The sequence below is a fragment of the Myotis myotis genome, unplaced genomic scaffold (assembly GCF_014108235.1).
Source record: "Myotis myotis isolate mMyoMyo1 unplaced genomic scaffold, mMyoMyo1.p scaffold_m19_p_12, whole genome shotgun sequence".
NCBI classification, from domain to species: Eukaryota; Metazoa; Chordata; class Mammalia; order Chiroptera; family Vespertilionidae; genus Myotis; species Myotis myotis.
In genome coordinates this window covers 64,747,306-64,819,394 of record NW_023416316.1, presented here as the reverse complement: position 1 = coordinate 64,819,394, position 72,089 = coordinate 64,747,306, and the positions used below count along the sequence as shown (strand labels likewise).

General features: G+C 45.1%; 1 pseudogene; it reads right to left on the bottom strand.

Annotated features, from left to right (window-relative positions):
- Positions 1-52,805: 52,805 nt before the first annotated feature.
- Positions 52,806-56,738, bottom strand: LOC118666849 (annotated as a pseudogene).
- Positions 56,739-72,089: the final 15,351 nt, after the last annotated feature.

The window sequence follows — 72,089 nt, the reverse complement described above, 5'->3', positions numbered from 1 at the left end:
CTCACACAGAACAGAACACACGAAGACACAGACACCTACCGCGGTCAGTCAGACTCTTCGGATTGGGGGTCCCTCGATGGTCTTGGGAATCCCAGACGAGCCCCCAAATGTTACGCCCAGATTTCAAGGTTCCCAAGAGCCCACCAGGGAGCCAGCCAGTCCGATGCAAAAGCAGAGAGTCTTTTATTTCAAGCTAGCTCGAGCTCCCCATCCACCACACTCACCGACACAAAGGCAAGCCAAGTGGCCGAGAGAGCGAAGCCTGATGGGACGAGGGGATTTATAGGGGGGTGGAGTAAGGGCAGGAGAGGGGACTGTGGGCCCTGCCGATTGGCCAGGCGCAAGTCGGTGTCTCATTACACAGGATGTAGTCAAATTGATGGCGTGCACTTCCCTTGATTATCATTGGTTAGTCCAGAGAAATCCTGGGCGTGGCCAGCAAAGGCCTGGGCCTCCAGGAAGAAGCCCCACTGAGCACATGGCTCCGCCCAAAAATGGAGGACCCAGGGCAAGATGGAGGGCACAGTCCTCGCCCCTCCATTGAGAATGCGGGGAAGGGCGGCGTCTGCGCGTCCGCAGGTCTCTGCTCGCATGGGAAAGGAGGCTGTCCCGGGATGGGCCGGCGGCCCTGGGCGGCTGCAGCCCGGGCGGTCCCCACCTTCCCCCCGTCCGCAGGGCCGTGTGGGGCCTCCCAGCCTAAGCGCGGGTGGGAGCTGAGTGCACTGGCCCTCCGGTGTACTGTCCTGTTCCCTCCCTCCTGAGCTCCCTGGCCCTGCACCGCAACCCCGGCTTCAACAGCTCGCCTCCTCGCCCCTCGATAGGCGTCCCTCCCTGAAGGCCGCAGGCCTCCCCCCAGCACCCAGGAGCCCGGGGCCGCCGTTCCCCTGCTGGAGGGGGCTCGGGCCGCCCCTGCTCCCCCAGAGCCCTGGGCCTTCCCCCTCTCCGTGGTCCTCGGCCCTCCCGGGCAGGAAACCAGACCGGGGGCGGCCAACCCAGCACCAGTGCCGGGAGACGGGCGGGGACGGGCTGGCGGGAGCCCGCCGTGGGGAACACGGGGACCGACCGCAGGGAGCGCTGGGCATCAGGGCCTCCTGGCCGAGATCTCGCCCCTTAATAGTATATTTTGGTATCAGGTAGTGTGATACCTCCAACGTTGTACTTGCTCAAGATTGCTGATGCCATTTGGGGTCTTTTGTAATTTTATGTTATTTTTTCTAATTCTGTGAAATATCCTGTTGGTATTCTGATAGGAATTGTGTTGAAAATATAGATTGCTTTGAGTAGTATTGACATTGTTTTAGAACTTGTGTTTATTAACTGGCAGTGACTGATGCAGGGTAAATGAATAATGGGGATTTGCAACTCAGAGCAACTGCTGAACAGGAAACAGAATAAAAGGAACTTGCCCAGGACACTGTTAGTGGAGCAGGTAGGAGATGCTCATAGCCACACCCCTAGTGTGTGTGTTTGCATGTGTGGGCACACGCACAAATGCAGAGGAACCAAAATCCTAGAATGCCTTTATGGACACACCTGGGGAGGGAGAAGGTATGCTCTTCTGTGCAGAGATACCTGACAGTGCTTATTTCCTGAGGTAAGTGTATGAATACACAGACAGAAACATGCGGTTGGTACCGGTGTTGCTCACCAGTGAAACTCTAACGTTAATTGAACAGAACATGTGGCACATATTAACAAACATAATGCTGAACTTATCACTGCTGTGAGCTCTTTCTTTTAGTTGCTGTACTCCTGATGGCCAGCAGTTCAAAGCCTTGCTCATGTTCATGAAGGGCCACCAGGTTCTGCTTCTTTTCATGGGCACTTGTGTCATCCATAGTTAGCTATCTACCTTGGGGTCACTGATTTCTTCATACACCACAAGGTTCTTTCTTTGTCCCAGCTTGGGGACCCAGACATTAGTCTTGCCTTTCCTGGGCCATGGCGTGTTCTTCCTTGGCTGACGTGAGGCGTTTGCTTTTCTTGCGTGTTGGGGGGGCAGAGTTGTTTCTGAGGTGCCTCTGAGTCTGGGGTTACTTTTAGTGACATCAATTCATTTTCTCCTCTTGCGTCTTTAACGGACACCATCATATTCACATCTGTGCATGGGGAAAGGCTCTGTGGTCCCTCAGGTTTGGGAGATGACTTTAGGCCTTTTCTCGGTTGGACATCAGAAGCTTCCTAAGGACGTTCTTCATAAAGTAGGTGACCAAGCAGAGTTGTTCTTTGTTGGTAAATGTTCCAAAGTACAGGGACACTTCTGAAGTATCAGAGAAATCCTGATTTCTGGGTTTCCAGGATTCATCAAAATCATGCTCAGGAGATTTTGTGGTCAGGTTCTTAGGATGCATGCAAACTGGGAGGCTGGCCGTGAGATCTACATCAGTCGTGATGTTGTAGCTTCTCTTCTTACACAGATAGGTTAATTCCCAACTGTCCCCCCTCACTGGCCTGATTTTTCCCCCTACTGCCTCCTCCCACCTCCTTGATCCCCCACAACTGCTGTCCCTTTCTGGTCTTCTCTCCCACAACTGCCCTCCCCTCTTTTTCTTTAACCACCTCTACCTCGGCCCCTCCACCGTGGCTTTTTCCAGAAGAACGTTCAGAAGATATCCTGGAATGTTTCCCAGAGTAATTTGCATATTACGTTTTAATTAGTATAGATAGAGGTATGGTACTCAGGTGGGGGCTGGCTGGTTTGCCCTGAAGGGTGTCTCATCAGGGTGATTGTTTCCTTAGGGGTCACGGCAGTCTGGGCGAGGGGCCTGTGGTGGTTTCCAGGCCAGCCCCGCCCCCACTGGTTTCGCGGTCCCCACTGTGGACGGTGCCAACTTGGGTGAGGGGCTGGGGCAGTTTGCAGGCCAGCTATGTCCCCATGTGGTGAGGGTTTCCGCTGGGGTCCTGTCCATACTGGGTGAGGGTTTGAGGGTCATTTCAGGCTGACCACACCCCCTTCAGGGATGGGATACCCGCTGGGGTTGCTGGGCAGCCTGGGTGAGGGGCTGATGGCTGTTTGCTGGCTGGCCATGTTTCCCAGCGGGGTCCCTCACTCCCTGGGGGCGTGGCCAGCCTCTGTAAGGCACTGAGTGCTGTTTTCATGCTCGCCCCGCCCCCCAGTCGGGACCCTCACCCCGATGGTGGAATGGCCAGTCTGGGTGAGGGAGTGACGACCGTTTTCAGGCCTCCCTCAGTGGCCGGCCCCGGCAACCCAAGCCTTCTGACCATTAGGCCAGCTCTTTGGCCGCCACTCACAGGCCCCTTTCTCAGTGGCTGGCCAGGGTTTGCAAGAAGCTTGGCTTCCTCCTTTGCCGGGGATGACCTAAGCCAGTAGCCTGCTCCAGCATGCTCCGTGGCCACCGCCATCTCTCTCCTGCTAATTTACATACCCCCTTCTGATTGGATGTTGAGCATTGCGGGGAGTTGTGGGCAATTTACATATTTATCTATTATTAGTGTAGACTTGAAGGCCCGTGCACAAAAATGTGTGCACTGGCAGGGAAGGGGGGACCCTCAGCCCAACCTGTGCCCTCTCATGGATCACGCCCTTATAGCCCTGCCCGCTCAGCCCGCCCACTCCGCCCAGGACACCGCAGGCCTGGATCCTGCGCTGGGGTGAGCAGCCGTTCAGATCTACTGCCACTGGCCCCGCCTAAGACATGGCAGGCCCAGATCCCGTGCTGGGGCAGACAGCAGCTCTGATCATGCTGCTGCTCGCCCTGCCCCACCCACTCCGCCCAATACACAGCAGGCCGGGATCCTGCGCTGGGGTGAGCAGCTGCTCAGATCCTGCTGCCTCTCGCCCCGCCCACCCCTACCTTCAGTCTAAGACGTGGCAGGCCTGGATTCCACGCTGGGGCGGACAGTGGCTCGGATCACGCTGCCGCCCGCCCCACCCACCCCGCCCACCCCTCCCAAGACACCAATACACGGCAGGCCCGGATCCAGTGCCAGATCTCCCGCAGGAGAGCCGTTTGGGGGCGTGACTGCTGGCGGACGACTGTGGTTGCCCCACCAGCCCCGATCTCCCGGCGGGAGAACAGTTGGGAGCGTGACTGCTGGTGGACCGCTACGGTCGCCCCACCAGCCCCAATCTCCCGGCAGGAGAGCCGGTTGGGAGTTTGACTGCTGGCGGACCACTACGGTCACCCCACCAGCCCCGATCTCCTGCGGGAGGGCCAGTTGGGGGCTTGGCCGGTGGCGGATTGCTGCGGTCGCCCCACCAGCCCCGATCTCCTGCGGGAGGGCCGGTTGGGGGCGTGAGTGCTGGCATGAAGCAGGAGGTCCCACGGGGGTGAGGCCGATGGAGCCCCAACACGCTAGGGCATCTGCATGCACAACTCTGGAGACCAGGTTCAGTAATGCAGATCCATTTTATTGTGGAACTACAGGGGTACATATAGCATGAGGGGACCAATCAGAGGGAGACACGTTGCTACAGTGGACCAATGGCCGAAAGGCTGGGGTACTGTGCACGTGGCTCTAGGAGTTCGTTCAGGCGGGCGTTGCTACTTCCTGGTGTGCTGAGGAAGAAGCATGTCATGGTAGAGTGTGCTCACACCATTGCATCAGCCGCAGCTCTGAGACATGCTTCCCGAGCTCTACGTACACTGCCGGACCACTGCAGTCACCCCACCAGCCCCGATCTCCAAGCAGGAGAGCCGGTTGGGGGCATGACTGCTGGCGGATTGCTGCAGTTGCCCCACCAGCCCCGATCTCCTGCCGGAGGGCTGGTTGGGGGCTTGGCCGGTGGCAGATCGCTGCAGTCACACCCGCCAGCCCTGGGTCAGGTCGCACACCGGTCGCCCGCCACCCAGGTCACAGATAGCAGGCCTGGATGGTGGCGGGGCAGGCAGGATGATGCTGTCCCATCCTGCCTGTAGTATGCAAAATTAGCCGCCATCTTTGTTGGCAGTTAATTTGCATATCACCCTGATTAGCCAATGGGAAGGGTAGCGAAGTTACGGCTAATTACCATGTTTGTCTATTATTAGATAGGATTGTTAGTATCTTACTGTGCCACATTTATAAATTGAACTTTATCATATACTAGAGGCCTGGTGCACAAAATTAGTGCACAAGGGGAGGGGGATTCCTTCAGCCCAGCCTGCATCCTCTAGCAATCCGGGACCCCTCGGATGTCAGGCCTAAACAGGCTCTCGGACATCCCTCTCACAATCCGGGACACTTGCTATTAAAACAATGCCAATGCAGAAAACCAAACTACGGACATGTTAACATTTTAAAACTTGAACATCAAAAACAAAACTCTGGCTATTAAAATAATAACAAAACAATGCCAGTGCAACACAGCAATAAGAGAGAAATCAAACTATGGACATTTTTAGTTACAAAATGAAAGTTTCTTTTGCTGTTGGTATATATTTACTCAGAGTTCTTGGACTTGGCTGTGCAAGATCTTACAGAAGACTGGAAGCTAACTAATGCTAGCATAGCCAGGAACATGGTTGTGGGAGTAGCTTCCACTTCTTGTTTTTTTACCATCTGCTGGTTTCAGTTTTTAACTTATTCAACTGACCCCATGTTGGGACTTCAGCCCCTTGCGTAGTCTTCATTTGCTGCTTCTGCATTGCTGTCATCGGGGCAACTCTTAGTCTTTTGAGTGAAGGGGCAAGGAGCTTCTCTAGACCCATCGTTGTGATGCAGGTAACACTCTGACCCCCAGATTGTCTGCGCTGCTCCTTCTGGAAAGATACAAAACTCAACCTCTTCTCCACATCATTACTGGATCTGGTAAAACTCTGGTCTGGTGTGTGCATTCTTCCACTGGGCTAACTCAGTGGAGGCTATTGCACTGGAGGTCCGATGCCTTTCGGCCTCTCTACAACTCTCTGCATCGTAATTCAAAAAATTTAACACATAACATCTTCTCCCCCTCTTTGTTTTTGTAATAGCTTTTTAAGAGTAAAATTGGCTCTTTCCACTATTTGCTGATGTTGAATTTGTGCTTTTTTTGTTTCTGGTAAGACCTGATTTATGGTATTAATTGTTTGTGCCATTACTTTTATTTCTCCAGTATAGTCCTGATCCTATCACCCCAGGGAGAACTTGAAACCTTTCAATGTTAAACTGCTCCTTCCTAAAATTAGTCCCATCATGCCCATGGGAAGAGGACGATACACTCCCATGGCACATATCGGGAGATGGGACAGAGGTCCAATCCTGCTCTTCCCAAGGTGGCACAGTAAAGGTTTTGAACAGTTGGCTTTGGGACTGAGCCGGCTGGAAAGGCTGCAGTGAGGTCAAGGATAAGGCCCCTACTGTTTGGTGGGGCCAGGGCTGGCTCCGCTTGAAGTTTCCCTGCATAGGGGGCATTGGATTATCATCAATATCAATGTTGGAGTGGCATTCATTTACCCAATGCTTTCCTCTCCTGCATCTTGGACATGGTCCAGGCTGCTTGTTTCCACTCCCTGTAGCCTTTTGACTTCCATTTCTAGCATTACAATCTTTAGCAAAATGTTCTGGTTTACCACAGTTAAAACATCCCCCTTTCTTTTTCTCGCTGACCAGTGAGTAACATCTCCTTTAATGCAGCAGCTAATACCACTCCTTGAACATAGGCTGGTCCAATGTCAGCACAAACACAGATAAAGTCTATATTATAAAAGGCTAGTGGCCGGAACACTGGAACGACCAAACGACAGGTCACCAGGAGGTGCATGGGGCACCTCTCAGTCCCTCCCCCCAGAACGCGAGCAGCGGCTCTCACGTAGGGCGGGGTGGGGCATGAGCTACTAGTGGTGGAGAGCTATGAGCAGCAGAGGGTGGGGCAGTGAGCTATGAATGGTGGAGAGCTACGAGCCGGAGAGAACTATGAGCAGTGGAGAGCTATGAGCAGTGGAGGGTGGGGCACAAGATACAAGTGGCGATGGGCGGGGCAGCCAGCTGAGGCAAGTAGAGGCAAGCGGAAGCAAGCTACTCGCGCATGATTTTGTGTACACTGGGCCTCTAGTACTTCCATAATAAGTAGTCTCCAGGTGAGAGACAAGCCTTTGCGACAATATTAAGCCTCTGGTAACCTATCACTATCTGTCTTAGTTCCCCTGCCACATTCATCCATTCCTTTTTGGGGTGGGCTCTAGGCAGTCCCAAATTTGGGACCACAGGCTGAAAGTAGGGATAGGAATTTTCTCTGGACATTCAACTATATAACAATCTCTAAGTTGCTTTCCTACCTTCTCCAATGTCTCTACATTTACCTTTCCTTCTTCGGGAAACCATGGGCGAGTTTTATTTACAAAATCCAACAAATTGAGAAGCTGTCGATGTCTCACAGAACAGCCCCGTGCTTGGAGCATAGCCTTAAACATAGATACATATAAGTTCCTTTCCTGCAATCCTGAATTTCCCATGTTTTACACCTAGCTATTACTAAACTTCGCTCCTTACCTTACTTTTTGCTTCCTGCATATGCTTCACTGGAGCATCCTTTCACTTTGCTATTGTAGTTCCCCCCTACTCAGGCCCCACGTTGGGCGCAACATGTGCTGTGTTCAGAGTGGGCAGGTTCCGTGAGCCTGAGGAGGAGTGGTGAAGGATTAAAGAAGACAGACAAGAGAATACAGCTGGGGCTAGGTGGGACACTGCTTCTCTGATAGAGAGACAGTGCCACTGCCTGCAAGCCAAATCTTTATTTTATAGTCAGAGCACACAAAGCAAAACAAGGTTAGGGGTCAACATCTTTACAATGTTCTTGTAAGTTTCACCTTGTTTTGGCACCACTTGCTGCACCTCCTACAGCCCATTAGCTACCTAGGAAGGAACTAGGGAGGGCTATAAAGTCAAGCTTAATTATGCTAGGAGGGCTCTGCCCTCCAAGCTGGGACTTGTTTGTGGCCCTGCCACAGGTCAGTCCAAGGCTTGACCCTAGAGCCGCTCCCTACAGAGTAGCCTTGCCAGGTTTTAATTTTTAAATCTAAGAGACTGTTCCCAATATATAGGGTAGGGTCCCTAGGCTTGACCGGCCATCAGGGCCATCTGCAGGGTGACTGGTGGGTGGGGTGATTGGGGGGCTCCCCATAGCACCCACCTTGGCTGGCGGCCTGGTGCCACCCACTGGCTGGCCCCATCCCCTGATTGCTGCTGCTGGTTGCCTCCCTCTCGGGGCAGTTGAGCATCTGCCCCATGGTGGTCAGTGCACATCATAGCAACTGGTTGTTCCACCTTTTGGTGGATTTGCCTATTAGGATTTTATTATATAGGATATGTAGGTATAGGAAAGCACATAATATGTGTAGGGTTCAGTGCTATCCCTAGTTTCAAGCATCCACTGGGTGTCTTGGAACATATTCCCTGTGGATAAGGTTGTACTATTATATGAATGCATGTATCAATATATGTATATATGTATGTATATATCTGTCTATAGACCTCTAATTTCTATTCACACATGCAAATTTTCAGTGGCTGCAAGATATACATCAAATTTTAAGAAAGTATTTAATTATTGGGGTGGTTGGAGTCTATATTCACATAAGCCAATAATCATAGATCAGCCTGCTATGTATACTTTAGGAATAGGTATGTTTTTTTTCCTAGGGTTTACATATTTTCCTAATTAGGTCACAAACAGAAGAGTACTGGACTGGGAATCAGAAGATTTGTAGCAATGTTATTAACAAGTGGTATAATCCAGATATATTCGGTCTACCACCTTTCCTCCGTTTTCTCAGCCACCAAGTGAGGCCTGCAATATATTCATCTTTTTTCTTTACAAAATTTGGGTCCTTATAATAATAGAAAGAAAATATTTTGAGAAACTGAAAGAAGAAATAACTCAAGATACAGCTTAAAATATTACACAAGCACTGGGAATCATAGAGGAAAACAATTCTGTTTCTCATAGGTTAGCACCACAACCTGATGCCCAAGTAAGCGAACTTGTACAATATCTATTTAAACGGCCACACAAAAGCCAGAGTAAAATGCAATCCCACACAGTGAATGAGACAGAATTATTTGAAGATTATTAATATCAGAGATGTAATTTTGTCATTTTACAGAGTTGAGTTATTGGATTAAATTTGTGGCGGTTTTATGTAGTTTTGGCAGAAAGTGATGTGTCAGAATTTTTACATCTGAGATACTTTCTCTTTTAAGCTGACTGGAATCATCAATCATAGGTAAAATTTTCCTGCCAATAGTTCTTTTTTCTCTCGTTATCAAAAAAGAACTTATATGTGATTTCTCAACAGAAAAAGGTGTAGAAGAAAGGCAGTTTATTTCAAAGACACTTTAAAGCTGCCTGAATTTCTATTTAACTTTGAAAACAAACTTAACTGATATCCTGAATTCTGTTAGCGATCACAATGGCAAAAATCTCCATTATCATTCCTTACACCTTGGTTAGGCATTTCAACATGACTCCTTCTAAAGTATGCTGCCACTTATTTTAAGGTTCAGTTTTGAAGACTTTGGCAGAAAAGAAGTTAACTTTTTATGGGCTTACCAGGTTTTCAGCACTATTCTACTTTGGCTCTTTGTATTCAGAATTTATCTCATATATAATCATCATGGTAATTATTTGCAATAGGTGTTATTTTTCCCATTTAACAAATGAGGTTATGAAGATTCAGATAAATTGAATGGCTTGACCAAGGGTTATTCAGCTAACAAATAGATTTAGGAATCAAGCTTAAATCTTTTTCTTTCAAAGTTAGAACTCTTTGGCATAATCTATTTGTATTTAGGATTCCTTTCTGAAAATTATGAAATGAATGTAGCCTAAATTTAGATATACAATTATGGTCATTACTTTTAAATTGAAATATGAAAAAGGGGGTGGGGGAGAGAGAAAAAAATAAATCTACCCAAATCAGTGTGATAAAATACAAAGGGCTTCAAGAGAGACTCAGAGGATATTCTTTTTGGTCTCAGCTGTCTCACTAAGTAGCTCTGTGACCTGGGCACCACATGGGACTTTAGATTTTTCATCTGTAATATGAGGATGTTGAACTTGATGATTTTTTCATCCATTCCAGCATAAATATATTCGGTATTTTTGAGTGGGAACTAGTTGAAGTGCATTTTCCTATTTTCAAAGTCACATTAGTAAAGCAACAAAAGGGGGGAAAATGCCACACTTGTATGTACGTGATCTCATTAAATTCGTACAACCACCTGTGTGTCAGATGTTTTTAACCCCATTTTACTAAAGGGAAAAGACTCAGAGAAATGAAGAAGCAGCTCACCCAAATTCACTCCAAGGTACAATATCTTAGCAGTGTTTGAAAAGATTAGCTGAAGAAAGCACTTTTATCATTCTGTAAAATAAATTAGGCACTTTGAAAGCCTCTGTTTACTTGAATTTGATTAATCTGATCACAACAAGTTGGTCTAGCATGTTTCTAATGTTTATAAATGCTCAAACCTTAGTTTTCAAGCTGGTGAGCCAAATATATTATGTTGAATATTTGTTCAAAATGTGTACCTTAGCTCATTTCCAGGTAGTATGGAGGAGAGGAACTATTGTTCTTTACAATTTAAGCATAAATTCTTGTTGAAAGTAGTACAGAATTCTAGGAGGAGAAAAAAGCCAGATGGAGTTTAGAGAGAGGTAGGCAGGGGAAGATCTTACAGGGCCTCTTGTGGAAGTTGAGGATTTTAATCTTTTTCTTAAGCATAATAGGGCATGCTTAAAGGTCACATGATCCAGGGTGCAATCCAAAACAGTAATTTAAACTGCAGTAGGAGAATGGATTGTTGCAGAGCCAGAGAGAGGCAGATGAACTAATTATGATAGTATTGCAGTAGACTAGGTAAGAGAGAAAGTGATTTGCACCCTGGCTGGTGTGACTCAGTGGTTGAGCGTCCAGGTATGAACTAGGAGGTCATAGTTCGATTCCTTGTCAGTGCACATGCCAGGGTTGTAGGCTTGATCCCCGTTAGAGGGCATGCAGGAAGCAGCCGACCAGTGATTCTCTCTCACCCTCTCCCTTCCTCTATGAAATCAATAAAATATATCTTTTTAAAAAGTGACTTGCATTAGGGTGGTAGATGTGGAAATGGAGTGAGATGGATTGATTTAACAAATGTATAAGAGGTGAAACTGACAGAACTTGGATATAGATCATGAGGCAAGAAAGATATGAAGAATAACTCCTAGGTTTTTCTTAGATACAACTGGATGGGACATCTTGAAATGAACCAGGTTGAGAGATTGATTGCATTGGAAATAGATGTACTGCAGAGTGTGGTACTTTGCAGCTGAAATTTCTTCTGAAGAATGCTTTCTGATATATTCTCTTGTTAATGCTGCTATCCTCCTTAGAACCCAAAATTTTCCAAAAGAGAATGAGTATAATACACTTAATGAGGTATATTTTAGAGAAAAAGTATTTTGATAACTTACTATTAATCTCTATTTCAAACTAGCATTTGTAATTTTCCTTAATAGGCTTGTCACAAATGTGATATCCCATTTTTTGAGGATAGCTAACAGCTGGTGTTTCTGAGGAATGAGAGCAACACAGGTGCCTTTGACTTAATTAGAAACATTAAACATACGTGATTATCACCTAGGGTTTTCGATCAGAGTAGTTACTCAAAAGGAGAAAGTTAGGTACTTGGGGGTTACATATGTATTTTAAGTTTAGTGTTATTTACCATTTAGCTTCCAAATGGCCAAGCAGATGTGTCCTCTTCAGTATGTCTGTCTTGCTTAACCAATGCTTTCTTTTTGGATGGAATACTCATCAAACATTTATTTTTTGCAGTTGGCCTTAGATGGCACGAGCACTTTAATTATATCCTAAATGAAAAAAAATCTGGTACATATAAAACTGTTTATATGAAATTACTGACTAGAGGATATTCATTATTTTTGGCATGGTCCTGTATTATCTCTCAGCGATTTCCATTTGAAATTGGGACTCAAAGGGATTGACCTCAACTTCTTATTGGAAACTCTAATTGGAAACACACACAAACTCATTTTACATGCTGTAAGTATGTCATTAGGACAGTGAATATATGCTACGCACCTTTCAAGTATTATCCCATTTGCTTCCCACAAGAATCATATGAGGCAGGTGATCTTTTTCTAGCCATTTCACACAAGAGGCAAAGCACCATTGATTATGGATAAGGGTGAGTCATTACATTGTACTTCACTATAGCCAAAATAACTATGTGAGATAGAGAGGCTGGGGGGGGCGGGGGTGGGAGATGGAGGAAGTGGAGAAAATGGAAAAGAAGGAAAGAAATTTTCTCAATTATTTTCAGAATCTGAAAATATTTTCTATGATAGATAAACACCTACCAAGATCATAGCTCTTGATATATTGGGGTTGTTGTTATTCTCTTCATAGAAACTTAGTTGAGAGGTCTCTTCTGTAGATATCGAAAGAGCATACTCCATAAATGACCAGAAAAAAGGCAAAGAATGGAGAACCCAGCCCAGCCTGCCCCCTCTCACATACTGGGAGCCCTCAGGGGATGTCCTAGTGATGGCTTAGGCCTGCTCCCTGCTTCCCCTTGGGGAGCGGGCCTAAGCCGTAGTCTGGCCTCCCTTTGTGGGAGGTGACTGGGCTGATCAGGGGAAGGCACCAGCCCCATCACCCCGCTGCTGCAGCCACTCCCAGTCACCGCAGCCACCAAGGTTTTTTCATCAACATGGATTCCAGTCCCTTCACCATGAAAAAATGACAACTTTCTTTAGGCATTTTCAAGATGTGTCTTTCATAAGATATAACATTTGTTTTTTATTTTTATTTTTACCCTCACCTGAGGATATGTTTCCATTGATTTTTAGAGAATGTGGAAGAGAAAGGGAAAGACAGAGAGAAACATCAATGTGAGAGGGACACTTTGATTGGTTGCCTCCTGCATGAGCCCTGACCTGGGCCCCAGCCAGGGAGGAGCCTGTAACCTAGGTACATGCCCTTGGTTAGAATTGAACCCAGACCCAGCAGTGGGCAGGCCGAGGCATTATCCACTGAGCCAAACCAGCTAGGGGAGGATATGACATTTCTTAGCCTCTCCAGCAGCAGACCTTCGTTTGTTCCTCCAGGAGTGTGGTGGAAAAACCCTAGATCACCTTCTTGGATTCTTAAAACCCAAGTTACCAAGAGCACTGCAAGTGGCGGCGTACAGTGTGCGGTCAGAAAAGGTGTTTATGCTCGAACTGGTTTGGCTCAGTGGATAGAGCGTCAGCCTACAGACTGAAGGGTCCCAGGTTTGATTCCTGTTAAGGGCATGTGCCTTGGTTGGGGACACATCCCCAGTGGGGAGTGTGCAGGAGGCAGCTGATCAATGTTTCTCTCTCATCAATGTTTCTGACAGTCTATCCCTCCCACCTCTTCTCTAAAAATATCAATAAAATATATTTTTTAAAATAGAAGAAAAGGTGTTTCCTCTGCAGCCTATGTGCAGAGGATCCCCTGGGCTAGGGGCATGTCCCCGGCTGCCAGGGGAACACCCCCAAGCTCGGTGGCCCCACGTTCGCTGTGTCCACCGGGCTGGGGGATGTGGACCTGGGCCACTTGGCGTGGCCATTTGCGCTTGGTGCCCCAGCTGCTTCTCTTGGGACCCAGCCTGCTTGGCGCCCCCGGATGCTTGTCCTAGGACCCAGCCCGCTTGGTGTCCCAGGACCTGGGCTGCTTGGTGCAGGCACATGCTCAAGTTCCTGCCCCGCCCCACCCTATGGCCACTTGTGCTTGGCTCCCCACAGCCACTTAGGCTTGGCGCCCCACGGCCACATGTGCTTGGTGCCCCTGGACACTTGTCCTGGGACCCAGGCTGCTTGGCGCCAGTACCTGTAGGCCACTCCTGGCCAGGGTGTTCTGGGACCCCAGCCACTCAGGGCCTATGCAGGGGCCTACAGGCTCGGAGCAGCTTGGGTCCCAAGGATGTTCCCAGGACCCAGGCCACTTAGCACCCACATATGCAAATTAACCCACCATCTTTGTTGGGTTAATTTGCATACTCCTGATCAGCTGATGGGCATCATGGGGGGATGGTCAATTTGCATCTTTCTTTTTTATTATATAGGATTTTCTTGTTAATCCTCACCTGAGGATATTTTTTTATGGATTATTTTAAGAGAGGATGGATGGGAGGGAGACAGAGACAGAGAGAAATATTGATAGAAGAAGGACACACCCATTGCTTGCCTCCCACATGCTCACATTATCCCAACTGGGGCTTGGGATCAAACCTGCAACCCAGGTACATTCCCTTGACAGAAATCGAACCCACAACTCTTCAATGCTTAGTTCAACATTCTAACCACTGAGAACACCAGCCAGGGCCATATGTAGTGTTTCAAGTCACCAAACTAAAATACTTTTATATTTCTTGTTCACCCCTTGTTGCATTTGGGGAATTAGATTTCATGCATTTCTCAAAACATCACAGACATTCTGATTTGGCAGATGTGGGACAGGGCCTGCAGATCTTCATTTTAAATAGAATCTCGCAAGTGATTCAGCTATGCACCAAAGTTTGAGACCAGTTGTCTAAAGAAATCCTGTATGTCTGCTGATTATCTTCTTTAAGGAACAATAGTCTGTTATGCCTCAAATAGAAGGGGTTTATGTAGAAGAAAATATGCTTGTCTAGATGAATAGTCACAGGGGTGTAAATTTCCAGTAAGTTGTACTTGGAGCTGACCTGCTTCTCTTGCACATTTTTGTTAGGATAAAACTTTGTGCAAAAAAATAAAATAAAAGGCCCAGTCTTTTTGCTGTCCAAGCTGTTAACAATCTGAAGCAGAGTATGCCTCCTGGAAGTTAAAATTTACAAGATCATTAGAATATTGGGTGGGGAGGAAGGTGGGAAATGAAAATGTGTTCATAAAGCAGTTCAAGATTTTAAGTGTTATAAGGCCACTCACTCAGGTACAATGTTTTATTTTTATCTTCCCCATGGAATATTTGGATCTGACTGGTGTGCATGATGGCTTCTCTCCCTCTCTCCCCGAGCTGCTGTGGGCTGCCATTAAAGAAAAATGCTTGTGTAAAGAAGACAAGTGTGGGAAGGCAGGCATCAGTTTAGCAGACCAAAGAGCTCGGCAATTCCACATATTGCTTTTTTCCTGGAGGAAGCTTCCAAGAGATGCTCTGCTAGGGAGGTGCCTGGTGCTTTCAGTGCTTCCCAGCCCTTTCTGATGTGATGATTTTCTCCTGATAGCTTAATTTTATGGGATCATAGGAGCACAGCCTGAGAATGTGAAAACGGTTCAAGGGAAAGAGGAACTTTAAAAGTTGCTATTTAATGTAGGGTTTAAAAAACAAAAAAACCTAGGCGGGGGGAAGAAAAACCTAAATCGAAAGCCTTACCGAGTAAAATATTATTTCTACAGGTTAGCTTTCCCTTTCTCTCTATAAGTAAAATATTCATGAATTCTCCCACTATAGTATTGTATGTTAGATGCAATCAAAAACTCTGATGTAGAGCAGAAATCTTTGAAAAGTGCACTGTTACCTTACAATGCTTCACAGAAAATCCATGAAATCTGCATTGCAAGGCACTGTCTCTTACTGTAACAACAATGCTTCACAAATTTTCAGGAGAAGGAGCAATGATATTCACTTTCTCTAATGTTATTCATAACCAGGTTCCAGGGGGAAGTGGCTGGCTGCTGCCATAAGAGCTAAGGATTCTGTGTAGCCCTGATGGGAGGGGAAAGCATTGAAAGGGGCAAATAATCACTCAGGGTCTAGTCCAGGGGTGGGCAAACTTTTTGACTCGAGGGCCACAATGGGTTCTTAAACTGGACCGGAGGGCCGGAACAAAAGCATGGATGGAGTGTTTGTGTGAACTAATATAAATTCAAAGTAAACATCATTACATAAAAGGGTACGGTTTTTTTTTTTTTTTAGTTTCGTTCATTTCAAACGGGCCGTAGTTTGCCCACGGCTGATCTAGTCAGTGTCAGTGTCAGTGCCCTGTAATTCAAACCAGGAAACATTCGGCGGACTGGAGAGCAGAAAGACAACTCCAAAGACATGCTACTTCAAAAGACAGCTCACCCTCCATAGTCAATGGCCCACACGATCTCTTTGAAAAACCATGAAGGTGATTTCTTTCATGTGTCCATCCACCTATCCGTGCTTTTATTGATCTCTGCCTTCATGGATGTATCTATTCATTAGAGTACTTTAGAATGCCCACCACGTTCTGTGCACCATGTACCAGAAACACAGGGTGCATGAGATCCCCCCACCCCTCAGAACATCCTCAGATACTAGTATAAACAAAACAGATTGAGATATTTATGTTTAAAAAATGAACACGTTTATCTCAGGTTGACCTCATAAAAAGTCGAAGGAGAGATGAGTAGTAACTAATTTAGAAATATCTTGAAAGTAGACTCATGAGAAGGGGTTTCTGAGAAACCACCCATTTTAGGTGAAGGGACCCTCGATAAGCTCGCACAAGGGTTAAATTGTAAGGAATGCTTGACTGTCAGCTTAAGACGCAGGTATAACATCAGACCTCCTTCACATCCCACAGCCAGAGGATTACCTTTCTTCCTCCACATAGAACAAACAGGAGGTCTATTCTCTGGTGGGGGATAGATACTAAAGGATCTCTGTAGTGTAAAACATGAGGAACAGTGAAGAGCAGAGTTCCCTACTGAAAACACTGGGCATTAGCACTAAATTATATTGTTGAGGCCTCCCCCCGGCCCCTTGCTATTCTCCTCTGTAAGCTCTCTGGACAGCAATAGCTAGGTGTATACATTCCAGCGAGATCTTGGAAACATGTTTTCTACTGCATCAACCAACCTGAATGAACTCACATGGGGATTCTGTAATTTTAAAAAGTGAACAAACAGCCCTAACTGGTTTGGCTCAGTGGATAGAGTGTCGGCCTGCGGACTGAAGGGTCCCAGGTTCGATTCTGGTCAAGGGCATGTACCTGGGTTGCGGGCACATCCCCAGGAGGGGTTGTGCAGGAGGCAGCTGATCGATGTTTCTCTCTCAGCGATGTTTCCAACTCTCTATCCCTCTCCCTTCCTCTCTGTAAAAAACGCAATAAAATATATATTTTTTAAAAAAGTGAACAAGCAAACATGATTTCAGCCACTTCAACATGCAATAAAGATCATCATCTACAAGCGTATCCACAGCCCTGATTTCCATTTAGTTATTAACTTCCACACTCTTTTATATGAAGAAAAAGCCAAGTATCAGATTAGAAGAAAGTCTCTAATAGGAAAAGGCCAAAACAAAAAACCATGTGGAGAAAACAGTCTGTGTGGGATAAAAAGAGTTCTAAAACAAAAGCATTCCTTAACAAACTGAGACATAAGAGGAGATATTGCTGCTATTGGCAACAGTGGTGTGGGTGTGGGTAGGATGGTGGGACTACAAGGTTTCTCAGGTGGTGTGGGAAGCAGACAGGTTGTTACTCTCAATCTATACTCTGCAATGCAGTAGCACTGGCCACATTTCATTTAATTTTAATTCCATACAATTAAAAAATCAATTCCTTAGTCACACTAGCTCCCCTTGAAGGGCTCAGTGGCTACCATATTGGGCAGTGCAGATAGAACAATTCATCTTTCCAGAAGTTCTGCTGGACAGTGCTATTCTGAAGAGAAGCTTCTTGAACCAGAAACAAAGAGTGGGAGAATCTTCCATCTGCTTGTCTAGATGAATTGTCACAGAGGGAGGTGTAAATTTCCAGTGAGCTGTACTTGGAGTTGACTTTTGACCTCCTTAACATTTTCCTTAGGATAAAACTCTTCATGCAAAAAAATTAAAAATAAATAAAAGAAGAGAGTGTTGGTAACTTGCTCAAGGGGTTACAGAGGATATATTTTGCCTGAGTTGTGTTTTGACCAATTGGAAATGGGGTAGGAGAAAGTCCTGAGTTTGAGACCAGGAAGGTCTTATGTCCTGTCAGGCTTCAGTCCTAGTGCTTTTTCCTCAGATTCAGATTTTTAAAAGGCTACAAAAGCAGAAATAAGTGTTTCAAGGAGGAGATGCAGGCCTAGGAAATCTGAGCAGAAAAGGGGATATTTAATGTTAAAAAATTATTAGCATTTGGGTCAATGGAAGCAAAAATGAAACGGTCAGATGGATATTGGGGAAGAGTATAAAGATGACTGGAAAATGTGGATGGTGTGATAAATGTTGAAAAGGTGGAGTAGAATGTCTTTGGTTTAGTTACTCTTCATGGTCCCCCTATTTCTGTCCGTTATATTAAATTTAGCATTTCATTAAAACAGAAGTTCACACCTGCATTCTAGAAAACAGTTTTAACCCTTTGCGGTCCAATTTTATTTTTGGAATTCAGACAGTCTGGTCCAAATTAATTGACGAGATTGAATGTTGAACTGGTTTACAGTGTCTCAGCCTCGACGTTGGACCTGCTCCTAGGGCCTGGTCTGTCGAGTCAGCCTCCACGTTGGACCGAAAAGCGTTAAAGTACAGCAGGAAAAGAGGAAAACCTTGCTGCCTCTCATGATGCTCAAAATCAATGAAATCTTGTGTCTCATAGAGCCACTGATATCGGGCTAATGATCCACAAAAAAGAACATAGGAAGGACTAGAAGGGCAGTTGTCAGATGGAATTGAAATAATTAACTTTAAGGTAGAAAAGAGATGAGAAGATGAGACACATGAGTCAGCATCAAGTTTCAAAAATAAAACAGGCAAAAATTGGAGTCTTCCTAAATGCTTGCTTATTACATGTATGTGTCATTTTTTATTCATACCCATTGTGAATAAGAACAAATAAAAAAAATGAAAGCAGAAAGGCATTCATGATCTTATTTCCAGCATAACAGAAAGTTTATTGATAATAACAATAGTTTAGTTTTAAACTTGTTAATTTATGATACTAATAAATTTAGCACATTTGCAGTTCATATTAGCAGTATTCAGGATATAGGCATTGCTATTAACTATAAAAGATGCCATTGTTCTTATTAGTGAATTTCTGTTGCAGAATTCATTAACTTATTAAGGACATATATTTTAATAATTTAAATATTGTTTAAAGTATTACATATGTCTCCTTTCCCCCCCACATTGACCTCTCCCCAGATGCTCCCACCCCCCAGCACATGCCCTCACCCCCCTATCATCTGTGTTCATTGATTGGACATATTTTTTGAGTACTTATCTAGAGCTACATTTCTAGGCCATAATGACACACAACACATACCTAAGACAAGCTGGTTGTTCCTCATTGGATATAGATAGGGAGTATTTTCCATTAGGGATGTGTACCTATAATAATAAAAGCATAATATGCTAATTAGACAGGACAACCAAACGACCTCCGGATGTCTTTCCGGACGAAGCTGGGGCATATGTGTTCCTGGTAGTAAAAATAAACAAAATTTACTAAACTATTTTTCAGTTGCAAGCACTATATTATATTATTTAATCATCCAAATTACCTTGAGGAAGAACTATAATTTTTCCTTTGAGTATCATCTGAAGTTGAGGTTATAGCTATTTAATGGTGGGTAAGGGGTATACTACAGAGTAAAACATAAATGTATTGAAATGTGTCTTGACCTAATAATTTATTTAATTCAGTTCTCCAGTAATACTATGTTTATTCAACAAATATGTATGCTCGTTTACCAAGCACCCAGCTCCATTCCATAAACTGTAAAACAAAATAAACTAAATAGTTATTTCCCAGTGGGAGAATAAGATAATAAGCAAATAAGTGGGTAGAATGTAAGGTGGTCATATGTATGCTGATGAAAAACAAAGCAGGCCAGGGACTTTCTGTGGGAGTTAGGAATATGGAGTCCTGTGAGCCTCCACTCACATTTTCTGCATTTCCAAGCTGATTGGCATAATCACTGGGAAAGTGTTACTGGCTTTCCTTCAACATTCCTGTGCTGTTGCACAACACAGCCTTCCTCTGGGCAGATCAGAGTGGTGCAACAGATTCTTCTCTTAAGAGATTTCTTAGATATAAAGTTATGGTTACATGCGATGAGTAGGTCTAGAGATCTCTGCTGCACAATATTGTGCCTATCATTAATAAGAAGGTATTGTACACTTAAAATATTTTAAGAGGGTAGATATCATGTTAAGTGTTCTTAACACAGACACATGTATACAACCACGGGACACACACGCATGCACACCAAAACACACTGCAAAGGGACCCCAGGAAACTTTTGGAGGTGATGAATATATTTATTTCCTTGATTGTGGTGTGAAGGTAACATGAGTGTATACATATGTCTGGACTCAACAAATTTTATACAATAATTATGTGCAGTTTTTTGGTATACCAGCTGTACTTCAATAAAACAATAAATAAATGAATACATAAATAAATAAGGAATCTTTTTGAGCTGCATCAAGAACTTCTGGATGGTAGCCAACAGCATCACACTCTGGTTGCCCCCTCATGGTCTTGAGTCATGACCTTCTAAAGCTGTGTGACCCATCACAGCAAAGCCTCAGCCCTCCAGGACTTCCCACAGAGGCACCGTGCACAGTGCACCGCAGGACTGCACCTAGTTTATGTGTCTGATGAGTGTGTTCTTGTTATTTTTCATATGGGTCTCAGTGTCTCCAACGTAGCTGTGAGTCCACTCAGGAAGTGGGAGTGTGTTTTTAACTTATTTTTTTTTTACCTCCATTCATTCTTCTCCCTATTTTTCCTTTCAGTGCAACCTGTTTCAAATCAAAGAGGTCTGCTTAATTATTCAAAACTTTACTGAGTACATACTGCAATGCTCCCTCCCCATAGTTTAGTGGCTTTAGAGCCAGAAAGAGATGGAAAAATTGGTTGTTGCCATGAAATCCTCATAATCTAATTGTGGAGACAAAAGCAATACATGCATGGATTGCTATAGGATATGTAAAGGTAGCATATGGACAGGCAAATGTGAGAGCTTAAAAGGTCAACGAGCTTAGGCTCAGGGAAATTGGGGAAGAAATTAATTTGTAATTATGAACTCAGATTTAAGGAAAACAAAGAATTTGAATTAAGGAAGCTATTCCCAATGTAGAGAATGTCACAAAGACTTAACTTCTAGGAAGAGTTAAACATAGAATAGGGCATAAAATGTGGATCTGACTGGCTAAGTAGAATGTTCCGAATGTCGAGAATTGAGAGACAAGGTCTGATAGGCTGATTGGGACTAGTTAATAGAAGGCATGAACCCCCAAAGAAGGGTATTATATAGTTTGATTATAACAGGTGCTGCTATCATTTTTATCTGGAGACTCCTTTGGGGAAATGAGAGTAAGAAATGTTTTAGAAAGCATTCACAATGACTAGTTGCTCATTTATGTGCCATTCTAAAATAATAATTATTATATACGCTTGCATATGTAACCAAATGCTACTATGGCCAACCAGCAACTTGAGCCCTGGTAAAATAAAGATGGTTCAGGTGCCTATTCCACATCTGAAAGAAGTTAGTCTAACACACATCACCCTCATGCATGGGCTAATTATCTCCCCTGTCCGGTGCTCTCACCTCCCATCCTCTCGCCCTGTGATTTCTGCTCAAACACGACCCTTATGTGAAGCAGATTTTTTTCAAGTTTTAGGATATGTAGAGCTTTAGGTCACAGGCATAAAAATAATATTGAATGTTTGACATCTCTGTCTTGAAAGTTCTTGTTTAGTGATTCTCTTTTATTCCCTCTCCTTCTATAGCACTCCCTCCTTGGAAACAGAAATTGACTAGACTGTCTAATCACAGACTGACCACAGTTCTCCTATTTTGTTAGCAGAGATGTTCACCTTTTCCTAGCCTGTCTCCTATCCCCCTTCAGAACTTTGGGTCCCCTGCAATGAGTGGCACTACTTTGCTGGGTGAGATGAGAAGTAGACTGTTAGGTTCAGTATATTGTTCGTTTTCTCCCAGGCCCTGTAGGATATCCAGATTTCCCTACCAAGTTAGCAGTATCTCCTAGATAAGATGAAGGGGGCACATCTGTCTTACCAACTATTCCCTGGAAAGCTCTTTCTGAAGTCAGATTTACAGGAATTGAGAGCATGTCCTATTCATTCAACTCCAGAGGTATAGCAGATTTTATAGTTCATTTCTTTTGTTGACAAAACCATTTCTTTTATTTCCCCCTACACAAACTATTATTAATTTGTAAGGGCAGCATTTGCTCATGTTTCTATTTTAAATGTCACGTTAATAAATTGAAAACACTTCTTGGTATCTTAATGAAGTGGATGATTCAAACCAATTATCTCTATTTCAGAATCACAAATTCTGCCCCATTGTTCAGGAAATGTCTAAACTGTTATGTCTGGAAAGTCTACAGTGCTTCATTTCAATAACAGTGTCATTGTAGAAGGGCTTTTGTGCGCTTTCAGAGCCATTCTTGTTGGCTCTTCGATTTCAGTTACACAATTTGTCTGCTGATTTTCTTCCTCTCTGATTTGTAGAACTCCGCATTCTCAGAGAGACAGATGTTGCCAGAGGGTTTGTGCATCTAACCTATCACGTCTGGGCTGTGGATGGCTGGCTGCCTCCCTCTCTGAGGAGGAAAGGGAGAGAGGGTAGAGTTCTTTCCTCCCTCTGGCTGAGGGGTGGGTCTTCATGTTCATGGCCACTGATGCAGAACTCCGCTGTAATGATAAAGGACGTGAGGGGGCGGCCACAAGTACAAAACTGAAATAAATTACCATATAGATCATGTTCTGGTGGGTAAGATAGAAGTGATGTGTGTAATGAATCAAAGCTGGAGGCAGTGCTGGCTCGTGGTGATAGTGCAGGAGACTTCTCCGTGGCTCTGCTCAGCCTCAGAGGGCTCTGTGGGAGGGAATATGTGAGTAAGCAGAAACCACTCACCGTAATGTGACAAGGGAGGGCATTTGTGAGGGCGCAGGAGACCTTTCGTTACTGGAGCAGGGATTTGTTATTTCGCCCACCCAGCACTTGATTTTCCTGTGGGGGACTCCTCCCCTGCTGCACGCAGCCTCCCTTGCACTCAATTACCCAGCCTTCCCCTTCCCTGCACAGGCTCCAGCATGTGACTCGGCCTGGGCCACTGTCTCCTCCTCTTCCTGAGCGGAGTGATATGATGATGAAAACAGTCTGCAGCTGACTCATCCTGGCAGCAGCCCTGAGGCCAGGGCCCTTTTGCTCCTGCTCCCCGGAGTTACCCTGGTGGCTCTTTCTTTGAGCCCAGGCTCCTGGTTCCTTTTGTTTATGTAAGCCAGCACATATCCTTAGAAGAAACTCTGCTTTCTGTGCAAGTTAGCAGGTCAGTTGCTTTTGTTTGCAGAGAACTATTACAGTTGTTGATATTTTCAGAATTCATGGGCCCTCAGGTTCTCAGTGGGTGTCAAGCCAGAGTAAAGGTTATTTGCCTGAATATCATGGTCAGACTGGAAAAGAGATGGTAAATTAGAAAGAGTAAACTTGGGGATGCAGTTAGACTTAGGCTACTGTTCCGAGGACTTCCACAAAAGGAAGAAAGTGTGGCCTCTTTCAGATGATGTCTCAGGGCCTTTCTAGTTATGGGACTAGTTTGCAAACTCTGAGGGCAATTTTCTCATCTGCGACAGCTAATCATCCCTTCTCAGTAGAAGTGAGAGTTAAGTCAGATGACATTGATCATGTCTGGCACAGGGCGTGGTGCATTGAACTTGCTTGATTAATGTTTGATTCTGTTCTGTTCTTTCCTCTCCTTGATCACCATCTCAATCTCCCTACGAAGATTGTAATGAAGCTGGTGGATTAAACAGTGCATTCAACATGAGATACGTTTTGTTTCGGTCTTCTTCAATAGGGCTGCTTTCCATAGTGGATGATGAAGTGGAATGTCTAGATGTAGGTATGTGTGTGTTCTTTTAGAAACTTTTCATTGATATGAAAAACTTCGTTGGTAACAGTCACAGGGAAGCCTTAAGAAACTCTGGTTTAAAGATGACAGCACCACATGTTATATAAATTTCATAGCTTAGGCCAGACAGAAGTAGGCACAAATTAGATCCCATTAACATGATCACCTTCATTTCATTAACTTTAAAATCCACTTGCTAATGAATTATTAATCCCTGATCACATCTCTTCCAGGCTCAGTGAGAGACCTGTCTTGGGGCTGCCTCTCTGTCGCATCAGGTGGGCACTGCTGCTGTTGAGTTTTTGCTTTGTAGTCATGATTTGTTTCTGTTGCTCCTTTTGGATTTGTACCCTCTCACTACCCAGCACCCATCCCATCCTGAACTCACGTTTTACTTGGTCCTTGTGCTCCAAGGCAGTCCTAATTGTCATCTGAGTAGGGCTCTTCATTTTTGGACCCTCTTCCTTCTCCTTGAGGCTCAAGACTAGACCTAGGCTAAAATGAGAATGGGAATATGGATGGACAGAGGCTGTGTCATTGATTACATCATTCTCATATTTCATTTCCATGGGTTCATTGCTTACCTCCTTCATTATATATATATATATATATATATAGATATATAGATATATATATATACTAGAGGCCCGGTGCTCGGATATGTGCACCAGTGGGGTCCCTCAGCCTGGCCTGCAGGGATTGGGCTGAAATCAGCAGTCCAACATCCCCTGAGGGGTCCCGGAGTGTGAGCGGGCACTCTGCAGAGTTGCTGTCATTGACCGTCTGCCCCCTGGTGGTCACTTCATAGTGACGGGTCAGCTGGTCGCTTAGGCTTTTATATATATAGACTAGACGCCCGGTGCACAAAAATTTGTGCACTCGGGGGGAAGGAGGGGGTCCCTCAGCCCTGCCTGTGCCCTCTCGCAGTCTGGGACCCCTCGGGAGATAATGACCTGCTGGCTTAGGCCTGCTCCCGAGTGGCAGAGGGCAGGCCCAATCCCTAGGTGCAGCCCCTGGTCGGGCTCAGAGCAGGGCCGATTGGGGAGTTGGGGCGCCGCCCCTGTCATGCACAGAGCAGGGCGGATCGGGAGGTTGCGATGCCACCCTCAGTCACGCTCAGGGTAGGGCCGATTGGGAGGTTGGGGCACCGCCCCCTGTCACACTCAAGGCAGGGTCGATGGGGAGGTTGCAGCGCCACCCACTGTCACGCACAGAGCAGGGCCAATCTGGGGGTTGGGGTGCTGCCCCCTGTCACGCACAGAGCAGGGCCCATCAGGGGGGTTGGGGCTCCATACCCTGTCACGCACAGAGCAGGGCCGATCAGGGGGTTGGGGAGCTCCCCCCTGTCACTCACAGAGTAGGGCCGATAGGGGAGTTGGGGCACCGCCCCCTGTCACACACACAGCAGGGCGGATCAGGGGATTGGGGTGCCGCACCCTATCACACACAGAGCTGCAGGGCGATCAGGGGGTTGGGGAGCTCCCCCCTATCAGGCACAGAGCAGGGCTGATGAGGGGGTTGGGGCGCCTTCCCCTGTCACGAACAGAGCAGGGCGGATAGGGAGGTTGTGGCCCCACCCCCTGTCACACACAGAGCCGCAGGGCGATCAGGGAGTTTGGGCGCTGCCCCCTGTCATGCTGAATCCAGTGCTGGGAGGCCTCGTGGCTCGCTGATCCCAGTGCTGGGAGACATATTACCCTTTTACTGTATAGGGTAGAGGCCTGGTGCATGGGTGGGGGCCGGGTGGTTTGCCCTGAAGGGTGTCCTGGATCAGGGTGGGGGTCCCCACTGGGGTGCCTGGCCAGCCTGGGTGAGGGGATGATGGCTGTTTGCAGCTGGTCACACACCCTTCAGGGTGGGGGTCCCCACTGGGGTGCCTGGCCAGTCTGGGTGAGGGGTTGAGGGCTGTTTTCAGGCTGGCGGGTGACGGAAGCTCCCAACCACTCCTTTTTTTCTTTTTTTTTTTATTCTGGGCCAGCTTTAGCTCTGAGGCTCCAGCTCTGAGGCCTCTGCTGCTGAAAGCAGGTATCTGTTTTGTTTCGGTTCTATAATCGAAACAATGTATAACTCCAGCTCTGAGATCCCGGCTCGCTGAAAGCAGGTTTCTAGGGTTTTATTTAGCTTCTATATTTGTAACTATGTTCCAAACTGCAGGCTCAGAGGCCTGCAAGGCAGGCGGGGAACGTTGGTTTCCTCCATCACTGAAGCAAGCAAGCCTCATGTTAGTTTCAAGCTGCCTGGCTGCCGGCCGCCATCTTGGCTGGCAGTTAATTTTCATATCTCGCTGATCAGCCAATGGGAAGGGTAGCGGTCGTACGCCAATTACCATGTTTCTCGTTTATTAGATGGGATATATATAGATACATACTAGAGGCCCGTTGCAGGAAGATTCCTAAAAGAATAGGGCTTCCTGCAGCTGGAGCAAAGCAGAGAAGGGAGAAAAATCCACTGTGGCTGGGGTTTTTTTTCCCTCTCCCAGCCGCTGCGGCTGGCTTTCTCCTCCTGCTCCCAGCCGCTCCGGCTGGGTTTTTTTCTCCCGCTCCTAGCTGCTGTGGCTGGGTTTCCCCTCCTGCCTCCTGCTTCCGCAGCCTTGGCTCCGTTCCTGTCTCCACTGCCTCTACTTTGCTCCCTTCTGTAGCACTTACTTTGCTTCCACGTTGTCTTCAGTCTTCGCTCGCAGCCGGTATATGCAAATTAACTGCCATCTTTGTTGGCGGTTAATCTGCATATCGCGCTGATTAGCCAATGGGAGGCGTCTCGAAGGTATGGTCAATTACCATGTTTGTCTTTTATTAGATAGGATGATTGTGTAAGCAGATACTTAAGAGAGTGATGTCATCTTATTCCCCACTCCATATTCTAGATGTATTCAGTTTTAAACCTGGACCAGTTAGGTTTAAAACTATATCTTTTAGAGAAAGTTAAATCAGGGGATATTGTTTCAATGACTGAACTTTTCTTGCTCTCAGCCATAATTTTATTGTAATTTGATACTATGATCAAAGAGGACTATTGTTACTATAAAATATAATTCTCTAAAGAGTAAAATAAGTATTGCTAGCACATTTTTCCATCTTTTGCAGAGAGGTGATGTTAACAAACTCTTAATCTTCAGGTATTGAGACTAGAATATTGTAGTAGCAAAAGAAGTGGCATTAGTCTTTAAAGTAAATTATAGTTGGTATGACTATGTTCTGTGTAACATAATTTATGTGATTTAATACTCAGCTGAAAGTTTTATTAAAATATTAAAAACCAATTGCATGCTGCTATATTGAGATAATTTAGCATTTTACTTTTTTCTTTTGATTCACAGTAAACATCTGATGATCGTTGCTAAATCTCAGGAAAGCAAATTGAGTTCAAAGAAGTGCAATTTATGGGTAATCTATAAAATTATTGCCAATTCATTAATTTTTTATGAAGCAAATTACCCTCGCTGGGAGGATTTCCCCCTCTGAGATTAGAAAAAGAAGTTTCAGCAAATAAAGCTGGTCAGTTTGTACTGCAGTATGCCTTCTTTGTTTCCTTTTTCTAGTTACTGAGTGTAGGTTCTGAAATTCTCTATGAATTCTGTTTAAAATCAGCTTGTTCTTGCATTTTCTTTAGTGTCCTTTATTATTTTAGTAGTTATGAAATCTCAATTAATTACACACAGATATTTTTCAAAGCATGATGCAGAGACTAGCCTATGGTTACTGCATCTTATATAAGAAGAGGACAGGGATTTTGAAATGTGACAGTGATCTGCTGCCACTTGCTTGCTGTACGACCCCTTAGCACCTCATTTTCTTTAGGTATAGCATGGCAAAAAGTCTACCTACCTCAAAAGGAAAAATTTGGTTTGAGAAAATTAAAAAGACGGCAATTCATTTATTTCTCTAACATCTATATTATAAAAGGCTGTGGCCATAACACCGTAACGACCAGTGCATTGATGGGGTCTCGCAGTGCGGTGGGTCTGGGGTCCCATTCCCGAGGCGGCGTGGCGGAGTCTGGGGGTCCTGCTCTGCAGCAACACGGCAGGTCTGGAGTCTCTCGTGATTTCATGCACTGGGCCTCTAGTAGGAAAATTAAATCTTTTATTCTGTTTTCAACTTGGAGGCACACTTACTTTTCCAGGCCACCCAGCTGCCATTTGGAAAATGACTTCTTATCAGAAGAGTTGTGACATTCAATGTGAAGCCCTGGGTCTTGGTGCAGCAAGAGCAGCTCTCATAGCCAGGAGAGGGTCATAGAGGCTCCATGCTTTCAGGCACAGTGGGCAGTTATGGGTGTTCTTCAGGAGCTGGATTGTGAGATTGAAATTTAATAGTAAAGATGTGAACATGTTTTTTTCTAAGGTTTTGATCTGTTGTTGAATGAATGCAGTGGTTACTGAATACATCTGGTACATGCACTTTAAATTAGCATAAGCACACTACCTGTGTTTATGAATGTCTTAAGTAAATGCAGGTACTAGGTGTACCAGTTAATAATTGCAGATTTTGTAATCAAAGAAAACACAATAATTTTAAGAGAAACATCAAAAGTGCTTTATTTAAGTAATGTCCATCGCTTGCTACACATTTCCCCCATGTTTCAGGTAATTTGTGGATTCTGTCCCAATAGAACTTTTCTTGTTTTGAGGCAAACCATTCAGAGACCCAATTTTCCACTTCTTCGTACGTTTTGAAGTGTTGCTCAGAAAGTGTGTGTGCCATCAATAGGAACAGGTGGTAAACTGAAGGAGCAAGGTCTGGTGAATACAGCGGGTGGGTTAATAATTCCCAGGCAAGATCTTTTAACGTGTTTAACTGGTTTTGAAGTGTGTGATGGTGCATTATCATGAAGCAAAATTACTATGCCGTCTCTTATGGAACATTCTGGTCGTTTCACGATCAAAGCGTGGTTCAAATCGATTACTTGTTGTCGGTAGCGATCAGTATTAATGGTTTCACCTTGTTAGAAGCTCATAATAAACCACACCTTCCTGATCCCACCAAACACAGAGCATTGTCTTCTTTCCAAAGCGATTTGGCCTTGCAGTCGATGTTGATGGATCAACCCATGATTTTGTGCATTTGGAATTCTCAAAATAAATCCACTTTTCATCGCCAGTCACAATTCAATGCAAAAAAGACTTTGTTTCGTGCTGTTGAAGCAACCTTTTACTGATGACTTTTTGGTTTCCCATTTGTCTTTCGTTTAGTTAATGTGGCACCCATCTTCCTTCCTTTAACATCTTTCCCATTGCTTGTAAATGATCGGAAACTGTTTGCTGAGCAACATTTAATCTTTCTGCAAGTGTTTCTGATTTTGACATGAGTCTTCATCCAATAATGCTTGTAACTGTTGGTCCTCAAACTTTTTTGGTTGACTTGGACGTTCTTTGTCTTTCACATCAAAATCATCCCTTTTAAAGCGTTTAAACCAAGCATTCACAAGTATCTTGAGATGGAGTATGTTCACAATAAGCTTCCTGAAGTATACAATAACTTTTTCTTCAAAATAAAGTAATGAATTAAAACTTCCCACAAATGCTCTTTTTTGGGCACGAAATTTGACATTTTTAAGCATAAAAATACCTATGATGTTAACACCTTCAGCAAATTTGACATACAAAGTTTTGAAGCTTGCTGTTAATACAACAAAATAGCATACATATCAAATTCATATATATCGACATGTGTAACTCCATCTATTGAAAAAAATCCGCATTATTAACTAGTACACCTAGTATATGTTTTTAAAGGCAATATCAATAGTTTTTCTCTTTGTCCTAGAGAGAACACTCATATTTCATGTGGTAATAAAAATGCTTGAAAGCCTTATTCATAAGAATGTACATTAAAAATTATTTAAAATAGGGTTATTTTTCAAAATTTATGTCCAATAATGGAGGATAGTGAGGTAAATGAGTTTGCATTTTTATGACATAACATTACAAGATTTGAAAAATTACTTGTATGTTGAAAGGACAGATACAAATTAAAAATAAGACTTTCATACTTTGTAAGTTGAAAGGACCTCCTGTCATAAAGATAAAAAAAGATGTATGCTTTTCCTTTGGACAAAGCTTATTAGATGGTCACCTCAATTACCAGGCACAGTTAGGATGAATGTGTGTGACAAACAGTGCTGCCAGGTCCTCATACTTATTTTGGAAACATGTATGTAATGGGTTGTATCATTGTATCTGGCTATGTAAAAGGATGAGATTTCTTTCTGACTTTGCAATCCTCAGCAGATTGTTGTAATGCTCATCATATTTGGTTTAATGCTTATCCAGTAATAAAAGTGACTTTATTCTCCTCGGTCTTTGTAGAGAGGATTTGTGGGTTGGTCGAAGATTTGTTTTTAATTATATTTATTTCCTCGACATATGTGAAGGTCTTACTAATGTAGAAAAAATGTATTAAATGCTAAGTAAAAAACCCATATACAATAATATATATATTCAATATATAGTACATACATTTAACATGTATAATGTAAAGACTAGAAAGACATACACATTAACAAAAGGTAGTGGTATGGGTAGTTTTTATTTCTTTGGAATTGTTTTCATTATGTTTCTTTAGTTGTATACTGTACTCCTAAGGCTAGGAAGTAAATTTTTAAAAAATGACTTGAGCTCTTTAAATGATATATTATAACTTGAGTGTAATCATCAAATCATCTCTGTTTTTTCCTTCCAAACATTGTGCCCGTTTCATGAATTTGTTATTCCTGAGTTGTGGAGGAGGATGTATGTGGCTTTAGGACTGTGGAAAATAAGTTGTGAGTGGCGCGGGAAGCATCAGTAAACCATAGGTTAATGGTCTCATCTATTGTTTTAGCATGGAGAAGAGACATTTTCCATATACTTTAGAAAAGAGAGAATATAAGTCAGAAGGTATCAGGAAGCAGGCAGGAGGTGTCTTTCAGCTGTTAGGTGTCCTGTCACCTTAGCCCCCTGTCCAGCTTCTCTCTAGTAGTGACCACATCTAAATTTACAAGGATGGACAATTAAAAATAGGGGACTAATATGACTGAGCCAATGACAGCAACGAGTTAAAAGCAGAAAAGAGATCATGGATTCTGGCACAAGAGAAAATCTAGTAGCAATTCTCCACAGGCAGCAAATAATTTGTTTGAGTGCATAATTAATAGATTTGTCAGAAAGTACTTAGATTGTGAAATATTGCACGTAGCCCTCTTTCCAGATGGATTAAGATGAATGGGTCCTCCAGCAGCGTATGAAACCTCATTGCTCAGCGGCTGGAGAATTGCTGCATCTAGAGTTGTTTGGGTCTCTGCCTCTCTGCGCTCTTCTCTTTTCCTGGCTGCAGGGGGAAAATGAATAGAATGCTTCTAATTCCAATACTGAATGGTGTCCTTTACCTAAAGGGCACCCAAGCAGACAAAATTAAATCAGGTGCTCAATGGGGAAACTTTACACTAAGCAGGAATTTAAAATAGGGAAATATATTAACATGTTGAAAAATGGTTAAATTAAGCCCATCTGTGGAGCAGAGGTATGACTTTTCAGCAACAAGCCACAGAAGTATTTCATGTGCAATTGCCTGCACATTGAGAGGTGACATGTGCCTTCTTTACCCTTGGAAATATTCGTGTAATACATTCCTGAGGGACTCAGATATAAATTGGCTGGTTTAAAACAGTAGATGAGAATACAGATTCTATGTCTCTTTAGAATATATAAGGAAAATACCTACTAACATTTGCCAGCTGAAAATTCTTCCAAAAGATGAGCAATCATGGGCCTTAATGAGTGGAGAGAGAGAGGGCTATGATCCCTGGGTGGTGCCCCCCCTCCATTGTTTTGGATGCCAAGGACAGTTAAAATAAGCATAAATGAGATTATTGCATTTTCTACATTTTCTTTTATGGTAAAAATGAGACTGTTTTAAGGAAAATTGGGCAATTTTTAAATTTTGATTTTGTTTTATTTCAGTTTTGTGTTTTACTAAATAGAGAGGTGAGGTGGAGACAAAGCTCAGCAACTCTCCAGGGGGCTGGTGCCATGCCCTCCCATTACTCTATTTCCCTGAGCAAATATTTAGCAGAGCCAAGAGGTCAAAGCTACTCCAGGCGAGGAAATTACAAGACAGTTGGTCATTTGTGGTTATTGTACAGATTATTTTCCAGGGCACACAACTGTGAATGGCACTGGTAAGCACTTAATAAATCGTCGCTGTTGCTAATTTATCTTGCAGTTGAGAGCCTATCCCCAATAATTTCAATTGGCTTATCCCCAGTCAAGCCAAAGCAGTAGAGTCTAAGGAGGGCCAGTGCTCGTCAAGTTTTTTTTATTCACTCAACATTTATTGAGGGTCCATTTCATTGTTCTTAAAAATGATATTCCAGAACCATCTGAACCCAAATCACTTGAGGTATGTGTCAACGATGTAGATTTCTATTTCCCATCACTAAATCATGAATCAGATTCTTTGAGTAGTAGGTGTGCTTGTGACACACCAAGACACACTCAAATGTGTCTGGGAGTACTTTCACATCCTTAAAGCTAGAATCCTTGGTTGTATGCAGCATGGAAAGTTTTACCTCTTTAGTAGAACTTGAGCAGGGAAATCTTTGATAAAAGGAAAGCAGGGAGATTGTGATTTGACTTTAGGGTCTAGAAAGCCCTTTTAAATTACTTTCAGTTGGTGACTTTCATTTGTTTATTTACTCATTTATTATCTTTTATTTCCACACATATATATTGAGAACATTCTCTGTATCAGATATATTCTAAGTTTTGGGACATGAAGGAAATACAGCATAATGTTTCTTCTACCCTTTGCTTTAGAATCCATCATGTTATGAGTTCGGTAAGGTTCATTTCAGAAAGCCCTCCCTGCCCTCAGATAGAACCAGGTTCCTATCTCAAGACCCTGCTTCCTGGCCTACTTGATTTAGAAATTTCCCAGATTCTACTTTTGGAGTTTGTGAACCTCAGCTTTCCCTTAGGTTTTTAATTATCTTATGGTTTCTGGTTTTTCTCCCCATTTTGGTTGCTCCAATTTCACAGGTTGGAAAATGGGAATAGGTAGGGAGGAAGAGGACATATATAATGTTATCAGAAAATTCAATAAATGAAATTAAACCATCATGTAAAAAATTTGTTTTAGATTAGAGTTACCCCAATAACTTAGGAGAAGTTTGAAAAGTAAGTTGATATTAACGTAAAAAATGGACACCTGTAGCCTAGCCAGATTGGCTCAGTGGATAGAGCACCATCCTGCGGACTGAAGGGTCCCAGGTTCAATTCCGGTCAAGGGCACATGCCCAGGTTGTGGGCTCGATCCCCAGTGGGGACGTGCAGGAGGCAGCTGATCAATGATTCTCTCTCATCATTGCTGTTTCTATCTCTCCCTTCCTCTCTGAAATCAGTTTAAACATGTATTTTTTTAAATGGACAGCTGTAATATTTTGAGATCTATTCAATGGAAGGAAAAATAGAAGATTTTATTTCATGATAAATTAGAGTTTGGTTTTTTTAAAATATATTTTATTGATTTTTTACAGAGAGGAAGGGAGAGAGATAGAGAGTTAGAAACATCAATGAGAGAGAAACATCGATCAGCTGCCTCCCAGGCATGTACCACAACCCAGGTACATGCCCTTGACCGGAATCGAACCTGGGACCTTTTAGTCCGCAAGCCGACACTCTATCCACTGAGCCAAACCGGTTTCGGCGATAAATTAGAGTTTTTAAAGATAACCATTTTCTGTTTCATTCATGCTTTGTTGGTTAAAATCAGATAGAACTCTGGATTTATTCAAATAAATGTGACCATGATGCTAAAATCTTAACTCTAGTCAAATAAATTACCATGACACAAGGGTTTCTGATAGATGAAATGAAAATATTCTGGAAATAGGAGAAGTGTGGGCATTAGTTGACCTTTTTAAGTCACTTGGGGTGAAAAATTAAATGGCAAATGAATTCTAATTCTTATCTCTCTCAATATATCACAGCAAACTATATGGAAATATATTCCCCTGGTAAGCCAGAGGGAATGGCTTAATGATTTAAAACATCAGGTTTGCAATGATTAGAAACCATGGAACAGTGGTCTGAATCTCAAAACACTTAGCTTAATCTTCCCTCCTTCTAAAGCATGTCAATAGAATATTTAATTCAGGTTCAGTGTGTGTGTTTGTGTGCATGTGTCTGTGTCTTATATAAATTAAGTGATAACCTTGAAATATCAGAATCTGAAGATTTTTAGAAAAGTTAAGCACTATTTTCTTCCAGGAAGAATTGATCCCACAATCTTCTTTTAGGATTTCTGCAAAGTACTAGAAAAAACTAAGGAAATTCATTATTTATTTCTCCACCATTCCAAGAAAGCAAGCTTAGAGTTCTCTGTATAATGTTGCAGTATCCATTTTTAATGAACCCCAGGGAGTTTGGAGAATGTGATCAGTCTGAAGGGTTGGCCTGCTGTCTGAGCCCAGTGCACATGATAAAATCATTTCTTCTCAGTTTAGGGGAAGAGATGCTGAGGGTGACAATTCCTTTTTAAAATATCAAGGTTTTGAAAGACCTTGAAAAAAATCAATAATCACCAAGTAATATATTAAATGCCTACGGGGCAAATGTAATTTTTGGATATAACTCTTGTGAAAACAGTTTTTAAGATATAATTAGGTGTAAATTGTGTTAAATAAGCATGACTGTGTGCTAGAGAAACTGTGGATGTGGCTATACTTTCTACTGACCAGAAATCGATTTTCTCCTTTGACATGTTGAGTTTGGTGTTTTACTCAGTACAAAAAGGCTACCATTTTTTAAAAAATCAGACTATATAAATTTAAAAGCCTAGTATTATAAGGAATACGTATAAAAGTCCTCCCTAGCACTCCAGACCAGTGTCAGTCAAAACCTGGTAGGAGACACTGATCTACTTTTAGGAAAGCAACTGCCTAAATCATATAGTCCAAGTTATCTTTACAAATACAGAGAAAAAAAGAGTGTACTCAATTTGACCACTTGCTTTTTTTTTGGGGGGGGGGGGGGAGTTTTATTCTTCAGGAACCTGAATTTCATTTTTTAAAAAAAGACTCATTCTTTCCCACTGATTCTATGATAATAAAAATTAGCGTCATGTCAGCTGTTGTAAGTAAAGGCAGTCCCCATAATTGGATTGAAAGGAATCCAAAATATGCTTCTGTTAACTTTTCAAAGAAATGATACCCTCTCTAGCGATATCACTATTTGTGATGGCAACTTACTTTCAGAAGAAATCTTCAAAGGATACACCTTCTTTCTAAATAAAATGAATTTTGTTTTAATAATAAAACATTTTCATTAAAGAAAAAAAATTAAAAAGATGTAGAAAGAAATCTATCTACACTAATAAAAGAGAAACATGCAAATTGGTGTCACTCTGCTATGCCCACCAGCCAATCAGGATGAGTATGCAAATTAACCCAACAAAGATGGTGGTTAATTTGCATATGCAGGCATGGAGCGAAGACTGAATATGACTGAAGACTGAACTTGACTGAAGACTAAAGAGGCTTAGCTTCTCCGCTGCGGCTGGAGCGAAGGCCTGGGTCCCGGGTGCCAGAGGAAAACCGGTACTGGCAGCCAGGGGGAGGAAGGCCTATTGCATAAATCTCTTTGTGCAATGGGCCTCTAGTCTACACTAATAAAGACAAAGATGCTAATTGACCATACCTTTGCTACGCCCATCAGCCAATCAGAAAAGTATGCAAATGAACCCAACAAAGATGGCCGTTAATTTGCATACTGTAGGCAGGGCGGGACAGCGCCATCTGCCCGCCTGACCTACCGCCATCTGGGCCTCCCGTGTGCGACCCTGGGCGGCCGGGCTGGACAGCAGTGGAGACGGGAGGAAGCCAGGTGGCAGAGATGGGAGGGGGCAAGGCTGTGGAGATGGGAGGGAGTGAGGCAGTGGAGACGGGAGGAAGCCAGGTGGCAGATACAGGAGGGAGTGAGGTGACGGAGATGGGAGGGGGTAAGGTGGCGGAGACAGGAGGGAGACAGGAGGAAGCCAGACGGCGGAGACAGAGGGAGCGAGGAGGTGGAGAAGGGAGCGAAGCCCGCCTTGGCAGGCTTTGGTTCCTTCTCCACTGCTTCGCTCAGGCCTGAGGAAGCCCTATTCTTGCAGGAATCTTCCTGCAATGGGCCTCTAGTGTGTGTGTGTGTGTGTGTGTGTGTATAGATATGTGGCTGTGACTGTCAAATCATCTGACTGTTGACTTGCCGGTAGGTATGATGCACACTGACCCCCAGGGGTCAGACGCTCAACTCAGGAGCTGCCGAGCTATGGTGACTTGGAAGCAGTGGTTCTCAGGTGACACCCAGGAACCAGAGAGGAGGGAGCCTGATTCCTCGCAGGGCCATGCAATTCCACCTTTTGCCATGGCTTATGTTGTTGCTAGGCTGTGCAATTCTACCTTCAGCTGTGGGTTATGTTGTTGCTGGTGCAATGTCAGCCTCAAATCTGGTTTACTGGACACTTGCATTTGCGTTCCACACCCTGTATGACAGCAACTTTGCAGAGTGCCCTCTCGCACTCTGGGACCCCTCGGGAAATGGAGAGCTGGTTTTGGACCGATTCCCACAGGCCTGGCCGAGGGACCCCACCTGCCTGAGGGAGCCCACTTACTCCAAAGACACCCTTCGAGCTGAGGCACTGCCCCAGGTGCAGCTGGCTGGGGAGGGACCGTGGGAAGTTGGCTCCAGGGCATGTCCAGCCTATCTCGCCCACTCCCACCTTGTCGGCCACCTTCTAATTAATTTCCTTTCAATGTGCACAAATCTGTGCACTGGGCCACTAGTATAAAATAAAGTCTATAATTCATTCATCTAGAAATAACCACTAATAACATTTTGGTGTACTTCCTTTTACCAAAGGAAATCTTTCTTTTATTATTAATACTAGAGGCCCGGTGCACAAAAATTTGTGCACTCGGGGGGAAGGGGGGGCCTCAGCCTGGCCTGTGCCCTCTCGCAGTCTGGGACCCCTCGGGAGATAACGCCCTGCTGGCTTAGGCCTGCTCCCTGGTGGCAGAGGGCAGGCCCAATCCCTAGGTGCAACCCCTGGTCGGGCTCAGAGCAGGGTCGATTGGGGAGTTGGGGCGCCGGCCCCTGTCATGCACAGAGCAGGGCGGATCAGGAGGTTGCGATGCCACCCCCAGTCACGCTCAGGGTAGGGCCGATTGGGGGGTTGGGGCACCACCCAGTCACACTCAAGGCAGGGTCGATGGGGAGGTTGCGGCGCCACCCCGTCACGCACAGAGCAGGGCCCATCAGGGGGTTGAGGAGCTTCCCCCTGTCACTCAGAGAGTAGGGCCGATAGGGGAGTTGGGGCACCGCCCCCTGTCACACACACAGCAGGGTGGGTTAGGGGGTTGGGGCGCCGCCCTCTATCACCCACAGAGCAGGGCCGATCAGGGGGTTGGGGTGCCACACCCTGTCACACACAGAGCAAGGCCGATCAGGGGGTTGGGGCGCCGCACCCTGTCACACACAGAGCCACAGGGCAATCAGAGGTTGGGGAGCTCCCCCGTATCAGGCACAGAGCAGGGCTGATCAGGAGGTTGGAGCGCCTTCCCCTGCCACGAACAGAGCAGGGCCGATAGGGAGGTTGTGGCCCCACCCCCTGTCACTCACAGAGCTGCAGGGCGATCAGGGGGTTTGGGCGCTGCCCCCTGTCATGCTGATCCCGGTGCCGGGAGGCCTCTCAGCACTGATCCCGGTGCTGGGCGGCATATTATCCTTTTACTATATAGGATAGAGGCCTGGTGCATGTGTGGGGGCCGGGTGGTTTGCCCTGAAGGGTGTCCTGGATCAGGGTGGGGGTCCCCACTGGGGTGCCTGACCAGCCTGGGTGAGGGGATGATGGCTGTTTGCAGCTGGTCACACACCCTTCAGGGTGGGGGTCCCCACTAGGTGCTTTGCCAGTCTGGGTGAGGGGCTGAGGGCTGTTTTCAGGCTGGCGGGTGACGGAAGCTCCCAACCACTCCTTTTTTTCTTTTTTTTTATTCTGGGCCAGCTTAAGCTCTGAGGCTCCAGCTCTGAGGCCTCTGCTGCTGAAAGCAGGTATCTGGTTTGTTTCGGTTCTATAATCGAAACAATGTATAACTCCAGCTCTGAGATCCCGGCTTGCTGAAAGCAGGTTTCTGGGGTTTTGTTTAGCTTCTATATTTGTTACAATGTTTCAAACTGAAGGCTCAAAGGCCGGCAAGGCAGGCAGGGAACGTTGGAGTCCTCCATCACTGAAGCAAGCAAGCCTCATGTTAGCTTCAAGCTGCCTGGCTGTTGGCCGCCATCTTGGCTGGCAGTTAATTTTCATATCTCGCTGATCAGCCAATGGGAAGGGTAGCGGTTGTACGCTAATTACCATGTTTCTCTTTTATTAGATAGGATTGTACATATGTTTCTTCATCTTTTTTCACTCAACATTGTTTTTCATATTTATGTGTTTAACCCTGTTAATGGAAGTTATTTAACTGTTTTAAAGTATTTCACTATAAATATTATACATATCCATTCTCCTGCTGATGAATAATTAGGTTGTTCTTACACATTTTTGATAATGTATTAATGGACATCATTGTGCAAATGTGAACAACATGGCTATTTTCAACTTAATAATGTCAAATTGCTGTGGAAACCATGCTGCATTTTTCTATCCTTGTAATTGGTATTTTCAGATTATTTATATATTTACTTAGAGGCCTGGTGCACTTTTGTGGGGGAGGGGTCTATGCCGGCAATTGGACATCCTTAGCCCTGCCACAGAGTGGGAGAGGCTCCCACCACCACTGCTGTGCTCGCCAGCCATGAGCTGGGCTTATGGCTGACCAGCACTCTCCCTGTGGGAGTGCACTGACCATCGGGGGCAGCTCCTGCGTTGACCATCTGCTCCTTGGTGATCAGTGCGCATCATAGCAACCAGTCATACTGCTGTCCAGTGAATTTGCATATTAGCCTTTTATTATATAGGATTTGGGCCATATTACCTCATTGTTTTAATTTACATGTCTAGGACTATTAGTGAGATTAGGTATTTCTTCATAAATATAATGGCATTTTTTAAAAATATATTTTTAATGATTTCAGAGAGGAAGAGAGAGGGATAGAGAGATAGAAACATCAATGATGAGAATCATTGATCGGCTGCCTCCTGCATGCCCCCTACTGGGGATCAAGCCCGCAACCCAGGTATGTGTCCTTGGCCAGAATCAAACCTGGGACCCTTCAGTCCGCAGGCTGACGCTCTATCCACTGAGCCAAACCGGCTAGGGCAGCATTTTCATCTGTTTTATTGCCTGCCTGACCATATTGTTGTAATTTTCTTAGACAATGCATTTTCACTTTAATTTTGAAAATTTTATAGCTTGCAAATATCATCTCCCTGACAGCACCATGGTTTCCACAGCAGAAAGCAGTATATATTTTATAACTGCTATTTAGAACAATTTGGCATTATTAATTTGTTATTTTAAGCTTGACATGTGGTGTCTTTTTGTTACATTAAAAGTAGTATAATCAAATTTTAAAAAATTTAATTGGTGGTTAACACTCTTTATGTCTTCTTTGAATTATCCATATCTGTCTCATGGTCATAAAGATTTTCTCTAATATTTTCTTCCAGGAGTTCAAAAGTTGTATTTTCTTTTCACACTAACTGATTAACATTTATTGTTTTAGTTGGTATGAGGCAGAGATCTGTATTTTAACATATAAATTGACATTAGCCTAACACCATTTGGTGGTTAAATTATCATTATACTGTATGCTTTGAGGCAATAAATTTCTCTAGATATACACTTAGTTACTAGATAAATAGATTTTACATTATTTTAAACTAGAGGCCCAATGCATTAATTCATGTACGAATGGGGTCCCACGACATGGCCTGCGGGGATTGGGCAGAAACTGGCAGTCCAATGCCACCTGCCACTCCTGCCTGCCGCTCCAGCTCATTCTGGCCCTGTTCCTCCTGCTGTGGGCTTGGGCCCAGTCAGTCTTGATCAGGATAGGCTCGCACTGCTGCAGCGGCGCTTGCCAGTTGTGAGCCCTGTGTCTGACACCTGTCCAAAGGAAGGTGAGGGGGACAGGATGCGATCGGCCCTGTGGGCGGGCAGTAGGACTGCCTTGCCAGCCCAGTACCTGGATCCATCCCACTGACGTTTGTGCTGATTGTTGGGAGCCACCGAGTGGCTGCTTTGATACTGTTTCTTCCTTGAGGGCCTAGAGAGGGGAAGCAGCCATGGTTCCCAAGGCTGACTTGCAGGAGGCCTGTGGCACTGTCAGGATTGTGCCGGCAGTGCTGGTCCGACAGTGCCTGGCCCATTCTCTGGAGATTAGACCTGCAGCACTACTGAGGGAGTGAGTGGCTGCTGTCGGGCTGGTGGGCTGCCTGGACAGGTCAGTCAGCTGAGCAGCACTCCCGCTATGGGAGCTCACTGACCACCAGGGAGAAGCTCCAGCGTTGAGCGTCTGCCCCCTATGGTCAGTGTGCGTCATAGTGACCAGTCGACCAGTTGTTCAGTCGTTTGGTTGCTTAGGCTTTTATATATATAAAGGCCCAATGCACGGAATTCATTCAAAGGTAGGCCTTCTCAGCCCCGGCTGCCTCATGGCTCTGCCCCCTGCCTGTACCCTCCTTGGCCTGGCACTGCCTGTGTCCCCCACCACACACCCCTGGTGCCCCAGTTCCGTGGAGCCCCCCTAATTGATTGCCCCACCAGCCGGTGCCCTGGGCCTCACTCTTTGGGGCAATCAATTGCAGAGCCCCCTCATTGATTGCCCTGCAGAGGGTGGCCTGGGCCTCTCTGTGTGGGGTGATCATGGGGCAATGGCGGGGCCCACCCGACAAATCGCATTGCACCCACCTTGGCTGGCCTGGCACCAGTGTGTGTCATAGCGTGGTCATCCGGAATGTCTTCCAGATGGTCGTTCTGCTTTTCAGTCATTTGGTTGATTTGCATATACACTTTTATTTTTATAGATAGATCATTATTTTAATTGTGAATTCTTGTGTAACACATTAAACACTTGGAAGTATTCTTTAATTTATAAATTTTTAAAACTGCTGATTTTTTGTTAATTTTTAATTTAGAACATTATCATCAAAGAACTTACTCTGTAGGATAGTTGTTCTTTAGTATTGGTAAGACTCCCTTTGTTGCATAGTTCTTCCTCAGTTTTTTGGACTGTTTTTCTATGCTTAAAAAGAATGAAACTACTTTTAATGATGTGTAAGTTACATGTATATGCATTAGATCAAGGTTAACATTTTATAAAATTTTGACCCTATCAACCAAATCCATACTCTTACTTAAAATAATTATCTCCTAGAAACTGATAGAAGTAGAAGATAAAATTAGCAAGAATATAGAATTTTTAAATTTCATTATAATAAGCCCGATCTTAAGGATGTATCTAAAATTCTCCAGCTGACCTTTAGAACAGATTTAGTCTTATCAAGACGAAAGTGACATTCACAAAATGTGTCCATATATAAGGCCAAATGATGATATTATGTATACTGAACAGCAAATTTCATATAATTTTAGAAGTGAAGCAGAAATTCTACGATTATAGGATGGAATGAAGGAGAATAGCACGGAATAAATATTATGCCTTTGAAATGAGAGAGAATGCTATTGCTTCCTTCCATAGATTTGGACTAATCAGTGGGAAATTGGGAAGAGATACGCAGTTAGGGTCACTCACCAAAATATAAGTCTCACCAAGTTACACTGGGACAGGGATAAAATAGGCTGTTGGAACTGGAAAGTGAAGGCAGAAGATTTCCTCAGCCATAGATCTCCCTGAATATTCTTTAATCAGTAGAGAGGAGAGAGAAGTCCAGATAGCAAATGCAGGAAAGATCAGCAAAAAGGAGACTTATGAAGGCAAGTCTCCTCTGCAGAGATGGCTGTTCAGTATTCTGCAGCTGAGAGGGGACAGATATGCCTAATTATATTTTATGTTGTCCTTAGTTTGATTCATAGTTAAGTTTCCATTATCATGAATCCCTCTCAGAACCTAGTTTGTGGATCATACATTCATTCCACTCTATGTTCTTGATAAGGTTTACCAAAGAAAATACTTTGACCTTACCTATAAAACTGGTCCTTTTACAAATTCATCTTCATATATCTGTGTTTTTACATACCAAACTGAGAGCCAAGTGGGGGAGAACCTGAAACCCTCAAAAGGGATTTCCTCTAATATTATTAGTTCTATAATAGTGTAATGTTATGTTAATTTTTAAAAAATGTTTTTATTGATTTCAGAGAGAGGAAGGGAGAGGGAGAGATAGATAGAAGCATTGATAGAGAATTGATCAGCTGCCTCCTGCTTGCCCCCTACTGGGAATGGAGCCCACAACCCAGGCATGTGCTCTGACTAGGAATCAAACTGTGACCTCCTGGTTCATGGGATGATGCTCAAACAACTGAGCCACATCACCTGGGCTGTTTTTTCATATATTTTTATCTAGCCATTCTAAGTGTTTGCAGCAGAGGAGGTGGTCTATATTAAAATATTTCTCCATTCTGATGGAAATGCTGCATCATTTTTTTTATTCAGTTTTTCCTATAGCAGAAATCATATTTTGTATGCAACTTTTACTAGGTGTACTGGTTAATAATGGTAGATTTTATAATCAAAGAAACATGATAATTTCAAGAGAAACATCAAAAGTGCTTTATTCAAAGTAATGTCCATCGCTTGCTACACATTTCCCCCATCTTTCAGGTAATTTGTGGATACTGTCCCAATAGAACTCTTCTTGTTTTGAGGCAAACCATTCAGAGACCCAATTTTCCACTTCTTCGTGCGTTTTGAAGTGCTGCTCAGAATGTGTGTCTGCCATCAATCAGAACAAGTGGTAAACTGAAGGAGCAAGGTCTAGTGTATACAGCGGGTAGGTTAATACTTCCCAGGCAAGATCTTTTAACGTGTGTTTAACTGGTTTTAAAGTGTGTGCTGGTGTGTTGTCATGAAGCAAAATTACTTTGCCATGTCTTCTGGCCCATTCTGGTGGTTTCACAATCAAAGCATGGTTCAAATTGATTATTGGTTGTCAGTAGCAATCAGTATTAATGGTTTCACCTGGTTTTAGAAGCTCATAATACACCACTCCTTCCTGATCCCACCAAATGCAGAGTATTGTCTTCTTTCCGAAGTGATTTGTCCTTGCAGTCGATGTTGATGGTTGACCTGGATCAACCCATGTTTTTGTGCATTTGGGATTCTCAAAATAAATCCACTTTTCATCGCCAGTCACAATTCGATGCAAAAAAGACTTTCTTTCGTGCCATTGAAGCAACATTTTACTGATGATTTTTCGGTTTTCCATTTGTCTCTCGTTCAGTTGATGTGGCACCCATTTTCCTTCCTTTAACATCTTTCCCATTGCTTGTAAATGATCGGAAATTGTTTGCTGAGCAACGTTTAATATTTCTGCAAATTGTTTTTGAGTTTGGCACACATCTTCATCCAATAATGCTTGTTATTGTTGGTCTTCAAACTTTTTTGGTTGACCTTGACGTTCTTTGCCTTTCACATCGAAATCATCACTTTTAAAGCGTTTAAACCAGCGTTCACAAGTATCTTGAGATGGAGTATGTTCACCATAAGCTTCCCGAAGTTTATGATAATCTTTTCTTCAAAATAAAGTAATGAATTAAAATTCCCACAAATGCTCTTTTTTTGGCATGAAATTCGACATTTTTAAGGTAAGAATATCTATGATGTTAACGCCTTAAGAACACTTGACATAAGAAGTTTTGAAGCTTGCTGTTAATACAACAAAATAGCATACATATCAAATTTATATATATCAACATATGTGTAACTCCATCTATTGAAAAAAATCCACATTATTAACTGGTACACCTAGTAAGGCTTTAGTTTTTCACTTAGTGTTATAACAATAAGATTTTCTATGTTATTACAAACTATGACTTCTGAACCGCGTCCAGCATGGCCAGTGGTGAACCTGAAGAGGGGCGGTGAAGAATTAAAGAAAACAGATGAGAGAATATAGTTGGGGCCAGGTGGATCACCTCACCTGGATGAGGACACAGTGACACAGCCTATGAAGCCGAGTTCTTATTTTATAGTCAGATCACACAAAGCAAAACAAGGGCGTGGTCAAGATGTTTACATTGCTTTTGCAAGTTTCAAATGTGCTTCTTTCCTGTTGTGGCAATTCTCTGAAATCTACCAAGCTTTGTTTTGGCAGCACTTGCTGCACCTCCCACAGCACACATCTCTCAGCTACCTAGGACAGGTGGTCAACAAACTGCGGCTCGTGAGCCACATGCAGCTCTTTGGCCCCTTGAGTGTGGCCACGAAGTTTCAATCACTCTGTATGTGCATGCCCGCACGTGGTATTTTGTGGAAGAGCCACACTCAAGGGGCTGCAGTTTGCTGACCACTGATCTAGGACTACAAGGTTGGACTGTAAGGTCAGGCTTACAACCACAGCCTTTGTCTAAAATTGTGCTGGGAGAGCCTTGCCCTCCAAGCTGGGACTTGTATGTGGCTTTGCCACAAGAGGACCATGCCCTCGCATCAGTCCAAGGCTTGAACCTGTCCAAACGCTGTAGCCGCTCTCCATAGACTTCAACTTAATTGGTAACCAAATATTTCTCTACATGCATGTACCATGAATTATGTTTACCATTTTACTATGTTTTGACATTTGGGTTGTTTATAAGTTATGTATTCTCATAAATAAGGCTATGTTGAACATGTTTGTTCCCCATTTTATTCTAGATTACTGCCTTAGAACTGAAAATTCTAAGTATTTTACAAAAATTTTACAAAAATTCAGGCATGTGTTTATATGAATACTAAAGTCCCATTGCACAAAATTTGTACACGGGTAGAGTCCCTAGGCCTGACCTGCGACCAGGCCAATCTGTGGGGTGACCAGTGGGACAATTGGGAGGCCCTCACTGGCACCTGCCTTGGCTGGCCTGGCGCCAGCTGCTCGCTGGCCCTGCTCCCCACCACCACCAGTTGCCTCCCTCTGCAGGGTGACTGGCAAGGTGATCGGGAGGCCCCCGCTGGCACCCACTTTGGCTGGCCTGGCACTGCCCACTCACCGTCCCCACCACTGCCGCCGGTCGCCTCCTCTGTGCAGTGATTGGGGGCCCCCGTTGGCACCTGCCCTGGCTGGCCTGGGGCTTGTGGGATGGGGGCAGCTCCTGCATTGAGTGCCCCCTTGGTGGTCAGTAGGTTCACAGGTCATTCCACCATTCAGTCTATTTGCATATTAGGCTTTTATTATATAGGATCCTTAAATTGACCTTTTTGTTGTTAATTCTCACCTGAGAATATTTTTTTCATTGATTTTTGTAGAGAAGAGAGTGGAAGGGAGGGAGGGAGGGAGGGGGAGAGAGACAGTGATTTGAGAGAGACACATGGATTGGTTGCATCCAGCATGCACCCTGACAGGGGTGGGGAACAAACCTGCAACCCAAGTGTGTGCCCTTGACCGGGGATCAAACCTGAGACCCTTCAGTGCATGAGCCAGTGCTCTAACCGCTGAGAACACTGGCCAGAGTGAAAGTGACCTTTTAAAAATCACTACAATTTCAAGTAACCTGAAGAGGGTAGTCTGGATAAATATCCACAGATGATAACCAGAAGATATAACTAGCTCCAAACTGTCGTTTTCCAACAAGTGGCTAAATTTCTGCTGTGAATACCTCCAGCGGCAGTCATTATGCATCCTTTCTTAGCAGCTTGTTCCATCACTTAGTTTTCTAAGATTACTGTTATAAATATTTTCATATTTAATCTTAATTGCCCCAAGCTTTCATTTGAGCTATAAATATGTATCTGTGCGCTCTCACCCACACATTTAATAATTAACAGCTAATTGGTATCTATGTAAAAATGTGTAGCTCATAGACCTCCTGTCCCTAAAAAGTTAGTGTGTTCGAATTTCTTCACATAAAGAATTGAAAGTTTCAAGAAGTAAAACAGAAAATGTAGCCAGAAATATATCAGAGAAACTCAAAGAGAAATAAATTATCTAGCTGCCCAGCCATAGGCCAAAGCTAGCCCAAGATCAATAGTAGTTACAAAACAGTAAGTCTTCTGCCTTCAGGGAGGCAACTAAAATCTCTACTAGCAATTAAATAGCCCAAAGCAACAATATGAACCAATTGATCAAAGTTATAGGGAGGCAAGGTTTGGCTTACTGTAAGACAAACTTTCTAATAGTTGAGCTATTCAAGCACATAATGAGCTGGAGAATTCCTAGCACTCAAGACCCTGTAGCACTTGGATTGTTCTTACCAGCATATTACAGAGAGATTCTCACATCAACGGTCTTGAAACATTTTTTAGAATCATTTCTACAGACAAAAACTTTTGATGAAAACTGATTATATAAAACAGAGCTTCTCTAGCTGAAGCTTGAGCTATCCATGTGGCTACCTTCTTATACCTCAAGTCATCTGTACAGCAACATAGAACACAGCTTAAAAATCCTTTGATACACAGGATTAAACCAGGTAGAGACCTTTAAATTTTGTTCATGAGCTGAGACGCTGTAAAATTCTCTCTTTCGTGTGTGTGCACTTATATGTGTTTTAGAGTGGAGTGAGGGAACTGTTTGGTGGAAATTCCGTATTTTAGAAGTCATAATATACTAGTGGCCCCAGTGCACAAATATCGTCCTTCAGCCTGGCCTGCACCCTCTCCAATCTGGGACCCCTGGAAGGATGTCCTACTGCCAGTTTACAGGTATTGGGCCTAAATCGGCAGTCGGACATCCCTCTCGCAATCCAGGACTGCTGGCTAACTGCTCACCTGGCTGCCTGCCTGATTGCCCCTAACCACTTTGCCTGCCGGCCTGATTGCCCCCAAATGTCCCCCCCCCGCCAGCCTGATCACCCCCAACTGCCCCTGTGCCAGTGTGCTCGCCCCCAACTGCCCCCCTGCCAGCCTGCTTTCCCCCAACTGCCACCCCTGTTGGCCTGCTCACTCCAAACTGCCCCCCACAGTCCTGATCACCCCCAACTGGCTCCCCTGCTGGTCTGCTCACCCCCAATGGCCCCCCCACCCCAGCCTGATCACCCACAACTGCCATCTTATCCTGGCATGATTACCCACAACTGCCCTCTCCTCTTGGACTCTAACTGCCTCTACCTTGGCCCTGCCACCATGGCTTTGTCCAGAAGAATGTCCAGAAGGTCTCCTGGTAGATCTCCCAGTCTAATTAGCATATTACCCTTTTATTAGTATAGAGGCCTGGTGCACGGGTGGGGACCGGTTCGTTTGCCCTGAAGGGTGTCCCAGATCAGGGTGGAGGTTCCCTTGGGGCGTTGGGCAGCCTAGGCGAGGGGCCTGTGGTGGTTTGCAGGTCGGCCACACCACCCTTGGTTGAGGGTCCCTGCTGGGTTGCCTGGCCAGCCTGGGTGAGGGGATGATGCCTGTTTGCAGGCTGGCCAGGCCCCCCGTAGACCCAGGTCCCCAGCCACTCCTTCAGCTGCGGCCAGGGAAGACGGGAAGCTTGGCTTCCTCCATTGCCGGGTCAACCCAAGCCTCCAGCTCTGTGGCCACTGCCATCTTTGTTGGGTTAATTTGCATACTCGCCCTGATTGGCTGGTGGGTGTAGTGGAGGGATGGTCAATTTGCATGTTTCCCTTTTATTAGTGTAGACTAGAGGCCCATTGCAGGAAGATTCCTGCAGGAATAGGGCTTCATCAGGCCTATTCCTGTAAGAATAAGGCTTCCTGCGGCCGGAGTGAAACAGTGTAGGGAATAGGCCCAAGGAAGCACTATTCCTGCAGGAATCTTCCTGCAACGGGCCTCTAGTCTACACTAATAAAAGGGAAACATGCAAATTGACCGTCCCTCAGCTGCCTCGGCTCCGCTCCCATCTCCACTGCCTTGGCTCCTGTCCTTCTCTGCTGCTTCTCTCCCTTCTGCAGTGCTTGGCTTCCTTCTATGCTGTCCTCAGTCTTCACTCCATGCCTGCGTATGCAAATTAACAATCATCTTTGTTGGGTTAATTTGCATACTCTCTCTGATTGGCTGGTGGGTGTAGCAGAGTGACAGTCAATTTGCATGTTTCTCTTTTATTAGTGTGGACTAGAGGCCCAGTGCACGAAATTCGTGCATGGGGTGGGGGTCCCTCAGCCCAACCTGCACCCTCTCCAATCCGGGAGCCCTCAGGGGATGTCCTACTGATGGCTTCGGCCCACTCCCTGTGGTTCTCTGCTCTCTGAGGGACCTGCCTGCTCCACACCATGGCGATGAGCAAGCAGGCCCTGCTGGGTGTTGCCTGTGGGCAGCACTTGCCTGCTCCTGGGCCACGCTTGGTTGCTCCTGGGTTGCCGTGGCGACGGCCAAGCAGGCCCTGCTGGGTGCTGTCTGCAGACGCTCTTGCCTGCTCGGGGGTTGCTGCAGCAATGGCCAAGAAGGCCCTTCTGGCCGCAGACACTCCAGAGGCGGCAGAGCAGCGAGGCTTGATCTGCTACCAGAGTGGGCGGATCCTGCCTCTCCGCTTGTTCCCCGCGACCCCTGGCCGAGCCGACAGACCCAAACACTCAAGCAGCAGGGCTGAGGGGACTTGGCGCTGCCATCTTTGTGATGGAGTGATGGTTAATTTGCATATTACTCAGATTATTAGGATACTGTTTGAGTCATAATCTGTATTATCTGGCATTTGTCATTCTAGGTGTTGACTCAGAATGACCAGACCAATTACATAAGCTTTATTTCTGCATGATAACCAAGTTTTACACTATTTCATGTTCATATTCTTCGTATCCTAGCCCTGATAAGAGGCATTTAAAGATAATTGTTTTAGTGACCATTTACCTTTAGCAAAAAATTCATGCACCTAGCACAGAAATCAAAATATATAAATGGATGGAAAGTGACAAGTAATTCTATTTCCACACTTGTCCGGATTGATCTTGTTTTCCCCTAAACTCATCAATCTTACTAGTTTCTTTTACGTATTCTTTTTCTTTTCTTTAAAATTAATCAAGAAACTGGTTAATTGCTTTATTTTGTTACAACAATAAAAAATTCTCCACCTTTCACCCTTACAATTTTAAACATCAGATTATTGTTGGAACCAATATATTGTATTCATCATTTACAAAGAAAACTATTTGCTGTCTACTCGGTTTCCCACAGGCAACGGGGGACCCAATATTCACAGAAATACAGATTCTGAACATTTTTAATTGTTGAAAAAAATGAGCAAACTTCCCATCAAAAGTGTCACAAGAAATTGGGTAATACAACAATGAAAAAGATTCTCAGGTTTTGAAATATTTCTATATAACACCAAGGTGTAGATTCCTCTCATTGTATTTACAAGTATAATGTTCTAAAAATGCCTTTTTCCAGGGAAAACTGATGTGGTCAATTTATGGGATTTAATTACACAATTTCACTTCAACTAGTCTAAATTCAGTGTGCTTGGTATAAAGCCACCCTTGAGAGATGGGACGGAATTAACCTCATTCATGCAGTACCATAGGAGCTCATTTAGTATTTAGAAACACTTGACACCAGCATGCCTTCCTAGCCATCTCCTCATAAACAATCTGAAACAACATATATATTGTAAACTAGAGGCCCATGTATGAAATTCATACGTGGGGGGTAGGGGGGGCGTTCCCTCAGACTGGCCTGTACCCTTCCAATCCGGGACCCCTCAGACATCCCTCTCGCAGTCCAGGACCGCTGGTTCCTAACTGCTCACCTGCCTGCCTGCCTGCCTGCCTGATCGCCCCTAATCACTCTGCCTGATTGCCCTTAACGACTCTGCCTGCCTGATCACCCCTAACCACTCCTCTGCCAGCCTCATTGCCCCTAACCGCTCTGCTTGCCTGTCTGATTGCCCCTAACTGCTCGCTGGGGGGCGGGGCCTGCCTGGCAAGGGGCCATGGTGGTTCTGGTCTAATAGTACGGTCATGATGCCATTACAGTCTCTGTCCTTTTTTTATATAGGACTAGAGGCCCGGTGCACGAAATGCGTGCACTGCGGGGGGTGTCCCTCAGCCCAGCCTGACTCCTCTCACAGTCCAGGAGTGCTCAGGGGATGTCCTACTGATGGCTTAAAGCAGGCCTAATCTGACTGGCCTTCCTCTGCGGGAGGCAACTGGGCTGATCAGGGGAAAGTGCCGCCCCCATCACCCTGCTGCTGCTGCCACTGCTGGCCCTCAACCCTGGCTTCTTAGCGCTGGCCCCAACCCTCACCACTGGTGGGAAGGGGGCAATCTGGGGCCAGCCCGGCTGGGGAAGGGCTGTGGGAGGTTGAGGTACAGCAGGTTGCATCCTGTCCAGCCTCTGCAGAGGTGTGGCACCGGGACCAGGCCCACGCCATGCCTCTGTGGCTGCCTCAGTGGAAGGGCCGTGGTGCCGGACTGGCCTGAGCCATGGTCTCTCCTACACCAACGCCTCTCCTGCGCCACCTCTGTAAAAGGGGCAAAGGTGCGGCCCTCTACCATGCAGTGCTGCCGTCTCCTGCGGCCTTGGCCTCTCATGCGGTGCTGGCTCTCCCACACAGTCTCTAGTGCAGCGCCAGCTCTCCTACGGCCTTGGCCTCAGCCTCTCACGTGGCAAGGTTCTCCAGAGGACTCAGCCTCTCACTCAGCACTGGTTCTCCCAGACCTTCTCCCGCAGCCTTGGCCTCTTCCGTGGTGCTGGCTCTCCCACGGTGCCAGCCCTCCCATGGCCTCTGCGAAAGGGGTCATGGTGCTGGACCTGCCCACGCCACCGCCTCTACTGCAGCGCTGTCCCTCGGCCCTCGCAGCCACTGTAGCTTTGTCTAGAAGGATGTCCAGAAGTCTTCTGATCTAATTAGCATTTTACCCTTTTATTAGTATATACTAGAGGCCCGGTGCACAAAAATTTGTGCACTGGGGGGGGGGGGGCTCAGCCCGGCCTGTGCCCTCTCGCAGTCTGGGACCCCTTGGGAGATAACAACCTGCTGGCTTAGGCCTGCTCCCGGGTGGCAGAGGGCAGGCCCAATCCCTAGGTGCAGCCCCTGGTTGGGCTCAGAGCAGGGCCGATTGGGGAGTTGGGGCGCCGCCCCCTGTCATGCACAGAGCAGGGCGGATCCGGAGGTTGCGATGCCACCCTCAGTCACGCTCAGGGTAGGGCCGATTGGGAGGTTGGGGCACCGCCCTCTGTCACACTCAAGGCAGGGTCAATAGGGAGGTTGCAGCGCCACCCCCTGTCACGCACAGAGCAGGGCCGATCAGGGGGTTGGGGCGCTGCCCCCTATCAGTCACAGAGCAGGGCCCTTCAGGGGGTTGAGGAGCTCCCCCCTGTCATGCACAGAGCAGGGCCAATAGAGAGGTTGTGGCCACGCCCCCTGTCACACACAGAGCTGCAGGGCGATCAAGGGTTTGGTCACTGCCCCCTGTCACCCTGATCCCAGTGCTGGGAGGTCTCCTTGCTCCGCTGATCCCGGGGCCAGGACCCCTCTCGGCTCCGCTGATCCCTGGCCAGGAGGCCTCTCAGCTCCGCTGATCCCGGGGTCCTGAGGCCTCGCAGCTCTGCTGATCCCGGGGTCCTGAGGCCTCGCGGCTCTGCTGATCCCGGGCCGGGAGGCCTCTCGGCTCCGCTGATAACCGGGGCCAGGACGTCTCTCGGCTCCGCTAATCCCGGGGTCTTGAGGCCTCGAGGCTCCACTGATCCCAGGGCCGGGAGGCCTCTCAGCTCCGCTGATAACCGGGGCCGGGAGGCCTCTCGGCTCCGCTGAGCCTGGGGCCGGGACGCCTCTTGGCTCTGCTGATCCCGGGGTCTTGAGGCCTCGCGGCTCCGCTGATCCCGGGGCTGGGAGGCCTCTCGGCTCCGCTGATCCCGGGGTCCTGAGGCCTCATGGCTCCGCTGAGCCTGGGGCCGGGACGCCTCTCGGCTCTGCTGATCCCAGGGTCTTGAGGCCTCGCGGCTCTGCTGATCCCGGGCCGGGAGGCCTCTCGGCTCCACTGATAACCGGGGCCGGGAAGTCTCTCGGCTCCGCTGATCCCGGGGTCCTGAGGCCTCGCGGCTCCGCTGATCCCGGCCGGGAGGCCTCTGGGCTCCTCTGATCCCGGGCCAGGAGGCCTGTCTGCTCCACTGTTCCCGGGGCCCTGAGGCCTCTCTTTCCTGCCGCTTCAGGGCTGTTTGGCTTCGCTCCCCTTGGAGCCTGAGTATGCAAATTAACCGCCATCTTTTAGCTTCTATAATAGAAACATTGTATCTTTTGGAGTTGTTGCTTCAGGAGCTCAGAGCCCCCCAGCTGCAGAGGGGGAACCTTGGCTTCCTCATCGCTGGGGCAACCAAGCCTCCTGTTCTCAGCTGCCTGGCTGCTGGCCGCCATCTTGGCTGACAGTTAATTTGCATATCGCCCTGATTAGCCAATGGGAAGGGTAGCGGTCGTATGCCAATTACCATGTTTCTCTTTTATTAGTGTAGACTAGAGGCCCGTTGCAGGAAGATTCCTGCAAGAATAGGGCTTCCTGCGGCTGAAGCAAAGCAGAGAAGGGAGCGAAACCCACTGAGGCAGGTTTCTCTCCCGCTCCCTGCCGCTCCGGCTGGGTTTTTTTCTCCCCCTCCCAGCCGCTCCAGCTGGGTTTCCCCTCCTGCCTCCTGCCTCCGCAGCCTTGGCTCCGTTCCTGTCTCCGCTGCCTCTACTTTGCTCCCTTCTGTAGCGCTTCGCTTCCACGTTGTCTTCAGTCTTCGCTCCCAGCCAGTATATGCAAATTAACCGCCATCTTTGTTGGCGGTTAATCTGCATATCTCGCTGATTAGCCAATGGGTGTAGCGAAGGTACGGTTAGTTACCATGTTTGTCTATTATTAGATAGGATGATATACTTCAGTAAATATATGAACAGTAATCAATTAAGTCTCTTTAAGAATAAAATATTTAGCCCTTTATATATCAACTCAGACCATGAAAGGTAAAATTGTTCATCAAAAGGTACATTATTTTCAAATATATAACCTAGGAGCTAAAGTAAAAAACAAACAAACAAACAAAAAAACGTTTTTTAATTCAGAGCTCCACCCAGGCCGCTGTCAGTGGTCAAGCGAGGAGACAGGTCCTCTGCCCTGAGGATTGCTACTGCGGGTCTCCAGGAGGCTGTGTTTTCTCCCGCGTCTTCTTTAAGATACCCGCTGCACTGTGGCACGGGGTCACTTGTGGAGGGCGACGGGGAGGGGCTCCCGACACTGCTGTCTTCATTGCAAACAGTAACACTCAAACCAGAAGCCACAGCACCTCCCGGGCCTGCCTTAGCAGCGGGCACCTCCTGGGCATTCTCAAGCTCTCCCAAGTATCCCAGGGCTTTGATGACATCAAGCTACCCATTGGACACGTGTGGTGATCAGAAAGCCATGGGTCAATGCACATTCTGTGAAAAATATGCTTGCATGGCAGATTCCTGATAACATGCTTCTCCTTATGCACACTGCACAATTCTCAGTGTGCACGGCGGTGCCCTTTTCTCCGTGCTTTATTGTGTGAAGCGGAAGCCGGCCAATAACTTACTTGTTGCTTTTCTATGGCTCTGGCTTCCAAACTGAGCCAGTATAAAGGAAACGTTGTATATAGTAAAATATTAGCCATGCTAATGAGATGATCATCATGGTGATGAAGGCGATGACCAGGAACACCCCTGACTGGCCACTGATGAACTCTTGGACATGGCGGGTCCCAACCCCTATGGTCATTTTGACTTGGATTTCTTTTTGTATCAGATCCAAAATTCCTTTGTCTTTTGAGTAGCTAACCATAATGACCTATATTTCCTGTCCCCACGTGGGAAATGGGCGCGGTGAGGTTCCTGTGGCGCTCCTCGTTATAAATCACCATGGCCGGCTGAGGTGTTTCTCCACGCCATCACCAACACCTTGTCCTTGAAGGTGCAGCTCCCACGTGCAACCAGGGCGACCCAGAACGTGGCTCCGCGGCCACCCGGCGCGGGCACCACGAAGTGCATATTGGCGTGCAACCCTCAGGGTTGTCCCTGGCCCGCGGGAAGCCCACCAGGCCCAGTGCGCCCTCCTTGGGGGAGCTGTCACTGAAGCAGCCACTGTCCGAGATGCTGAACATGGTCCAGTTCAGCTCCTGGTCCACGTACTCGAGGGTCACCACGGCTGAGTACCAGACTTGGCTGACTACCCAGAAAGCCAGAATGCTGCCCTAAGATAAATGTCAGGCCCCAGGAAGAAGGTTAAAGAATTTATAGAGTGTGGTTAACTGCCTGCTGTGATCTGTTAACTTAGAAATGCATTGTTCTTTCTGGTGGTCTATGTGACTACCCACCACATGGCTTTATTAACCCCCTATGAGAAAGAGAGCCCTTCCTGGGAGGGGTTGGATTTCTCCCCTGCTGGCCACCACTGGCAGCAGGCCTGTGTAGGTAAGTTTGCCTGTGTAGGTAAGTTTCTCCTATGAAAGCTCTTATGAGTTTGAGTGAGGCTACATATCAGTTCTTCGGAATTGACCCTAAATTTAGAATGTTGGGGCTTTTCCCCAACAGTTGGTGCTGTGAGCAGGATTTCTGAAGAACCCATGAAAGCCAGGAGTGAAATGGGGGGAAACGGGCTCCTCTGGAGGAAATCCTAGGATGGCCATGCTCATGCTTTGCCCAGTTTGCAGAAGTATTGAAGGCTTGGGGACCAGTGAGTGAGTATGGAGATGCCCTGAAAACGCCTGCCAGAGTAGCAGAGTTATGGGAGTGGCTGAAGATAGGTAAGGAAAAGCAAGATGTGAAGGCCACAGTGGTCACAGTACGCTGGCCCCTCCTTTGTGCGTGGGGTTCTCTTGGGAAGAGGCACTAGCACTAGCTGCTAGGAATCACCATTTGGAGAAGAATCTCCGGTTAGAAAGGGAAGCCCACATAGCGCTGGCTGCTCCTACTGAAGGGCTCTGGCAACATCTGTGCATTAGTGATGAGAAGGTGTCCCAAATAGCTTCTAGTTCTTATATATTTAAGGCCCGTCACCTATGTTGAGGTGCGGGGGGTTCCCATATAGGTGCTGCTCCTAAGTGGGACATGCACAGATGGTCTGGACCATCCGCTTGAGGCTTGTGCCAGTACCTTCTGGTCAGACCCTTTGACAGAGACAGCACCGTGATCTGAGCCGAGCCGGAGAAATTACACACAGACAAACAGGTTAGATGCAAGCACACAGGGGGTTTATTTTACCAGTTCCTGATGGGTCTCAGACGCTGGGAAGGATCCACCTGGCGATGCTCGCTGATACACACAAAGGGGTAGACGGCGCCGTTGGCTGCTGGCTCTTTCGTCGATCGACAGTTAATTGGGCAGATTTTCATGCTGGGAACGGAGACATGAGCACACACAGGTCCTCAGGCTCTGTCGACAGGAGAGCTGTGTGCTGCTGGGTCGATCAGACTGTCTGGTTATATACCCCTCTGTAGGCGTGGTCTTCGTTGGTGTGTGTGTTATCATCGGCTGCCATATGTGGATCCACCCGGGGTCTGTTAATCTATGGGTGTGTACAGGCTTTGGGCGTTCCCATCAGATAGGTTGTTTACTAGTACTAGTTGGGTTACAAGGGTGCATTCTTGGGTCTCACACAGTATTCCTATGTCTAATAATAGGTACTATAATAATTATTGTAACAGTACACACAGGGCTACATGCTTTAAGTCATACAGTCTAAGGTCCTAACATTAAATACCACAATGATTACTATAACAGAAGGTAGAAACTTTAGCCTGTAGGGCAGTGAAACTGAAAGGGTCTGGGCAGTCATGATCAGGGCACATTGGGATCCCAGGACTTGTGACCCCACGGAGGATTCATCCTGCTCTTCCCCCTTATTAGAGGAGGAAGAGGGGAACATAATAGAGATACCGGAGTTACAAACACGACCAGTAATGGTGACAAAGGTTAAGACAGACCACCGTGGCTGCAGGGATTGAACCTAGCCAATCTCTGTGCAAGAGAGGCGTCAGTTCACTTTCACCAAAGAACATACCTCAGCTGTCAGGAGAGGTAGGAAACAGGTATAGACAGAAAGGGAAGGAGTCTGCAGCAGGCCTGTTGCTGCATTTGTGGGACTCTTGATGGAGAGATAAGTCGAAATTAGCCTTAATTACCACACAACCAACTCAGATTGCGCCTCTCTGAGGCTGTGAATGAAGAGCGGGTCTCCCTACTGGCATGGATACGGGGGCATGGGGGGAAGCTTGGCCCAGTGTGGGCCATCTGCTCTCCTCCCAACCCTGCTGGCAGGTCCTAGAAGAACTGTAGGAATTAGATCTTGGGATGAGGAATGCTGTTTATGGACAGCATTTCTGGGCACCTGATAGTGAGCTCTTTACCTCTGGCATGAAAGATAATATACTACAGTCTTCCCCCAACCCCTGGTGTGGATCCTGAACCCCACGGTTAGACTGCCGATAAATCACATGGCCCAGGCTATTGCAGATTTAGGAGAAACAGAGCCAGAAGATGGGCTAATATTCTGACAACCTGCAAGAAGGGTGGGAAGTGTGGAGAGAAGGGTGTGATCGGGGTCTCCCCACCAACAACTGTGGTTTGATTTCATGAAAGTGGGTACACCATTAGAGAAAATTGACAAATAGCCAAATGCTATTTTGGCACAATTGTGGCGAAAACTCAAGCCTGGACAGCTACCTCATAAGAAAGGACCCCTTTATGAGAGGACCCTGAGCAGCTGAGCTAGGGAAGTGGCCTATGGCTCCTCACCTCCACTGTAAGGGCAGCACAGGGGACCAGAGCCTCCATGTACAGCTAATCATCCAATGGACACCACGGAATAAACAACAGGTCTTGCCTCTGGTAGATACTGGAGCATGCCAAGGAGCTTGCTACACTGATCTATGGTCATGTCCGTGCGGTTACTGGCTATGTTACTGCTATAGGTGGCTGTGGGGTAGTTCTGTAAAGGGGAATCCAGTCTTGCTCTGCACACAGATTGTTCAGTTGCCCTGAGGGCCTGTGAGGTGTTCATTTCCCCCCTACCTGAATATCAATTGGACATCTCCATCTTCGCTCCATTAAGTCAAATATCCACAACAATTAGGAGAGTTCCGTTGTTTGTGGCTCCGGAGAAGGAAGCCGGTGCCGAGGGGAAAGGGGAGATGGACCCTGGAGCTCCGTGCAGGGAGGAGGCTTACATTGGTGAGACGGTATCATTTACCTGGGGGCTTGCAGAGATCACTGATGCTGTTAAAGAGCCACAAAGAGTGGGCACAATCCATCCAACTCATAGTCCTTTTTTATCATTTATCTTTATTATTGAAAGTATTACAGATTTTCCCTTTTTACCCCCTTGGCCCCCTCCAACCTAGGCTTTCACCCTATTATTATCTGTGTCCATGGGTTATGCATATATAGATAGAAGTTCTTTGGTTAATCTCTTCCTGCCCCCCCCCCCCCAATCTGAGAGCTCTCAGTCTGTTCCATGTCTCTCCATCAGTTTCTCATGGATCAGTTTTGTTCATTAGATTCCACATGAGTGAGATCATGTGATACTTGTCTTTCTCTGACTGGCTTATTTTGCTTAGCAAATGCTCTCCAGGTCCCTCCATGCTGTCTCAAAGGGTAAGATATCCTTCTTTTTTACAGCTGCATAGTATTCCATGGTGTAAATGTACCACAGCTTTTTTATCCACTCAGCTACTGATGGGCACTTGGGCTGTTTCCAGAGCTTAGCTATTGTAAATTGTGCTGCTATGAACATAGGGGTGCATACATTCTTTCCAATTGGTGTTTCAGGATTCTTAGTCCTTTTAACAGCCCTGTCTGGCCAGTCCATAAACCAGACAGGTCCTAGCAGGTGACTGTGAACTACGGGGAACTTAATAAAGTAGTCCTTCAAATCCATGCTGCTCTTCCTTATATTGCCTAATTATTGAATGAAGTCAGTGAGTCTCTGGGAACATACCATTTTGTATTACATTTTGCTAATGCCTTTTTCAGTATTCCCATAGACTCTCAAAGCCAAGACCAGTTTGCCTTCAGCTGGAATGGAGAACACTGGATGTCTCAGGTGCTGCCAGAGGGCTACCTCCATAGCCCCACCATGTGCCATGGTTTAGTAGCAAAGATATATCTATGTGGGAAGGTGGGGAGGGGGTGGCATTACACCATTATATTGATGACATTACACTAACTGGTAATGACCTTGCTATTTTATATAAGGTGTCAGAGCATCTGCTGAAGCCCTTAGAAGGACGGGGATGGGTTGTTAACTGAAAAAAGGTGCAAGGGCCTGGGTCCTCTGTCAGATTCTGGGGACTTGTCTGGTCTGGTAAGACTAAAGTCATTCCCGCTGCTGTGCTGGACAAGATCCAAAATTATTCTGTGCCAGAATCAGCGAAACAATTGCAAACGTTCGTGCCATTGCTGGGATATCGGAGGCCTTTTATTCTCTTTTATACCCCATGTAGCTCAGCTGTTATGCCACGTGTGTGGGTTGTAAAGAAAGGAGCAATTGAGATTGGAGACAAGAGCACACTGATGCCTTGGCAAGTGTAAAGGTGGCATTTAAACAAACTCAATAATTGGGGGTAGTGGATGCAACCAACCCTGTGAATTAGATGTTTCGGTCTATCCAGAGGGCTTTGGGTGGGGCTTATGGCAAAAGCAGGATGGGAGGAAGGTGCTCCTAGGTTTCTGGTCCCGCTTGTGGGAGGAAACTGAGCAGAGGGAGAGTGCTATGAAGAAGCAACTGCTGGCAGCATACCTTTGTCTGCAGCATGCAGAGAGCATCACGAATGCCTTGCAAGAGACACTGAGGACACGATACCCCATTGCCAGATGGACCTGGGAATTTGCCAAACCCCAGTTGGGTGGCTCAGTCCACTACCCTGCATGAGTGGTGTGCCTCCCTGCAGCAGCGATGTGCTCTACCGACCAGTTCAGTAGTGCTGAGCCGCATGTCATCTTGGGCCCAGTAACATGTATAAGTGAAATGCCCGTGGGTTTGTGGACAGACACATCCACCATTAGAGTTGCCTATTAAAGAAGGTCGGGCATCAATCCCTGTGCCTGCCTGGTACACTGATGGGCCCACTGAGGGCAACCCTCCCTGCTGGACTGCAGTGGCCCTGCAGCGGAGGGCAGACACTACATGGTTGGATGGAGGAACCAGCAGAGCAGTCCGAGGGCAGATCTACAAGCCGCTTGGATGGTTCTAATGCATGAATCGAGCCCTATCGCTCTGGTGACTGACAGCTGGGCTGCCTGCCAAGGCCTCATGTGGTGGAGAGGACAATGAAAAAAGGACAAGTGCAGCACCACCCATGATGGGAGCTGAAATGTGGAATGAGATCTGGGGAAGGACAAGAGGCTGTGGAGGCCACAGTGTACCATGTACCAGCCCACAGTGTTACAACCCCTCCAGGAGATCAGGAGCCGCCCAGGTCCGCTACATAGAGGAAAGCAGTGACCCTCAAGAAGTCGCCCACTGGCTCCATAGACTGAACACAAGGTGGTACACACTCTTTGGGGAATAGTCTAACAAGTGGGCATGCGCCTCACCCATGCCTCTATTAAGGAGGCATACCAGGAGTGTACCCTTTGTTCCCTTGAATGCAAGAGCCAATTGCCATGGCATCTTGGACAGATAGCAAGGGCACCAGCCATGAGGTGGCAGGTAGACTATATCAGACCCTCGCCACCATCTCAGAAGTGCAGATACACGTTAACATGCATTGGTACTGCTACTGGCCTGTTGTTAGCAGCTCCTAGTAAGAAAGCAACCCAGCAGGGACTTAGGCAACTGGGTTCTCCATACAGACGGCCCAAGGGACTCATTTCACTGGCCACCAGGTGCAGGAATGGGCCAACGAGAACAGTTAATGTGGCATGTCCATCTGCCCTGTAATCCTAAAGCCACTGGATGGATGGAGAGCATGAGTGGACTGTTGAGACAGGCTCTGTGAAGAGAAACCCACTCTTCAAAGGGGCGGACATAGGTTTCCAGGAGCTCTGATGGACCCCAACAGCCAAGCCAGACAAGCACGTCTTAGTGCAAATCATCTTTTAACCAGCGGACCATTGACAGCGATGAGGATTCAGCTAGAGAGCTGGACCCAAATGGACTCTGCCCCTGGGGCACATAGTGCCTTATTGTTGACGGCTCCACATGACCTGGGGCCAGGGACCGGTCACCTACGAGTACCTTGGGTATGGCACGTCCCCCCAGGTGGTTTGGGCTCATTGGAGCCTACGTGGAGGGACAAATCTTAACTTGCAGATAACTCCTTGGTTGCTTCCAACACCCCCTCGTTAGCTAAGGGCACACCCTTCACGGCAATTTGGGGTATTATCATTCCTCCCCTTACATTAGTGCCCCCACCTGCCCCATCCCCTGCTGGGAGCTCAGTGTGGCGGTATAAGCCAGGGCAGAAACCACTCCCAGCCACAGTGCTTAGTACAGGTGACAAAGTAGCCTGAAGTAGCCTGTATTGTTCCTGAAGCTTATGATTTGCCATTGCTCATGCCTGTAACTTCCGTGTCTTTCTGGCCACAGCCTGCAAGGTAACCTGTTCCCCACCTGGGCTCCTGCCTTGGCGGCACTCCAGAATGAGAGCCACTGCTGGGTCTGCGGAGAAATGCCCTCTTCTGCTGCCGAGGGACTCGCATGGACTAACCACATCTCAGCTCTTCAGCAGTTAGGAATTGTTCCTCTGTGCACTTGGTTTCAGTCTGTGTAGCTACCTTGGAAGGGGGCTCTTGTTGGGCATTATTATTACTGTTTGTGTGTGAATTATGTCGGGCACCTATGGAGTATACTGTTGCTGTGCCTTCCGACTCCAAACCATTATGGTGTGAAGGGTCCGAGGGAATTTGCGGAAGATTGGCGCGTAGAATGGAAGGACCCATGTTCCATCTGGGGTGGAGTGTACGGGACTAACTCAGATGCAATATGGCTCCAGCAGTAAAGCCACTGGGAAACGTTGGACTCTCTGCTTAACCCTCTGTGACTGTTTAACTCTCTATAGCCTCGGCCTTGGCTGACTACCCGAAAGCTGGAATGCCACCACTGGGAGCAAGCAGCTGCTTTGCCTGTGTACGCCGGTGTCTCTTATTAAAGCTCTTTTGAATTTGAACAAATCTACATGTCAGTTCTTTGGAATCAGTCCTGAATTTAGACTTTTATGGCTTTTCCACAACAATTGGTTCTTTAGAGAAAGTGGATAAAAATCAGGATAATTCTTTTCTCAGTTCTTAAAAGTACTTGCTCACTCTTCCAAATGTTTTTTTTTTTTAATTTCTTCATTATCTAAGACCATTCTGATGTTCTCATTTGTTTGTACCAAAGGTTTCTGAAATCTGTACATTCAGAAATAGGAAAAGCTTCTATATAGTGATTTCTTCCCTGCTCCCCCCAAAACCTTGATTGAAAGTGCCACTTCCTCCTTTCCACCGAGCCTCAAAGATACCATGTACTCTGCCTCCCTTTGCTGGGTCACTTCCTTCTAAGATAAGTTGTGATGCTAAAGATGGAACATAACGCGACTCAGAGGGTGATATGCAAAAACATGTTGCGCTGAAAAAGCAGCTAGGAAGAAATTGGTCTCCATGTAAGCCAGTTTAAAAAGAGGAGAATGAAGCCAGCTCAGAAAGAAAAACAGGTGAGTGAAGGAGGGGGAAAGATGAGGGCAGGGGACGAGAGAAGAGAAGATGTAAACAAAAATATGAGAGAGGGGACAGGTATTTCAATAGGATAATGGGAAAAGAGAAAAGATTGAGGATAAGGCCATGAAAGGGCCTTTCATCTACTCCAGACATGTGGAACTTAAGGGAAGAAAGGATGCCCCAAATTAATTTTGTGTGCTGGGTAGTTCTGTTTGTAGTTAACTATATGGTTGATAGTTTCAATGCTTGAAATATTTTTATACCATGGTGATTCCTTCACTTATTAAGGGTTTATCATTTTAGTACCTTCAATAACTTGGAAAAATACAAAAAAGAATAAAGTCTCCAATAAGAGATCTTGATGGAATAACAGTCATGACCAGAGAAGACACCTGCAGGGTAGTGTGTGGTCAGCAGCAGGTGCCCTGGCACCGCGTGCACACTGCAGTGTTAGTCATCCTCAGGGTGCTGGGAGGGATAAGCAGAATCACAGAGGTGAATGCTGCTGGCACAGTGCCTGGCACAGAGGAGCAGTTGGATGCCCTTTCTCAGGGAGGCCCGTCGTCATGGTAAGTCAGGAAAGCGGTGACGGAACAGCAGCGACTACATCAAGGTCTGTCACCTAACAAGCCAAACGGCTCTACGAGACATTCCTGTACATGGAAGAGCTGCATTACAGTGGAGTTACGGGTTGAAACCACCTGCTACTTGGCATTTTAATCCTCAAACATTTCCATCTGTTGGACATTATCCCCATTGTACAGAACATATATTAATACTGAGCGTTAGAGAGTTTAGGAAACCTGCCCAGGATCTCCTCCCGTAAATTTCCAGTTGAAGTCTGACTTAAAGCTGGGTCTGTGTCCCGGGTTCAAGCTGTTTCCGTCACACCATGCTTCTGTTTTGCGTGGAATTACAATAACAGTGGCAAAATAACCAAAGGAGGCAACATTTCATTCCGTCCCAGTCACTATTGGGGAATTTTATTTCCATCCAGAAGTTTATATGTTAAAATATAGGCTCCACAGAAATTTTGGAAAATTTGCATCAAGTATATAATGTGAATGGGTTCTAGTTTTGTTTAAACCTACAGATCAACATGTTTTTTATGGAGATAGTTTTTTTAATATCAAGTTTTGCTTCTGATCTTTGAACATCTGTAAGAATTGCTTTTTGAATAGAGACTTGTCTACCATGAACATTTTCAAGTTTTTGGAAAAAGAAATGTTTTAAAGCAGGCTTCTGTAGGGACTTGTGCACTGAAGTGCTGTTTCAGCTGCCTGGCCTGCAGCCAGCTCCCCCTCTTCAACCCCCAGCACGCCCCCCCCCACCCCACCTCCACTCCCCGGGTGCTGAAGGCAGGCCTCCACATTGGAGGTCTGAGCAGTTTATGATGCACTTCGAGTCCATGGTTTCACAGATTACTAGATCTGAGAGGGCTTTATGGAGAGTTTATTTTAGCCAAAACACCCAGAAAATAGACTCAGAGAGATGAACCTTCTTTCCCAAAGTTAGGCAGCTAGTTAAACTAGGACAAAAGGAATTACACTAGACCCTTGCAAACTGCAGGGTCAGGGGCACCAAAGCCCTGCTCAGTCAAAATCCACATAGGACTCTTGACTCCTTAGAAGTGTAACTAGTAGCCTGCTGTTGACCAGAAGCCTTACCAATAGCATAAACTGTAGGTGCACACACGTTTTTGTGTTAATTTATATTCCATACTATATTCTTACAATAAAGTAAGCTAGAGAAAAGAAAATGGTACTAAGAAAACCATAAGGAGATAAAATCTGTTTATAGCACTGTACTGTATCAATACCGTAAATTTATGCCCAATTTAGAAGATTAATCATCTGTCAGTACCTATATCAATATTGTCTTATGGATACAAACTACTGTAGATATTATACGTATTACTAACACAACATCAAAAATGAAAGGATATATAAATTTGAGAGTGGTTTTGCTGGGCCTGTTGGCTTTACATTATGTATATATATATATGGATCCTTGCCTCACATGTGCTCTCAGAAAAGAGAACCATGGCCCATCTCTGATACTACGGTCCACACATGCCAGATACATATGCTATTTTACCCTTTTTTAAATTCTCTTTGCTGATTCTTTAACCTTCAAGAGCTAGCTCATAGTCTAGTAGAGTAGGGAAAAATAGAACTGCATCTTTGGACATGTTTTCTTGGCCTTGTGTGTGTCTGACTGAATTGCGCTTTGGAATTATGTTCTTATCCAATAAGAAAAGCTTGAAGAAACATATTAATGGAATGTATTTCTGTATAAGGTGCTAACTGTAGAGATGTTGAGATCATTGTGTTCTTAGTGGTCACTCCCTAAGGAATATTACTTTCAGAATTCTGATATGAATACCTTTGCTTCTCATTTGCAACAGAAATATTTTCTTCTTTCAATGAAAAACATGCAACAGGTATTTTCCATTTCTGTTTAGCTATCTGGAAGCTCAGAATCAAATTCACCTTAATAACAATACAGCATGTTTGAGTATTTCTTCATGAATTGTTGCTTTTATTCTCCTTGGATTTTCTCTGATTCTGTATTTGTACATATTTTTATTTTATAGGGAGTTGACTGTATCACTCATGAGCCACTTTAAATACTTTGTGGAATAAATGCACAGTATTAGATTGTGTCTTCTTCATCCAACACTCAAACACTTTGTCAGGAGTGTCCTACTTGTGTGAAAGCTTTCCATTTGTGAGGATATAATGGAATAACATCTTAGGTTAAGTTGAGGTTTTGAAGTAGTGCCTAAGGCAAGAGGGGTTACCCTTGAAAATTCCATAGGGAGATACCACATTAGGAACAAAAATGACAGTTCTCAATAAATACAGATTTTCCTTCAGAATTAAACATAGCTATTCTTTGGTAAAACATCATGTGAAGAAGTGGGTTTGTGTTAGTGACCATGTGGCTGTACATGCAATATTTAAACATTAAAATAACATGCTACAGGTGAAGTGCTCAAGCATCAGGAGGCAGAATTAGCTCACAGTTTTTGTTTTTGCTTTTTTGATTGATTTCGGAGAGGAGGGGAGAGGGAGAGAGAGAGAAAGACATCAATGATGAGAGAGAATCATCAATAAGCTGCCTCCTGCACACCCCCCTCCCCAACTGGGAATGGAGCCTGCAACCCAGGCATGTTCCCTTGACCAGAATCAAACCTTGGACCCCATCAGTCCACAGGCCAGCACTCTATATCCACTGAGCCAAACAGGCTAGGGCAGCTCATGTTTTAGTCTTTCCAGAATGTTCTCAATTTAAGCTGAGCTCTGGTCCCCTCACAAGCGTTTTCCCTGTTTAAGTTGCTCCCTGGCATGTGAGGAATGCTGTGCAGCACCAGTCCAGATTCAAAGGTCCGGAGGCTCAGTTTCAGCCTCAGTTGGAAGAGTGCCAAGGATTTGTCACCATCCTTAATTTAGCACACTCCCCTCTGCTATTCTTCTACCTCCATTCTTCCTTTTCTCTGGCCCCAAACAGTGGCTTGGCTTACAGCATCATTTATTTTGCTGATTAATTTCTTGGTCAGAAATTTGAGAGAGGTTTTGTGGGCCTGTTGGCTGTCCATTATGTTTAGGAATCTTTCTAGGAAAATCCAAGGGTTCATTAGGCAAACTTTATTTTACACCATATTGCAGGCAACAGGGTTGCCAAACTTTTTGTCACTGCATAACAATGACTCCCTGCTCTCTGGACTCCATTAGTTTCCTCATTGTCCTTCCCACCTTCACCAGCAAACTCCTCAAAGTCCTTCTGGTTTCTACCTGCTACCCAGTTCCAAAGCCAAGGCTGTATATTTTATGTGTTTATTATGTAACCAACTTTCAGCTACTAGATTCTGTTCCACTTAATGATGGCCATGCAACAAATTACGCCAGAACTTAGTAGCTGAAACAGCATGTTTGTTTTTCTCAGTTTCGTGGATCAGAAATTCCAGAAGGGGTTGGTTAGGCAGATCACGTCCAAACCACCAGTGTGAGCTTCCACGGTGACTTCGCACACGAGCTGCTGTTTCAGTTGGGACACCTGGCAGATGATCCTGGCTTGACCCGCAGCTCAGCGGGGCTGCTGATGAGTGTCACCTGTAGTCTGTCCAGGAGACTTGTGATTCTCATTGGGTGCAGTGTTGATTCCCAGAGAGAGCATCCCAAGACCAGATATATTCGTTTCCTGGGGCTGACGTAATACATTTCCACAAACGGGTGGCTTAAAACAGAAGTTTATACTCACAGCATTGGAGGATAGCTGTCTAAAATCAAAGTGCTGGAGGGGCCATGCTCCCCCTGACGGCTCCAGGGAAGAGCCCTTCCTTGCCTCTTCCTACCTTCTGGAGGGTTCTTGTGGCTGGCATTCCTTAGCTTGTAGCTGCATGACCGCAGTATCTCCCTCTGTCTTCTCGTGGCCCTCTTTCCCCAGTGTGTTTTTGTCTCTCCTAATACCTCTCTCCAGATATATAATAAGAATACCGGCCTTTGAATTCAGTGCTTATGCTAATACAGTATAAACTTCATCTTAATTTCAACTGCAAAGATCCTCTTTCCAAATAAGGTCATATTCTCAGATACTGTGGTTCATTCAGTAACTTTTTGGGGGACACCATTCAATCTGCAACACTAAATATTTTAGAAGGCTTGGGCTGAATCTGTAAGGCTTAAAAATATAGTTATTGACCTTCAGAAGTCCTAGAATGTCACTACTGCTGCGTTCTATTGCTCAAGCAAGTCACTAGTGCCAGTTCAAATTCAAGAGCAGAAACATTAGATTTCCTGTCTCAGTGGAGGAGCATCAAGGATTTGCCACTGTCTTTGCTGTCTCATGCTCTCTCTTCTTTTCTCTTTTCCCCCTCTCTCTATCCGTCTCATTACCTCCGAAGTATACTTTAAATTAAATGTACTTATTATGTAATCCACTAAATGACAGATGAAACATTTGAGAAAGTAGAACTATTTGTTTTATGTACTTTCTATGATTTGAATCATAATTTTCCTGAGAGAGTATGGGGTAATTACTGTATTACTGTGTGTGTTTGGGGGGGGGGGGAGAGAGAAGAGTAAAGTCAGTGGCTGGCGGTGGGGGTGGGGTAGGATGGGGAAAGAAGGTTTGTGTGGTGAAAGCATTAAAATGAATAGCTTGGGCCCTGACCGGTTTAGCTCAGTGGATAGAGCATCGGGCCATGGACTGAAAGGTCCCATGTTTGATTCCTGGTCAGGGCACATGCCTGGGTTGCAGGCTCAATCCCCAGTAGGGGGTGTGCAGGAGGCAGTTGATTGATGTTTCTCTCTCATAGATGTTTCTGACTCTTGTAATTCAATGCAAATAAAAATCACTCATCCTTCAATCTCCCTTTCTCTCTGTAAAAAATCAATAAAAATATATTTTAAAAAAATGAATAGCTTGGGAGGTATCCTTCCAGAGACCACCATGATTGGTATAATGTTTTCTCACCAAATACCAAGCATAAGGTTTTGCTCTTAGAAGTTTATCTTCTCCTTTCTTATAATAGCCTAGCAGTCAGGCAGATATTGAGAAGGTATTAAACATCCCATTTAAGAGATCATGGAACTGAGTCACAGAAAAGGACAAGAAATCATTGTTCTATCAGATGGTTTGGCAATGACATTCTGTAGATTCCACAGTGGTTCTATCAGTAGTAAAATAAAAGAGGCTAGACATTCTCTGAAGGTTCTTACAATATTTTAAGATATGCTTCAATTTCTGGTAATTATAGTCTGCATACAATGTATGTTAGACAAGGATTATAAAGCCATATGCATTTAAAATGTTATATAAATATGTAATGTGTAAAAGTAAACTGCCTGAATATATTTATCCAAAGAATAAATAAAAAGCTGTTCCAATTATTCAGGTAAACACTACCTTTTATGCTTGACTTTTTTCATTTCTTTGAATCGTGAGAATAAAACCCAGACATACGGTCCTGCAATGAAATGGAGAAATGATGCCATTTAAAGCATCCCAAAAATCTAATATAAAGTGTCACTGTCCTAACTCTCTGCTTTTGTCAGTGTTCAGAGGCACTCCAAGAAATGACTTCAGAATCTACTCTTCCTAACAAGAAACTCTACCATAGCTGATAATTAAGGCCAGGAATGAACTGTATGGAAAGCTATTGGTCTTAGTGGAAATATTGGCAGATACTTGGTTTCCAGTGCTGGTAACTAACTGGTAACCTAGGACACCAATTTTCTAGGCATGAATTTATTAATCTCTAAGATAAGTCTATAGGGTTAACTCTCCTCTACATTCCTCTCCACCTTATAAATTATATGAGTGCATGTCTTCAGAGGCCCTGTTTATATATATATATATAACCTTCCAGGTTCATGGGAGCACTGCCCTTGTTTTGAATGTCATTTAAGTGGGAATATACTTGGACAGATGTACCATTACTAATTCACCGTTTTTTCCTATGTTTGTGTATTGCTTTGCTTTTAGGCTGTAGCTGATTTTTTGGGTTTTTTTGATTTAAAAATCTAGCAGGAGGCTAGCCTCTAGCATTCAAGAATAAGAAAGCATAGTAAAATATCCTCCTAGATATTTCATAGCAAATAATACTTGTAATAATAGCCATCATTCTGGTATGGTGGTTTGTGTCACATTCTGTGCTGTATTTTACATGCATTATCCAGTAACCCTGAGTGTAGACATTATTAGCCATTGTCTGTGTGGATAAATTAAGAATGGCTAAATGCCATTATTTGACACCTTTTCCTGAAAATGATAACAATATGGATTTCTTAGAAAGTGAGGACACATTGATCATTTTGACTATGTGATTTACTTTCGTTTGTTCTATCCAGGTATCTTCTCATGTGTATCTCTACGCTCTCACTGACAGCTACGCAGTCTTAGTTTCCCTTCTCTCGGGCCAGCTTAGGGACAGGGAATGAAAGGCCACAGACTAGCCTGAGATTATGGCAGGACAGAATGTTGGTGGAACAGTTGTAGTAGATAAAATGAACAGTGGTTCTTTTCATCTGTTTATCCTATTTACCACATGGATTCTGGGTGGATTTAAGTAATTCAGGTTGGATTAGGAAAATCTAGCTGTTCATTTATCATGTTGCTCATGTCTTTAGAAGTCCTCCTAAATGGAGAAAGGAAAATGTGTTTTTTTTACTATCTTTATGAAAGGTAAGATTGTAGTCTGAAGAAGACATCGCTGGTGACTTCAAGTGCTGAGGCTTTGGGTTCCATTCAGGAACATGGCCCAAAATATGAGAATGTATACTTATTCTTTTTTTTTAAATATATTTTATTGATTTTTCACAGAGAGGAAGGGAGAGCTATAGAAAGTTAGAAACATCGATGAGAGAGAAACATCGACCAGCTGCCTCCTGCACATCTCCCACTGGGGATGTGCCCGCAACCCAGGTACATGCCCTTGACCGGAATCGAACCTGGGACCTTTCAGTCCACAGGCCGACGCTCTATCCACTGAGCCAAACCAGTTTTGGCTACTTATTATTTTTAGAGTCATAAATTGTCTATATTAATATCTTGTTCTGAAAAAATAGTATATCACTTCTATTTATTATTTAACTTTAAAAATCTCTAAAGTCTCATAGAGTGTAAAAATATATATTCTAGGAGTTTTCTACTTCTATTTTTATGTAATTACTATGTGCCACTTTTTCACCTATTATGTTTTTATTTTATTTTATTGATTTTTTTTTACAGAGAGAGAGTTAGACACATCGATCAGCTGCCTCCTGCACACCCCCTATTGGGGATGTGCTCGCAACCAAAGTACATGACCTTGACCAGAATCGAACCTGGGACCCTCAGTCTGCAGGCTGACACACTATCCACTGAACCAAACTGGTTAGGGCTCACCTATTATGTTTTTTTAATCAACATAACTCTCCAGGTTAAGTGCTATTGTTATCACCATTTTACAGATAAAAAGACTGAGGGTTAGAGAGTTTAAAACTCACCCTGTGATCCACAGCTAAGAGATGGCAACCCCAGGACTTAATCCCCTGCCACAGGACTATAGTATCCATCCATTTAACCATCATATCACTTCACTGGGCAAACAGAAATCAGATTGAACCACCACCCAAATTCTTCCACCCTAATTTTTTTAGAAGTCCTTATGAGAAGATATTTGTGATTCAAACTTTTGTATAATTTTTCAGTTCAACTCTAAGCAACTCAGACAAAATTGCTTCAAGATTTGACAGTTATAAATCAATATCTGCTTGTACAGATTGGATTCATGAAAGTGAAATCACTTAATACAAATTATTATATCATATAGGGATCTCTATGACTTCTATGAACTCTTTTTTTGCCGTGAGCTAAATATGTTACACTTAACTGTGTTGGTGGCATTCCTACCATGGATCTGCAAATCACCTGTGATCTGACTTTCATTATGAGTTATATAATTCTGAAATTGCAATAGAACAGGTAGACTGCCTACTAGACTCAGAAAAGATGAATCAATTTTCTATAGGCTGCCTTGGTGCCAGAGTAGACTGGAATCCTGACACAGCTCCATTTACATACCCAACTTCTATTTGTGTGCACATTGCTCTTACCTGGTTTCTTTAAATTGCATTGAGAATGAAGGTCACACAATTCTTAAAACATAATAAAAGTTAAAGAAGAAATAAACCAACAGTTGCGCTGAAATCTCATGGGGCAAAATGGAATTTGTTTACTCTGCAGTAGTATGGCAGATTTAATTTTATAATTTGTATCCCTTTAAGTTATTTGTTATTGAATTTATAGCTGAGTTCTTGTTTTTGTTTTTTTCATCTTATAATGACTGCGTGTATTTCTTTCTGTAATTAATATGAAATGTTTTGTTTTGGCTTCTGTTATTTAAGTTTAGCAAAGTCCTTTGAGATGCAATTTTATCCCTCAAAAGTGGGAGCACTTCTGTTGAATCTTTGTAAGTTCTGATTTACTTTCAGCCCTATTAAAAAAGAATTTACCAAGGTAGCAATTCAATTTATAAACTTGGAGAAGTTTTTTTGTGCCTTGCTCCATTCCTTTTAACTCTTACCTCAGTTTTGCTATTTTGTCATCCCTGAAATCTGCATGTTCCTGGAATTTACATCAAGGAAGGAGAAGATAAAGAAGAAAAATGGTGGGGAGGGTTTGTTCCTTAGGATTTTTCCGTAAAATCTAACTTAGGAACACAACTAGAAGGGAGAGCATTAAAATATATAGGCTATATTATTTTGAAGTATTCTGTTTGTGATTAAGATCGACCCTGTGCAAAATTTATAGTGAAAACATGTCTGAGATCCCCAACCTTTTCTGTCTGTGCTTCACACCCACTTATATTTCCCATCCCCTTTCACTCCATCAACCCCTCCACAAACCCTACACTCCATCAACCTCTCCACAAACCCTACACTCCATCAACCCCTACACAAACCCTACACTCCATCAACCCCTCCACAAACCCTACACTCCATCAACCCCTCCATAAACCCTAGCAGGTTCTCAGAATCCACCCTAAGTCTTATTCATGAGTCACAGGAAATGATGCTCTTTCATATACTTACATCTAACTAGTGAGTACACAGTCTGGACCCAGGGATTGGGATGTAAATTCTGCAATAGAGTGGAATAAAACTTAGTCCCAGAGTCCAGGATAGTAACAAGGTCAGAGGAGTGGGAGGAAGAGACAAATCAGTGTACTACTTTGTGTGTGAGTTCTGTGATATGCTCAGAGCAAAAGTAAAGCTTTCTACAGTATACCTTATATTTACAAAAATATATTAAGATGTTTTTGATACCGTTGTAATTAACCTAGTTATGAATAATAGGAAAGAAGCCGAGGAAAGGCCAAATACAGGGTGTCCCCCCAAAAAAGTATACACACTTTGAGTGGTTAAAAAGTCAGTGTTTATTAGCATACAGTATATTTTCAAAATTAAGTGAGTTATCAGCTAAGTGTGTATACATTTTTGGGGACACCCATGCCATTTGTGCAGCTTTGCCAGGAAGCTACAGTTTAACATTCCCCAGGAAGGCACCAGTCTATTCCCCACAGGTCACTGGAGGAAGGGATTGAACAGGGTGGAGAATAGAGACGCATGCCCAGTAAAGTCTGGGTGAGATAGGGAAGGTACTTTTCAGTCACACCTGGGAACAGGTCATAAGTGCGGCCACTGCAAGCCTGGGAAGATTTGAGATCCTTAAGCTCCTAAACAAAGGAGTTTGCTCTCTTGCTCTCTTGGCTCCTGGTGCTCTCGGGACTCTTGTTGCAAGGGTGCACTCTCTTGGCTCCCCTGCACTCGCCCATATGACCCCACACAATGGATTGATGGGCAACAACTACTCTAATGCTGTATCAGACTCAGCTCTACCATGGAACAGAAACTCGGGACATTGGTTTTGCTTTTAGTTCTACTGAATCCCCAACTGAACTTCCGGGATTGGATTAAGGGAAATGGGACTTTGGAAACCGAGAGATGTAATTCAATGCAAATAAAAATCACTCATCCTCCCATGCGAGTCTCAGAAAATTCTTTTTCTCAAGATATCATTAGGACCTACTCCAAACACTCAGTAAGGAAAGAGATTCCCCACTTTCACCAATAACATTTTCTCTTTCCCAAGAATATATGTATTATATATTCAAGGCACCAATGCTTTTTAAGTTAGTTTTTAACAATTTGATCAATCCCTGAGAGTT